Source organism: Gossypium hirsutum, chromosome A03, assembly GCF_007990345.1.
Source record: "Gossypium hirsutum isolate 1008001.06 chromosome A03, Gossypium_hirsutum_v2.1, whole genome shotgun sequence".
NCBI lineage: Eukaryota > Viridiplantae > Streptophyta > Magnoliopsida > Malvales > Malvaceae > Gossypium > Gossypium hirsutum.
Window position 1 is genome coordinate 106,527,337 of NC_053426.1, and position 70,343 is coordinate 106,597,679.

The window sequence follows — 70,343 nt, forward strand, 5'->3', positions numbered from 1 at the left end:
ATAATGTCAACTGGTTTGCTACTATAATTTTCATCTTAAAATTAAAAAATTTGACAATTTTTGGCAATGAGATAGACATGTAGAATTTGACAATTTTTATGTAATATTTAATTTCTACTGTTTTTGCACTTTAATCATGATTTTTTTTACTTCAATCAATACTTAAAAGATATATTTTTTGGGTGATCAAAATAAAAGTGCAAACACAATTAACTATAGCTAGAGATTTAACGCTTGAATAACTAAAACGAAATTAAGTGTCCTAAAAATTAGGTGATCCCAAAAGAATCCTAAAAATTAATTGACTAAGTAAATAAATTCCCTTAACATTATAAAGATTTGACCTCTATTAGATAGCTCAGTTTCAGTTACTGAAATCAATAATTGCCCGACGATTTGGCAAAACCATTCAACATCTTGGTGCTTATATTTAACTGCCTTTACAGGAGCCAAAGTTGAGCCAGCTTTTACTTGTACAAAATGTTTGAGATTTGCTTGATCCAAGATGGCTCCCCCAATCTTTCAAGTTGTATACAGGATGGTTATTATTATTATTAAAGGTCATAATGTATTTATGTGAATTGTGTTATCTTGAGATTAATTTTTGTTGATGTTATCAAGCTTTAATAATATCAGCCAAATATAATATAAAATGAAAATCATTACTTGACACACTAATAATAAAGGAGACAGTAATTTCTGGGGTTTCTCTTGTTCTTTTTCATTTTTTTATTAGTTTATATTGATATAAGGAAGAGAGTATTTGGAAACAGAAATTTCAATTTCTCAAATTCACTTTCGTTATTCAATAACTCAATAACATCTTAACTAATTTTATTTTCCTCCAACAACCTCTCTCAATAGGGTATATCAGTTTACATTCATAATTTTTAGTTCTAGGTAACAATTTGTTGAATGAATGAAATACAGATAATGGGTTACCAAAGGACATGGCTCCAATTTAAACATCAATAATAAATCATTGATAATAACTATGGATTTGGATACATCCTTTGCTCAATGAAACAATTGAGTTATTGGTAAGCAATTATTGAATTATTATAAATTTGTAAGTTATATTATATATTCAAGTGGAGGGTATTTAATTATTTTTGCAATATAGACATTATGTGGGGTGGACTCTTGCCTATATAATGAAAACTAGATAAAAACTTGCTTTTCTTGTTGGAAATACCAAAATGGAGAATCTGTGGGCTACCCTGGGCCTAATCTCTTTGTGTAAAAAGAGTAGTGTGATGAGAATGGGGTTGCTCAGGTGAAAATGGGGTTGAATAAAAAGTGCAATAGGTTAAGGAGTTGTGCAACTAATAATCAAAGTCGCGTACATCCTCACAATATTTATTGGAAGGGTCAGATGTAAAGACTGCACCATCAACATTTTATTATTCAGCTCTGTTAGCAGAAATTATGTAATTACTCGAACTTTATGGTTATAGGAAAAAGTGTATTTTCAGATCTTCATTTCTGAAAAATAGATTCGTAAATATTTATTAAAAATATTTACAAAGTTAAGTGAGTGGTTAATTAAAGTTTAATGAAGTGAATTTAGCTTAATTAAGGATAAATCGATAAAAGGATTAAATTGAATGAAGTGTGAAAGTTTAGTTATAGAATAAAGAAAATTGAGGGGACTAAATAAGTAAATAAGCTAAAGTGAGTGCCAAGTGTGTGATAAAAATAAAATACATGTGTGATAAATAATATACATACATTTGTAATACATGTATGTATTTACTTATTATTTAAATAAGTATTAATGTATTTATTATAATTAAATTGATATTATATGATAAATAAATAAAAGTAAGACAAATGTATGGTAATAATTAGATACAAATGTATTAATAAAAATACATATACTTGTAATACTTGTATTTAAGTATTAATAGATATTTATTAATTAAATAATTATGTTATACGATATTTATATAATAAATAAATTAAATAAAGACAAGTGTATAGAAATAAATTGATACAAGTGTATTAATATATATGTATACAAATGTAAAAGAAATAATTGATTATTAAATAGATATTTATTAATGTTATTATATATATATATAAACAAAACAAGTGAAATAAAGGAAATAAAGAGAAAGAAACAGAATGTGGAATAAAAAGCAGGGGAAGGAAAGAAAGAAAGAAGAAAAGAAAGGAAAAAGAGAAATGGGGATTTTAAAGCTCGGAAGTTTAATAGGTAAGTTAATTTAGCCCTTTTTACTTAATTTTAATGTTTTAGAAGCTTTGGAACAAGATTTTGATGAAATTAAGTTGATATTTTGAAAGTTATTAGATTTCTAGATAATATTCATGTTGAGTAAAATGATGAAATACGGGTTAAATTGATAGAAATTCAAGTTAGAAATGAAATAAGGATTGAATTGTAAAGTAATTCATAAGTTTTATGTTGAAGGGCTAATTTGAGGAAATTTCGAAACTAGTGAAATAAGCTGAAAATTTAGTAGTTAAATTTGAGTTTGGATGGAACTTGAATAGAAATAGAATATGAATTAAGTTAGTAAAGTGAATGAATTAGTTAGGACCTAATTGAAAATAAGGTGTAAATTGAATAGAAATTCAATTATTTGTTATAATGAGTGCTGAAAATTAATGGTATAATTATTTTAATTCCCGTAGCTAATGTTGTCTCGAAAAATCTCGGCTAAGCAAGGAAAAAGACAAAGACAACGAGAGTTAGCTCGGAAATTAAGGTTTGTATTTTTATAATCCAAACTTATTACTTAAATTGTTGAATTTATTATTTAATATATATATATAGTAGGTTGTTTGAGATGATTATTTGAATTGGATTGAATATTGATTATATTGAATTGATTTATGAATATATGTGAATGTTTGAATTGAAATGAATATTGATGTGGAAATTGAATAATAAATATTTGTTATATTAGAAAATATATGTAGTTGGAAGTGTGATGAAATTAATAGAAAAATGTGATTATTGTGAAATTGAATATTTATTAGTGAAAAGTGAATGAAATTATATTGAATTGAAAAGATATAGTTAATTAATTAAAATATGAATTAATTGAAAACTAAAAAGTGAATTAAATACCCTATTAACTAGTCGGGCTAGTCGGATATAGTTGGCATGCCATAGGATATGGAAGAGAACGGGTTTTGCCGGCTTACTGATCAGGCACTTATGTGCCGACTACTGTTATTGTTACCGTTACTGTTACCGATTCGACACTTTGTGTGTCGGATATTGTTACTGTTAACGTTACTGTTACTGTTTCGGATTTGTTCCGATGAGGTTCTCTGTGTACCGTACTGTTACTGTTACCGTTCCGGATTTGTTCTGATGAGGTACTCTATGTACCGTACTGCTACTGTTACTGTTACTGTTCCGACTTCGGCCGATGAGGCACTATGTGTCGTACTGGTGTGTTGGTTGGATCCGTGTATCCGTCTAGGTCCGAGTCATGTTAATAGGGGTAAATAAAGGAACTGGAAAGATCGACTGTTACTGAATAATTTAATTGTTACTGTATATCTGATTTTTACTGAATAATTGACTGTTACTGGATAACCGATCAATTGATTGATACTGAATAACTGATTATTATTGAATAATTGATTGTTACCGAATAACTGTCTGTTACTGAATAAATAATTGTTCTGATTGATTAATTGCTATTGAAAAATAACAAATGATTTTAAAGTTAAAGCAGAGCAAAACATTGGTTGGAAAATGAATGTTTGAATACTCATTGAGTTTGAATAGTTCAATATATATAAATTAATATGTTTTATAATTGTTTAAGTGTTCAGATTATAGAAATACCATTGAGTATATACTTAGCGTACAGTTTGTTTCCGTGCGTAGGTTAAGTTAAGGCTAGACCATTGAATCAGCATCTCAGGTCGATCTCGAATTCGATGAGGTAAAGTATGTTGAGTATTGGTAATGGCATGTACCTAGGATGTCTTATGAGAGTCATCTAGGTTGTGAAAGTATTGATAAAATAAGTAAATTATGGTTGGCAATGGTATATAGTATGAAGTTGAAATAATTGATAAAGTAAGTGATATACTTAAAAAGATTCATTGGATAGGTTATAAAATGTTTTAGATTGGTAAGATTTGAGTATATTTAAGTGTATTTGGATTATTTGAATGTTGGCTAATTGTTTTGGTTGAAGTTTTAATTTGCAGGGTTAGAAACATTTATTTTAATAAATGACTATAATTGAACTGTACTGACCGGTAATGCCCTGTAATCCTGTTCCGGGGACGGATAAGGGTGAGAGGGTGTTACATTAAGTTTAAATATTTATTAAGTATCATTTCAGATGAAGAATCAGTAATAGCCTGTCTCCACATCCAACCTTTCTTGGGCAGCAAGCATCTCAACCCGGGACTACACCCTGTCTCCTTCAACCCGGTTTGGTTCCAGAAGCATGCAAGCTATCTTAATTGAGTTTTCACCATGGACCAGACCTAGTGATTGGACCGTAGGGAGACAACCGCCTCTAGCGCTCACCATCCTTGCGATTCGACGAGCTACGGAAACATCTGTTGATATCATGGTTACATTGTATAGTCTAACCCATGGGCGTGCCCCGATCATGGTGATCCCTCTAGCTCGAGATACACAGGTTGGCCCTTCGTCAGGCTTTACAGAGAGGATTTCAGGCATTGTCCAGCCTGCCCATTGATTGTCCATGAAATTGGGCCTGTAATAACCAAGCTCCCGCCTAATGCTGTCCAGGGCCTTGCCTGTTGGGTGTGCTGCACCGTACAAAAACACTGGCACTGCAACAATAGAGAAAATGTAACCATAAGAACCCACGATGTGCAGAAATACATTTATAAACAGTGTTCTAAATAATTATAGAATACTAATTAGACCCACCTTGGAATCGGTTGCCAATGTCTGTTGTGACAGCCTTGGTAAGCCAAGCTGCTTCATCTAAGGATGCCCGAGCCAAGGGATGCAAAACAATGTCATCAACCACACCAAGCCGAGGGTGTGTACCAGAATGCTGCTCCAGGTTTATGGTCTCATAAGCAACCTCGAACATGGCTAGGAAAGTTTGTTGCAAGGGGCTATAAATTGCAAAACCAGTACTGTCATGAATAACGTATGAAACTAGAGTGAAGCGTGTCTGTTGTATGCTCGATCCTAAAATTTGTTGACGATCACAGTTTCTGGGTCTAGCCTTGCAGCTCTCTCTATGGTGTCAAGGGGTGCACGGCTATGGGCTTCAGAGAAAAATATCTTGCAGCATAGTGGCACCGACTGATTTGTAGCCTTTTTCTTCTGGTTAAAAAACAAGGGGAAAATTTGAGAGATTGTGTATGTTGTAAAAGGGTAAATTTAAACCTTAAGATTGTAAAAAAAGTAGTGCATATGTTTATAAATAATAAGACTCATGGTCATGGAAGTATAGTTTTGGTCTGTTTTAAGAAAAGAAATGCAGCCTTGGGAAATTGTTTTAAGTAGCAAGCAAATTTAACACTGACACACAACCACATTTGTAAATCACCTTGTTCCTTAATGAACAACAAAAAATACATGGCTGCTAATTAAACTCACCCCAGAATTTCTCAAAGAAAGAAAGAAAAAAAGGAGTAACTTTTTTGGTCTTAAAGAGGTTATTTAGTACTGATACGTGGTTAAAAACAGCATGGCCTTACCTTGCTACTTGAGCTAATTTCAATTGCTTCTTTCTTCTCGTGATTTCTCATCTTCTTTCTGACTTCAACCTAAAATTTTCCCAATACTGACTGCTGGGGGCAAGCTTCTTCTGTTGCCTTTTTATGTTACAAAAGTTGAGGGCCCCAGGAGAAAGCAAATCCCCCATATGCTTCATAATAGACATGTAAAAACAACTGTTACATTGATCTTTATGAGTCAGCGTTTGGACATTTAAAGAAAAGGGCCCCGCAAGTCTATCACCATATCCTCAACCTTAGAAGGACAAGACCAGTTTAGCCTGGAACCATGTTCTACACATGGTGGGTAAAGATACTTTTTGCCGTCTATGGTGTTGGGGAACAAACCTCAAAGCAGAAATGTCAAGAAGTTTCCCTGTCCACTCAGCCTTTTCAGTTAGAAAATGGTACATCCCAAAGGGGTCAGAACCGTGGTTACTGAAAAGAATCGGCAGCCCATCCTTTTGGGCCCTTCCCAGATAAAAAAAAGAAACGCTCACAAATTCACAAAGATGTGGATAGAATTAGGTGAGCTTTTAAAGTAAACCCACGTGACTCGCCAATTAGTATACTAGTATTGCAAATTCCACCTCACAAATCGAAGATATTTTACGTATTGATCTTGTGAGTTTGAAAACGAACGAATATAACGTGTTTTTGTCGAAGGTAATCTGATTACTTGAGTTAGGTGGCATAGACATTTTAATTATAATTATGAACCAAAGAAAGAAAGAACTGAGAGTAGGTACGTGTTCAAATTGTTCATATTGTTGGTAGCCTTATTCTTCCACCTGAAAAAAAATTCCAACCATACTTGTCCTTTTTTTTCTTTTTTTTTTTAAATTTTCATTACATTTATTCTTATTTCCACTATATTCGAGAAAATTCAAATTAAATGGATAAGAAATCAGTGCTGTGGCTGCAGGACAATGCAACTAATTAATTAACAATATTTTAATAAATTGATCTAAATTCTAACATTTGTTTTGAGTAAACACAACTCATTGATTTTAAAACCAAAATAGATAATTATCAAACGGGAATAGCAAGAAGACAAGAACGGTTAGAATTATTTTATTAACAGACATTAAAAAATTAAAATTTAAAGATATGCTAATTGGCTTTTATGCTAATTGGCTTTTTTACTCCAATTATACAAAATAAAAATTAAATTCATAACTGCAATGTTATTCCAATAAAATTAATTATTAAAATGGTATGTTTTGAATAGTAACTATGGATGGTGTCTGACAAGGCGACAACACCACCAATTTTTTCCCACCATCATCAGATCATTATTAGGCCATAATATGATTTCAGAAAAAGATAATTTTTTATTGGTAGTGCCATCTTATACGGCCACACCAATATGAAGTAGAATCGGATTTAATAAATGGATGTGGCGGCGATGTGGCGGATGCAATAAATGGATCTCTATTAAACACCGGAACACCTAATCGCGACAATTAGTCTTTTCAATCTATCGAATATTATGCAAATGTTGTCTCCACTAACAATATACGTCCGCAAGTTAGCTAGGAAGAATTTTCACAATTTCATGTTGGCAAACGCTATCGATAGCAAGTTTCGGTTCCCATCTTGTGCAACCGTAATAAGGAGGATCTGTGTATATTTTCCATATAACCATATGTCATTAACCTGCACAAGCGACTTGCAGTGGGGAAAGGATTGCACTCATGGATCAAATGTCTAGAACATCTGGTGGAAAATTTTCTTCCCAGTTGTAGTTGGTCGTCCGAGTTTTAATAAGGTCATGTCTGCAACTCAACAACAATTCCTGGCACGTACTCTTGCATAGAGGCTACCAATCCATAGAGTTCATTGTACGATGCATTCCAATCTCCGTACAACTGCTCCATGACTATCTGTTTAACTATCCATGCTTTCTGATATGACACTCGGTACTGGAATCTTTCTTACATTTCGATAATCAATACCAATACAGGAATGGTCGGCATGTCCTTCTCCATTAGCATGATGCAATTGCCACACACGCTCGTGTGCTAGGTTGTGTAACTCTCTAAGTTTTCACACACGTCCGTGTGCTAGGCCGTGTAACTCACTAACTTGAAATGCTAAGAAACTCTCAAATGACACACGGTCGTGTCGCCAAGCTGTGTAAACCCAAATTTACCTAAAAATCAAGTCATTTCAAGTCTAATTTATATCTAAACATTCAAACAATTGGGCACACATTCAAGGGGTTCCAACACCATCCAAACACACATAAATGTACCATTTCAAACATCCTAAATCACCTAACCAATATGCCATTCAAAAACACCACAATTGTATCAAAACTTCAATTACCTAAACATGCCAATATTGCCATATTGCAAGTATAAAAGTTTAATTCCTTAGCTACCACATAACATTACATTTGATTATTTACATAACACTTCAAACACACCAACAAAGACTTTAAATGCAAGGACTTGAAAGTGAGCAAAATGACATAATTTGGTAAGGCACCAAGTGCACCAAACCAACACAATTTCAAAAGCTTAAATATACCAAAAAATACATTACAAAGATCCTATACATGTTATTATTAACCTTGGCCAAAATACACAAAATCTACCGAAATAGTTGATGGATAATGTGATAGTTCTCCCATAAGCTTCCAACCGATCGAGCTTCTGATAATCTATAAAAAAAAAGAAAATACATAAGCAACGAGTGCTTAGTAAGCTCATATAAACTTAAACTTAACTTACCATTTCATTTATAAATTTCATAAATTAGGCATAAATCATTACCAATACCATAAGCTTAACTTAAGCCTATACAACATCATCAAATTCACAAGTTAGCACACTTATTCATGATACTATTGAATTCTACTATAAGATAAGTAGTTTACCATATGTAAACACATCATTAATGTTGTCATAAGATCATGATTCATTACATTTGCATACTTACCATTTTATTTCATTTTCTTACCCGTTGAACCATCAAGAATTATGTCGAATACTTGGGAAAGCTCACACATAGTGTGCCTTTACATATAACCGTAACCTTTCCTTTACATCAATACTGTAACACCCCCTACCCGTATTCCGAGCCTAGAATAGGGTACGAGGCATTACCAAACTTAATATGATCAATCATGTAAAAAAATCAGCCATAAAATTTTTTCTAAATTAAAAACTTTCATACATATGTTTAACGTCTCTTATATGGGCCTACGGGGCCCAAAACATACATTCAGGGTGGTTCGGGACCAAACCGTAAACATATAAAAATTTTGCAACACTTAGAAAATTTTCACACTTTGGAGAGTCACACGCTCGTGTTTTCAACCCGTGTAACTCTTTGTTTATAACTTCATCACCCTTGTCAGTCATACACTTCATATAAATAACAAGAAACGTGTATGGGCTTAATTCTCATTCAATTTCTCACATATATACACAATTTCACGTTATGTAATCATACAACATATATCAGCCATATCTCTGTAATCTAAATATATTTTCATAACAACTTATCTTGATTTCAGACTATTTCATATTTAAGCTTAAATAACCAAAGTATTTGAAATATCATCTTTATGCAAATAGTACACATGAGGTATATAATTCTATAATTATAAATAAACACATTTATCAAACATTTTCCATATTCATATATCAATGTCTCATGTCTCCATATATCAATAACCATCATTTTCATGAATTCCGAGTTCAATTTCATAATTATTTGTCTCGTGTTCAATTTATTCCATATCGAAATTTTATTCATTAAAACATTTGAATTATCAATACATATAGACAGTACATTCAAGATGAACAATTATATAATCACAAATGAATTCATTTATCAACCAAGTTCTAGACTCGTATCTTATCAACTTGTACTTCCTTGTATCACATAATTCCATGTAACACTTACCAAACTTTGTCAAATTAGTGAACGTCTTACGAAATTGAGTACTTCGTTTTCTCGATGCCATAGTTCAACTATGGTCTTACACATCTTCCCATAATGATGCCATAGCCCAACTATGGTCTTACACATATTCATATATCGATGCCATAGTCCAGCTATGGTCTTACACAAATCACATATCTCACTGATGCCATATCCCAAATAAGTTCTTATACAGTAGCATATATCACACCGATGCCATATCCCAGATATGGTCTTATACAGAAATCACTTGTCACTTGTCACTTGTAGCCGAAGCTACCACTATTCACTGATCAGGTAGCCGAAACTACCACTTTTCACTGATTAGGTAGCAGAAGCTACCACTTTTCACTGATCAGGTAGCAGAAGCTACCACTTTTCACTGATTAGGTAGCTGAAGCTACCACTTTTCACTTGTCATTTGTCATTGATTAGATAAGTGTAGCCGAAGCTATCACTTATCACTTGTTGCCAGGGTCCAACCATGGTCTTTTCCTTCAATTCATCTTATCACTGAACTAAAATGTTCAATTTGATCATTTATTCAATTTTCATGCTTTTACATTATTCACGATTTTATCATCAATACATATGAAATAACACATCATGAAATTCATAAAATTAACAAATAATCATTAAAATTTAGCCATATAAACTCACAAGTTCAATTTTTGTATTATAACGATAATCATAATTTCATAATAAATATACCAAATAAAATATTATATCATTTCTAATCCAACACTTATCGATTATAATCGGGCATGTGATCAATTTATACACGAGTCATTCATATATTTTTGTATATTTTCCTCCTCCTCCTCTCCATCCACATCCTTAGTATAAACAACACACTTGTAGGTAACATTATCCATAATTTTCACTATCTACTTATGTGAATATTCAAGCTGTCCATCTGTGTCATAGTCACTAAATTATTTTTATCTTGAGCTACAGAACTCCAAATTAAGATCCATAAATTTTCCCAAAAACTAGACTTATATGTCTTCTTACCATAACAATTTCATAATTTTTGGTTGGGCCAATTAATACAGTTTATTCATTGAAGTCTCCCCTCTTCTGCTGTCTGACAGTTCCGACCCTTCTTCACTAAAAATTAATTATCTTCTCGTACAAGGTTCGAATGATGTCCTTGTTTGTTTTTCTTGAAAATAGACTCATTCAGGATACTAAAAATATAAATTTAAGCCTCTAATTATTTTTATCCAATTTTTTATGATTTTCCAAATTCAGAATAGGGGAATACGAAATCATTCTGACCTTTTCTCACAAAAGTTATTGTATCTCATGATTTACAATTCCATTGCTTACATAATTTCTTTTATAAGAAACTAGACTCAATAAGATTTAATTTCATATTTTATTCATCCTCTAATTCGATCTCTAAAATTTTTGGTGATTTTTCAAAGTTAAACTACTGCTGCTGCCCAAAACAGTTTTAGTGAAAAATGTTGATTTCCATTTTACCCCAAATTTCACAATTCATACAATTCAATCCTTGCTCTATTAACCCCTCAATTAAGATAATTTTATCAATTAATACTTTTTCTAGGCATGATAAGTTATTTCATAACTATTGAAATTCAGAATTTCCACATAAAACTCTAACTTCAAACTCTTTTACAATTAGGTCCCAAACATTCACTTTCTATTCAATTCTTTCAATAAAATCAGAATATAAACAATTTAAAGCTCCAATTCCATGCCAAATCATCATATACTTCTAGCACTCATCCATAACAACTTCAAAATTAGACATGGAATCAAAAACTAATGAAATAGTAAGTTGGACCCAATTGTAAAAGTCCAAAAACATAAAAATGTCAAGGAGAAAGCAAGAATTAAACTTACATGAAGCTAGAGTATGAAAACCAGCTTGAACCCTCCTCCATGGCTGTTTTTCAGCTGATGAATATGAAGAGAAATAAAGAGAATTCTAGATATTCCAATTTAGTCTCATTTTTATTTAGCCAATTTTGTCAATTTTCCAATTTTGCCCTTATTTCATCCATTTCCTGATTTTTCTCAACTATTGCGGCCCAAAATATCTCCTTTGGGCTTATTTGTACTTTAGGTCCTTCCTCATTTTACAATTGAGCTATTTAATCCTTTTAGCAACTTTTACACCCTTTTCAATTTAGTCCTTTTTATTTAATTAACCACCCAAACGTCAAAATTTTCTGACTAAATTTTAGTAGTACCTCACCAACACTCCATAAATATCTCTAAAAATATTTATGGCTCGATTTATGAAGTTGAGGTCTCGATACCTCATTCTCGACTCAATTTACCTAATTAATTCTTTTAAATCACCAAATTCACTAATTCAAAAATGCTTTTATATTCACATTTGACTCATAGGTATTAATTTATTAAATTTTCAACTCACCCGTCGGATTTAGTGATCTCAAATCTCTATTCCCGATACCACTGAAAATTAGGCTGTTACAAATACTCACACGAGTTGTGGGTCGGATTGTAAGCTACACGATGCTGCTCACATAAGCTATGGAGAATCCGCAACAAATGTAGGACCTCAGTTATCGCTAAGACATTTAAGACCAGCACCTGAAACATGAAATCCCTAATGACATGTCATTTGTATCTTAAGAATTCTTAAGGTTCAACCGGGACTCGATATCTATCAATTCATCATAGCAAATCAATTATATTAAAATAACATAGTAAATAGTTAATTTAGCTAGCATTAAAATGATTGTAGTTCATACGAACTTACCGTGATACTAAAGTTGTGATAGTAAAGTCGAGTTAATATGAAGCTTTAGCTTTTCCTCGATTTAAGTCTGATGGTGGTTTATCTTGATCTAAATAAATAATTTCATTCAATTACGTACTTCTAAAATTCAATTTAATCCAAATTTCCTATTTATGCAAAATTAAAAAATTGCCCATAATACTTTGACTTTTCACAATTTAATCCTTAAGCTCATAACTTAAAATCTAACCATTTTAACTTAAATCCAACTTAACCAAAGTTACAAGGGACCTTGAAACAACTCATTATTAACAAAATTTCACCATAAAACCCATGAATTTATACTTTTTAACAATTTAATTCCTAAATGTAATTTCACCAAAAATCACTTAACAAAACATGTTTATTTTACAACAAGGGTTCATAATCTATCATCTAACATAAAAAATCATTAAAAAACATCCATGGTAAGTCCCTCAACCTTTAAAAAAAATTTCAAATTAACCATCAGGCTGGCTAGATGAAGCTAAAACGATCGTAAAAATATAAAAATCATTAAAAAGGGGTTGAAAAACACATACTATGCATCAAAGATAGCTTGGTCGAATGTTCTCAACCTAACAATGGTGATTTTCAGCAATAGCAAGTGAAAATGGAAGAAGATGATAACTTTTACTTAGTTTATTTTAGGTTTATTTACTAAATTACCATTTTACCCTTACTAATAATTAAAAAATTCATTAATACCTTGTCCATGCACATCCACTAACTCATTAAATGGTATATTTACCATTTATAGCCATTGAAACCCTTTAACTAATAGAATTCAACTTTTATACTTTTTTTTATTTAGTTCTTTTCACCTAATTAACCATTTAAACATCAAAATTTCTTAACAAAGTTTTAATACGACCTTAATATAATACTATAAACATTAAATAAATATTAAAATAATAATTTACTCGTCAAAATTGTGGTCCGAAAATCACTGTTTCCAACATTACTGAAAACGAGCTGTTACAATCCTACATTTGCGACCTCTGGATAAATGCAGTTCATACCCACCAATTGCACCTTTTTGTTGACCTCCAACACTACCTAATATATAATTTCGGTTTAGACACTGTTACTTCGCATTCAACTGACACATTCATGATATACCACTTAATAGCAAATACACAGTCTTCCTTGGTCCCGAATTTTTAACCCACAAACAATTGGGATCTATGTTTGACATGTAGGCCCCAAGATAATTGTGTATGATAATTCCTCGACTCGCTGAAGACGCATTATTATTTCCATCATCATTCGTGCCTTCATTGTGATCGGGATCACTATAATCTTCAACCTCATGATCAGAACGACCATTATTATCATATCTATCTTCACTATTCGCATCAGTCTCAATCAACATCGGATGTATTTGTAAACGGGGACCCTGGTTAAGGTTTTTAGACGTAGGTGAAGTATTAAGATCGATGTCACCTCGTACAGATAATCGCCTATTAACAGACACTCTTGGAATCTCTGTACAAGGATCTTGAACTCTATATTATTCACTTAATGAAATGAAATATTCAATTAACTCCACATCGGCTAACTCAGTAAAAAACTGAATCGGTTCATTGTTGACACTCCCAATTCGGCAATAAAGTGTGACCATTATCTCTACGTCTTCATCGTCTACAAGCTTCGTCTCGATAAATTTGATAGGATTTGACGAAACTAGGAATTTGTAGAATAGTTTTGACATCCTCCTTCCACAACGTCTAACAATTTTTGCATTGTTCTTTTTTTACATATCATCAACAGACACATTTCTATTAAATCTCATTGTTATTTGTTGGTGAAATTAAAAAATACAGCCAACTGTTGTTATTTAAATTACTCCATTAAAATAAACACATACAAAGAATTGATGATCCATCTTCAATACTAAATTTGTAAAAATAATTAAATTTCTCAATAAATATTTGAAAAACAAGATTTTAACTTAAAAATATAATAAAATAAAATTAATATTGTACTAACCTTACGAATTCTTCTTTGTTTTCTCGTCTTCTACAGAACAAATTTTTTTCCTTTCTTCTTATCAATTAACTGCTAAACTGTTCAAGAAAACATAAGATTTTGATGTTTAAATAGGGGTTCGGTGTCACCTGACAGCATTCCTATAAATGGTGCCGCCTGACAACATCCCTCCACCTGGGTGCTGCTTGACAGAGCCCCTCTACCTAGGTGCCATTTGACAAATCTCTTCTATCCCCCTCCAACCCAATTCATACTCGTATCTGAACAAGTATGAGTGTTAATATCGATGCCACCAGATAGGGTGACACCACAAAAAAAAGATTTTTTTAAACCCCATTATGGCCTAATGATGGCATGATGATGTTGGGAAAAAAATTGGTGGTGCCACCACCTTACAAGACACCACCCATTGTTACTATTCAAAACACACCATTTTGATAATTAATTTAATTGGGTTCAATTATTAATTTAAAATTTTGTATTATTGGGGTAAAAAATCCTATTGATTTATCGATATTCCAAATCATGAGAATCATTACGGGGCTTAGGTTGTGGTTTAATTCTTATTTTCTAGGATTACCTTGTGGACCAACCCAATACATTTAACAGGCATTCATGTAGGTGTGGCAAAATTTTATCCATTTTGAATTTATTTGGTTTAAGTGGGGAAGTTTTTTTTTGTTAAATGGTGAAAGTAGAATTGGGGGGAGGCGTTTCTTTTCTTTTTTGCAAGTGGCTAAAGAGTTATTTTACAATTTACTTACCTCGCCTCAATGTTTTAAATTTATTTTATTGCACGTATATAGAAAATTACGTATAGTGAAAATTGAATAACAATTTTTTGAGATGTCAAATATAAATTTTATCATGTATTAATATATGTATTAATTTATGATTTGATCATTTCTAAAAGGCTAGAATTATAATTTTCCAATTTTTGGGGAGCCAAAGCCCCTGCTTGCCCGTTTGTATCCACTCTTGCCCTATGGGGCGTTTGTTTTACAAAAAATGTCTTAGAGAAAATATTTTTTTATATTTTCTTGTTTTGTTTCATAAATAATAATTTAACTTAAATCTTTTTACAAGTCAATTGAAAATAAATCTTTTTCTTTTCTATAAATTAACTTACATTTTTGGAAAACATAAATTATTTTCCATAAAAGAAGGGTTTTTTTTATAAAAGTAACCCTAAAAAATAAATTAATTATCAAAATAACCCACCTTTTTAATTATGTAAAAAAATAACTCATTTTCTACAGTAAAAAGTGTTAGAGCCATATGATATGGCGCCACCACTTTGCCACGTCAGCCAGGGGTATTCAAAAATTATTTTTTGGTGGAGCCATGTTGAATGGCGCCACCAATATAAAATACTACGGAAATACTAGAAAATCTGAAAAAACGGAGGACTTAAAAAAAATTCCATTTTTGGGTGGAGCCATTCTAAATGGCGCCACCAGTTTTCTGATTTGTCAGGTTCTTTTATTTTTTTTACTTTTTTTACTTTTTTAACTTTTTTACTTTTTTTCTTATATTTTGTCTCTTTCTTAGATTTTTTTCTTTTTTAAGTTTTATATTATTTTCTTAATTTATTTTACTTATTTAATTTATATTATTAATTTTAAAAAATTTGTAATATATATTTAAAATGTTTTATAATATTTTTTAAATTTTAAATTATTATTTTTAAAAATATTTTTTAACTTTATATATATATTTGTGAAATTAATTATTTATAAATTTTAAAAATGTATTTTTCAAATTAATTTTTTAAAATTTTTAAAAAATAATTATTTTTTCTTTTTCTTTTAGTTTTTGGAAGTCAAATTTTTTTTCTTATTTTATTTTGTTTATCTATTTTATTTATTTTTATTATACATTTCAAATTAAATTTTAGATTAGTTTTTCATAGATTTTGTCTTTTTCTTTAACTTTTTTCTTTTTTTAAGTTTTATATTATTTTCTTATTGTATTTTGTTTATTAGTTTTATAATATTTGAAATGTATGTTTAATATATTATTAATTTTACATAGAATTTTTAAATTAAGATTTTATAATTTTTTTATTTTAGTTTATTTAATTTATTTATTTCTTATTATCAATTTTTAAAAGTTTGTAATGTATATTTGAAATGTTCTATAATATATATTTGTTAAAATTTTAAATATCAGTTTTAGATTTTTTTTTAAATTTTAAATGTATATTTCTCAAATTAATTTTTAAAAATTATAAATATTATTTTTTAAATATTAACCATATTTTTAATAATATAAAATATTAAAATAATTTAAAGATATGATCTTTCAAATTTATTATTTGTTTTTTATTTTTAATAATATAAAACATTTAAACATTTAAATTTTTAAATAAAATTTGTATAAAAAATTTAAAAAATGTTAAATATTTTTAAAAATAAATAAAAATTATAAATTTCAAAATTCTATGTAAAATTTAAAAAATATTTAAAATCATTTAAAATATTAAAAAATATTTTAAATCATTTTACATGTTTTAAATGTTTTATAATATTAAAAACATATTTAAAATTTAAAAAATAATTTAAAAATATATTTTTAATATTTATAAAAAATTATATTATAAAACATTTTAAAAAAATCCATTTCAAGTTTTTTGAAATAAATAAAATAAATAAGGACTTAAAAAAGAAAAAAGAAAGTCAAAACTTTAAAAAAAAAAGCTGAAACAAATAAGTTGGCTGTCAGACTTGAAAACTGGTTGCGCCAAATTATTTAGCTCCACCAGGAAATGGAAAAATTGCTACGGGGCCCCCTATACTCTAAAAAATCGCAGTATTTTGGTGGAGCCATTCTTTATGGCTCCACCTCTTGGTTCTCTTCTATATATAGAGTGGTGTAGTTGTTGTGTTAAGTGGAAAAGTTCAAAAAATTTGTTAAAAATGAATAATGAGGTGTTTTTGGTGTATGTTGTTTTTGATGGTGAAATTGTAGAAGGTGATATTGGCTGTGTATTTCAAGGCCGGCAAAGAGTAGGTTTGCGATTCAAAAAAATGTAAAACTAGCAGAAATGAAAAGGAAGATCAGTGCGAAAATAGTTATTCGTTGTGGAAGGGCGATGTCCAAATTATTTTACAAGTTTCCAATCTCTACAGATCCGTTCAAATTTTGTGCGATGCAACTGTTAGATGATGATGACTTGGGCATTATGATGGAAATATGGTGGTCCACTGGGAGTGTGAACCCCCAACCAGTTGAATTATTTGCTGAGTTAGCAGACTTAGAGCCTATTGAGAATGTTAGCCCAAAAAGTCAACATCGCGAATTTGATTTTGATCTTAATGTTGGATGGACAGGCCAATTAGAATGCGGTGGAACGTCGCAGATACCCAAAATTCCTAATTATGGTGGGAGTTCGTACAACAACTCAACCCTCGGTCCTTGTTTACAAATACATTCGAAGGTGATAATAAGCACTAAGACAAATGTTAGAGAAATGACCAATAATGGTGAAGATTCTGATCAAGACGTTGAAGGTTTTAGTGACCCCGATGTTGATGAGGTTTTGGACGATATCGATGATGAAGGCCCATAGGAGGTTGAAGATGTTCACGACCCTTCATTTTGTAACCCGAGTCATGGTATTATTTTATGAAATGAACCTGAGGGCAACATGTTGAACATAGATCCAGATGCAGCGCATACATCCGAGTTCCCTGAGTACGCTGATATAGTAACTGCTCATAGATTGGCGTCAAATTCACAGTTTGACGAGTTGTTCGTTGGGCAATAGTTCGAGAACAAGGCGGATTGTGTGTTTGCCATCAAACAATACAACATGAAGTTGTCGATTGATTACAAGGTTGCCAAATCTACACCGACATTATACGTTGGGGAATGTTAGAGAGCCGACGATGGGTGTGGTTGGCGAGTTGGTGCTGTATTTATACAGAGGACTCAACAGTGGCAAATACGAAAATTAGAAGGGAGTCATACATGTACTGTCGCACGCATGTCTCAGGACCACTGAAAATTGGATGCCAAAAGTATTTGCAACTGCATCATGCCACTGGTGAAAGATAGCCCAATCATTCCTGTGTCGACATTGATTGCAGACATGCAAGCTCGATTTCAGTATAGAGTGTCATACAGGAAAGCGTGGTGGGCGAAAGAAATGGCCATTCAATAATTGTACGGCGACTGGGATGAGTCATACAATGAACTTCAGAGTTGGATTTCAACAATGGTAGAGTATGTCCCAGGAACTGTCGTGGACTTGCAAACGTTGCCTTATAGAGGCTCTAATGGAGAATTAGAACTGGAAAAAGAGTGATTCGTCTACTGTTCTAGACTTTCGATCCATGTGTTAGGGCCTTCTCCCACTCAAACCGGTAGTGCAAGTTGATGGAACATGGCTTTATGGAAAATACATGCAGATACTTTTGATTGCGGTTGCACAATACGGTAATGGAAATATACTACCAATCGCTTTTGCCATCGTAGAGTCAGAGAACTCTGAATCATGGGCATATTTCATTCGAAAATTACGTAGACATGTTGTCAGGCAAGACAACATTTGCATTATATCTAACAGATCGAAGGGTCTTGTTGCTACAATTCGGCAATCGGAGGTTCCGTGGAGGTCTGTCTATTGTATTCGTCACATCGCTGTGAATTTCCACAATGAGTATAAGAACAAAGACTGGCGTAAACGAATTATCAACATAGGTAAAAATATCGTATTTAAATTCGTATTTGTAATTATTTTTAGTCCATTTCCTAATTTTAACGCATTTTATCGAAATATATACATAAGGTACGAGCTGGAACCACACCGATTTAGACATAAGTTGGCGAGGTTAGAGACTGATATGGCGGGCTGCAAACCTTCTCTTACACAGTGGTTGAGTAGCATGGAGCCGTGGCAATGGGCTCAATGTTTTGACGAGGGGTACCGTTATGGCCATATGACAACTAACCTTGTTGAGGCCGTTAACTCCGTCTTAAGGCGTACGCGTCACTTGCCAATTTTAGCTATTTTTTTAGCTACATTTTACAGCTTAGCAACCTTAATGCCAAAAATGGGGTTGAAACAAGCAAAACAGTTAGAGGCAGGACACGTGTACGTCGAAAAAATCAAAGATGCCGTGGAAGATAACACTCAAAGGGCTAGGTTGATGAATGTAGAACTATATTCTCAAATTTGGAAACTTTTCAAGTGACAGAGTATATCAGACGTCGGTCAGGGATCCCGCCACGGTCCTATGGAGTTGATTTCCGAAACAGGCGGTATGAGTGCAGGATGTTCCAAGCACTACGGTACCTGTGTGCACATGTGGTTGCAGCTTGTGCTACCTATAGTTTGAATGTCGAACAATATATCGATGATATATACACACTTGAACGTACGTTGCGTATTTGGGGTAACGAGTTCCCTGTATTAAGGGATATATCGACATGGGAAGTGCAATCGCCTGCATTCGAGACGTTGCCTGATCGGTCACTATGTAAGAGAGTTAAAGGTAGACCGACAATAACGAGGATTCGAAATGACATGGATGTAAGAGAACAAGTTGAACCAAAGTGTTGCACCATATGTAGAACAGTTGACCACAATCGGAACAAATGTCTCCATGAAAACGTCTACACTAGTCAATCTTCACGGTCTGAAAGAAATTAAATGTTGTAACTGAGGTCTGTCTATATTATGATCTTTTAGAAATAAAGTTTGTATTATTTAGTGTTAAAATTATATTTAAAATTAATAGTTGCAACTTTTAATACTTTAAAAGATTTTACAATAAATCAAATAAAAAAACACTAATATATAAGTTGTGAAACCTTAAACCAAGACAACAAACATCACATAATACTTAAAATTTACATAACTTAAAATTGGAAAGAACCGGGAGTGGTATCATCGTTCGAGGTATAACGGTTTACGAGCCTTTGTTGACGGGGTGGACGTTGAGGTGTATTGTACACATCTGAAGGATTGGCAACTAGGTCGATCGTGGCCTGAGGCGGGGTGGAGTACATGTTATTACCAAACATATCAACTGATGTCGGTGGTTGCTCTAGGTCAAATGGACTCAAACCGCCTATATCCGGGTGATATGAACTCGAACCACCCATGTCTGAGTGATATGAACTCGAACCACCTATGTCCAGGTTATATGAACTGCTCTGGGACTCATCACAAAAAGTGTCAACCCATTGCTCTGATGTGTTTAAAACTTGGTCCTCCGAGTCGGGCTCTGCCATATGTTGATCCTCTACCTCCACCGTAGGTTGATTTCCACGTCTGTAGCCGTGACCTGGTACTATCATAAGTTGTCCACCATATAAATAAACTCGCCATCTATTCATGTACCACTGCATATATTCAGTCGAGGGACTGAAGTCAAACATGCAGGAGTGCATCTCAGGCCGCCTGTCGTACCAAGTATACCATAGTGCTACATAACATTGATGTTCCACGCATCAATCTAATGTATGTCTCCCCTGCATGGTCTTACCGTGGACATCAGCAAACTGTTGTGGCTCGACCGGCACAAATTGTTTACACCCAAATTGTCGCATAACTCGATCACCGTTGTACTACTCAACGGTTGAGAAGTTGAGCACCGGCGTGTTAATACACCACATACGAGCTTCAGCGTGAATCCTCTGAGGAATAAGGGTTGCAATGTTTACTGCAGAATACGGCATCCACAAAAACTGCACAATATAATATAATGAGTCAATTCACATCACATACTGTAAGTGGATAAGTTAAATAAACGTTACTTAAACTATATTAATATATATTACTTTCTCTCCCGCGTACGCCTCTATCATTTGATGGTAAATGATTAATGTCTGGCTCGCACCAATTCCCAGATACGTCGCCCATCTGAAATCGAAACAAACACGTTGGCAGTTAAACTTTGAAAAATATTATCCACACTTATGAGTCGTTAAATGTTAAGTATAATTTTGTTTTTACCTATTTATAAGTGGTCACGAATATGGTTGGCGTCTAATAGCCGCTAGAAACGACATCCTGTATAGAGCCCAATACTGCAGTAGACCCAGACAACCAGCCATATTACTAACTCCATGTTTTGTTGCACGACAGAGCTCATAGTATAATACAGCCAACACTACAGATCCCCAGCTGTAACTACCGGCACGAGAAAAATCCTCCAATAGAGGCAAGTACTTTAAGTGGACTCTATTAGACGTGTTGTTCAGCAGAAGTACCCCCCCAATCAGCTGCATAATATAGGCTCGAGCAGCATACATCACCTCCTGCTCAGTGGCAGTGCTTGATAATTGCTTAAAATTTACTCTCAACCATGCTAATGTCAAGCATGTGAAATTCTGTTCCCTATCACGAGGAGACCGTCCAAGCAGTCTGTGGCATACTACAGAAGGTTCCAACACTTTGCTTCGACCCGTGACCACAACACCATCAACTCGTAACCCAAGTTGCATAGCGACGTCTTCTAATGTGATAGTGCACTCCCCGCACGGCATAATGAAGGTGTGGGTCTCCGTACACCACCGCTCAACCAAGGCGGATAGTAAGTTTAGCCTCAAGTATGGCATGATCCGCTCGTCCGGTTCGTACTTGGGAAAATGACACCGCAACCTCAAAACCCGATAACCATCCTGTATGGTAAATTTTTTATAAAAATATGATAAATCAATTTTCTATATAATTTAAACATAAAAAAATATATTCAAGAGTAAAATTGAAAGGTTGAGAAAACAAAAAACATCACACTTATATTATACCAACGTAACCGTAGAAATCAAATGTGATTATTATATCCTAACCATAGTTAAGCATTAAATTAATTAAAATAAATATATTAATAATAAAAGAATGGGAGAAATTACAGGAATATGAGCTGGGGACTAGTAAAATTACAAGAAAAGAGAAATTCATTGAGCAGCAACTCAAACTCCACCAGTGTAAAAAATAAGTCCAAACCAGAAAGCAACCCAAGAGAAGATGATTGGTTCAAGCAAGTTCAATTTGACACCAATAGCTACAATACGTATATATTTTTAATTTTAAAATTTTATGATATCTTATTCAAATTTTAAAGTGAGTAATAGCGAAAAATTGTTTTTCAAGGAATACTAATATTCTTTTATAAGATAAAATTTAAAAACATAAAGTATTTTTTAAACAAATACTTATGTTTTCTAGTTATTTATAAATTAACTAGTAAATAATCAAATATATTCACTTTTATTATTATTGTTTTAATAATATATATTAAAATTAAAAGAATTTTTTTTTTCATAAATCGAGCTTGTCAAGTAATAGTTTTGCATATTAATCCCTACACACCGTCTAATAAATTAAGTATGAAATTAATCAAAATAGAGTAAAGTTTTAAGTAAGTCGATTTTAAGGGGTAGTTGTTTAAAAAAAATAAAAATATCCTAATTTATTTTTATAATATATCTATTCTATTATAATTTGTGTGATTAAATTAGATGTTTGGAGGTGAGTGCTACTAACTTTTTTTTAAAGTATACAAATACAATTACAAATAATGTATATCTAAATCAATTATAACAAAAATAAAGTATTACAAAGTATAATCAAATTAATAATCTAAAATGTTCAGCAGAAGCTAAATAACAACTAATTAGAGATAAGTATTTTAAAGCAGTCAAAACATGTTCAACAGAGTAGTGATTAGTAAAAAAAATTGGGAAACTAAACCTAATTTTTTTTAATTTATAATAAATTTTACTGTTTCGTCGATCATCGATGAAGTGTGATCCGTATTTGCTCCAGAAGACATATTCAAATCTGTATAATATAAAAAAAAACATACAATACAATTATTTATTATATTACATTAACTATAAAATATAAAAACAAAAAAATAAAATTTTAACAAACGTACCTTCTTATTTTTTTTCCCTCACTCAATTTCTTCATCTATACAAGGAGGGACTAAGCCCCACCCATATATATAATTTTTTTTTTTAAAAACAAAACAATAAAAAGAGTCAAAATAATAAAATATATATTTAATATATATTTTTTAAAATTTATATTTATATTTAAATTTATTAAAAATCACATCACTGACATGATGTGACCAGTTATAATAAATATATATATAATTTAATTTAAACTTTAAAATTTAAATACATATATCTAATGTTAAAAAAAGAATTTAACAATAATATTTAAAATTGTAAAAAATATATTATAAAATATTTTAAATATACATTACAAAATTTTTAAAATTAATAATAAAATAAATAAACAAAATAAAATAAGAAAAAAACATAAAATTTCAAAAAAGTAAGAAAAAAGGAAAAAGACAAAATTTTTAAAATTTTTTTTAAAAATTATGATTTCTTATATTATTAAAAAATTTATAATTTTTTAAATGTTTTTAAAAGTTGTATTTAAAATTTAAAAAAATAATCTCAAAATACATATCTAAAATTTACAAATATATATTAATAAAATATTTCAAATTTTTAAAGTCAATAATAATAATTAAACATAAAAGAAAAAACAAAACAATAAAAAGAGTCAAAAAAAGGAAAAATATATATTTAATATTTATAAAATAATATTTAATATATATTTTTTTTAAAATTTATATTTATATTTAAATTTATTAATAGTCACATCACTGACATAATGTGACTAGTTATAATAAATATATATATTAATTTAAACTTTAAAATTTAAATATATATACCTAATGATAAAAAAAGAATTTAAAAATAATATTTAAAATTGTATGTAAAATTAATAAAATATTAAACATACATTTCAAATATTATAAAACTAATAATTTTAAAACTAATTTTAAAAATACATTTTTAAAATTTATAAAAAATTAATTTCACAAATATATATATAAAGTTAAAAAATATTTTTAAAAATAATAATTAAAATTTTAAAAAAATATTATAAAACATTTTAAATATATATTACAATTTTTTTAAAATTAATAATATAAATTAAATAAGTAAAATAAATTAAGAAAATAATATAAAACTTAAAAAAGAAAAAAATCTAAGAAAGAGAAAAAATATAAGAAAAAAAGTAAAAAATTAAAAAAAACAAATAAAAAAAATATAAGAACTTGACAAATCAGAAAAGTGGTGGCGCCATTTAGAATGGCTCCACCCAAAAATGGAATTTTTTTTAAGTTTCCCGTTTTTCTAAATTTTTTAGTATTTCTCTAATATTTTATACTGGTGGCGCCATTCAACATGGCTCCACCAAAAAATAATTTTTTTTATACCCCTGACTGACGTGGCAAAGTGGTGGCGCCATATCATATGGCTCCACCACTTTTTACTGTAGAAAATGGGTTATTTTTGTACATAATTAAAAGGATGGGTTATTTTGATAATTAATTTATTTTTTAGGGTTACTTTTATAAAAAAGCCTAAAAGAAAGCTCCATCATTTTATTTCTACATAAAAATTAATTTGAATCAAACCTAATATTATTTTATTAATAATAATTTTTTATTTCAACTTTTAAAAATATTAAAATATTTATATCAAATGTTCAATATTATTAGACATACAAATTTAATTATTTATATTTAATAACATAATAAAATTTTAATATAATTATTTTAAATAAATTATGTAGTATTAAGAAAAATTTAACCATAAATTTTGACAATAATAATATTAATATTTTAAAACTAAATATATAATAATATAAAATATGATTATTTTAGTTATTTCAATATAAATAATTATTTAAATCATTCTTCAGTTATCTCTTCTAACTTTAATATCTTTAATATGTCACTATTCACTCATATATGTAATTTAAATTTTCTATTATTAAGTTCATATATATTTATCATTATAAAATAAAATACTACTATAATATTTTAAAATAAATATATATTGTGCTTGCTTCACCAACAACTTTTAAAAAGAATAGTCCAAATATAGACTTCTTCTGCAAATTGTTTTCAGTTAAACAAAACTGAGGGTTAATATTTTCATATAAATCATTCATTTTATAATTATAACAATATCAAATATTTGACAAATAATTATTTAACCAGTTTTGATCTTCAACTAATTTCTTCTATTATCATTTGAACCAATTAAATCACCGATGCATCTCTTCTATCCACAATCATTTCCATACCATATTGCAAAACCCAACAATCCTCACTTCACATAGGAACAATTGAAGTTCCTCTCCTCAGCATATCTTTAACTTTTTATAGCACTATCAAAATTGAACACAGATTTTCAATTAACTTAGAATGTCGGTCACTTGTCATCTAAAATAGCTTTTGCATTCTACTGTTTTCTCTTTTAATAGATAGCAATTTCATAACTTGAACAGATCAAGAAAAACAGACTGTCAAACCAAGATTTATGCTGAAACAAGTTCAAACAACAAGCAGTCGTCCGATATCAATGATGAATGTTAATTCTTCATAAGCTCGAAATGTATTTGTGAGGCAATAGGTTTGCAGTAAAAAGTGAGATACATGAATAGATCAAAAATACCTCCAAGACCACATTTCATCCATCGTTTAATGAGAACTCAACTTCATGTATCTTTCAATAATCTCGTCCGGTAAAAGATCGGTGAAATATCCCTTCCCAACACGCAAACCCTCTTCCTTTGCAAGCCTCTCAACTTCAACCTGAATTCTGTCTCCTCCCACTTCATTTGGTTTCAACAAATTACAAGCCACCTCAGTGATGCCATCACCATGTGCAAGCCCCATCGCTTGCACTGAAGGAAGTCCACCTCCTCTCTCACTTACATGTTTTGCAATCCTACGAACAGCTGCAATATCAGTCGAGAATACAGGGACATTGTAGTTACCAACCCAATGGGTGGTTCCAATTATAATAACACCTTTTGTTGGAGACACTTGAGTTGGACCTGCATCAGGCCTCAGGGGTAAGGACTCTGATTTAGACCCTCCGGACCATAGAATACTGCCTGAATTAGGCTTGAAATAACCAAGTTCTCTTCTGACAGAATCAAGCAACCTTCCCCTCTCTTCAGCAGCCCCATATAGAAACGTAGGTACTGCAGTTACCATTCAAGGTCATCAGCAATAGAAAAGGTAACTCTTTTAGGAGCAAAAAAGTGACTAATACTCACAGACAAAAACAAGTAACAAAAAAACCCATGTAATTTGAAAAGATAATGCACACATAGGAAGTCTCGGTAAAATGAAATTCTTCTTAAACACAACTTTGATTCTTACTTACAATCTTTCAACTAACAATCAAGATGGGTGACAAAGATGCTACATTGATACTAATCAGTGAACAAAATCTAGAACAATTTTATACAAATGAGTCACATAGCATATTTATAGCACCAATGTAAAAGGTGCAAATGTCCACAGTAAGCACCCTGTAGACCAAGCTTCTGGCCTATTCCAGAGAGGAGATTATGAGTAAATGTTCATTGCAGCCACTTAGAAAACCCAAATAACTACAATGAAAGAGCACGAAAGTACCAACTTTATATGTCTATAGTGCCTGACTATAACAGATTAGTTGATTACGAAAAAAAAAAAAAAAAGCAAAATCTTCCAGGCTACAGGATATTAAAAGAATTCACTATTCCATAAACATAGCTGACCAACTGGTTTTTTGGTTGAACTTCCAAAGTTGCACTCACTAATCTAACTAAAACCGGCAATATCTACATAACATTTGGTTCAAAAGGAAGAGACCTTTAAGTTTGGAGCCTATATCTGCTGCCAAAGACTTTGCAACCACAGCTGTTTGGTCCAAGGAAGCATGTGCCAAGGGGTGAAAACATATATGATCGACAACTCCAAGTCGAGGATGAGTTCCAGAATGCAACTCAAAGTCTATGGTCTCCAAAGCAACCTTAACAATGGCAAAGACTGCATCTTTCAAAGGACATGAATCTTGAGATGGTTTTGGAGTCAATCTGGAGACAACTGTATATCCAACTCTATTGTAAGTATCATCTATAAACTTATTCACAATAGCAGCCTCAGGGAATAGCTTGGCAGCTCTTTCTATCGATTCCAAAGCTGCTCTATTTCGGCTTTCAGAAATGTACACCTTGCCACAAGCCAGCATCTTGCTCAACATCTTTTCTTCTCCTCCTCCTCTTTCTACTTGCTTAAGATCTGCCCAAAAATTAAGGGAGTAGATAGCGATAATGAAATGAGATAAAAGGCCATTGTTCAGCCACGGTTTAAGTGAGGAGTGGGGACCAGCCGTCGAGCAATCAACTACTATAAAATTGCCTAAAATTTACAAACAAATTCAAAAAAGAAAAAATGCAAACTCAATCGAGAAACAGATCAAGCTTGAAACTTTAAAACTACACCAAAATATAACACTACCAAATTTAAAAAAAAAATACAAAGAGCATCGCATCTGATACCCAGCGTAAGCAGTAAAATACCTAAAATAAAGTAGCTGAAATCAAAATTCGATGTCTTTAGGTTTTGGGTATCCAAGATATTCCAATTTAACACCCAAGGCTGCACGGATAACCCTAAACTTAAGCCTCAAAGCTTCCATAATTTCTTGGACGCTTTCGTCTTCGGGATCCATAGCAGGGTACTTCAGGATTAGTTCCTGCATTTGCTTAATCCCCTTTTGAACCCGATTGGAGAAGCGGGTTGGATCGATTTGGATGGCAGAGTTCCACACATCGACACAGCCCTTGTAGAAACCGAGCTCTTCTCCTGTTTCGAAGCCAGTTTTAAGACCCACTTCCTGTCCCTCTTCCTTGCCGGTCGTTACGCCGTGGTTGTAGCCTTCTTTGTAACCTTCTTGGTAATGGGTTTCTTCTAGATTTAGCGATGAATCGAAAATATCTTCAGCAGAGTCCATTGAAGAAGAACCGAAAAATTCTTCTTTGTAACCTTCCCTTTAGGGCTTTTATTTTAGTTTAGTTTTGCTTATTCATAAGGGGGTGGTTCAAAGGAAGTACAAAAGGCTGGAAGCGGTTGCTTTAGCCCAATGGGCGGAAAATACTTTTTTGGACTGGGCCGTTGAGGTGTATTAACAAATTTGAGTTACGATACGAGTCACATCTCTATTTTTATCCATAATTTCTTAATTTTTAAATTAAAGGAAAAACAAGGTTAAAACATGATTAAACTCACCTGCTGTAATAACATTTGTAGCTGAGATCTATAGTATTTTTTTAAATTTTTTTGAAGATTGATTTTATCAATTAAAATGAAATGTTGGTGCTGATCAAACCATAGTCTAATGGAAAAAAAATTGTGTGGATTTAAGTTAATTTACATTAAATTTAGGGTTAACTTATCTTTCTTTCACATTTAGTTTTGATGGTTATAATATAATTGCTTATACTAAAAAATATGATCTAGACAAAGTGCTTGCCTAGAGTTTTGGCATTTAAATTTTCACTTGAATTTTTTTTTAGTACATTAAGACTCAAATTTTAGATTTTAAAGTGTCAAAACACAACTTAAATCAGTGAATATTGTAATTAAAAAATAATATATTGATAAATAATTCCATTAGAGAAGGGGTATATTGGCAATGCACAATTTTCTACTATTTTTGCTATTTGTTTAAAACTACATTATGTGGCATGATGTGGTAGGAGAGTGACCAATACCCTAGCCAAAACCTGGCAATTTGGTAGCAGTTTCAAGTTTCAACAGCAATTGGTAAAATAGAAATATACAAGTATAGTGGCACATTGAAACTTGAAAAGAATGCTTTCCTCTCCAGAATCAGCGCCTTGAAACGGGTCTCTTTCTTCTACACCCACCCCCGCTCCAGTGAGTACACTAGTACTCCTACTTGCATTTCTTTTTATTTTTTCTTCTTTTACTCAACCCATCAGCTCTTGTTTCACAAAGAGAGATCCTTTCTTTCATTTACTGTTTCTTTTTCCTTGGCCGAATAGCAATGGGAGGTGGACTACTATCTCACAAAGGAAATGGCAGTGGGAATGGGCACAAGGGAAGACCCTATGTGTTGATGTTACTTTTGGCATTTGGGGCTGCACTGCTTGGTGTTATGGTGCTGCACAAGTTCAGGGAGATACGCATCTTCAACCTCCTTATCGAAGATAAGAACCGTCAGCTCCTTTCCCTTCAGCTACTGTTGCAGGTTCCTTCTCTTTTCTCTCTCCTTCATGCATGCGCTGTCGCTTTTTACGTGTCACTCTCTCTAACTGACAAATCACAAACACCATGCATTCCATTCCATTCCAGTCCATCCTCTTTTCCGTTCTTTTTGTTTACTTTTTTAACTTTTTTGTTTATAATTATTTTGACGATCCAAGCGGAAAAAAAAAGGTAAACTCTGGGTAGTTCATGGAGGAAATCTCTTGATTTACAATGCTGTAGTGATCAAACACAAAATCTTGTGCATTGTGAAATCATAAGGACAAGTTGTGGTAAATGAGTAGGTACATGCCTTGCTGAATTTGAATAATTATAATTCTTGGGAGTTGAGACGCTTGAGACAGGGAATGAGGAATCGCAGGGTCGATGTTGCGTGTTTGTAGAGCAAAACTCCTCTTTCTAGATGATGGTTTGACATTTTTCTCACATTTCAGTGAGATGCAAGTCTAGCCATGTGATTGCAATTAGTGACATTTTTGCTCAGCTTGCGTTGTTTTGGTGTCATCTCTTAATAATGTTTCTAATCGAAGAAACAAACTTACAGCAAAGTTTGCTACGGTCTGGAGTCTAGGAAAGAGAACAAATGCAGATTATGTAATCTTTTCGGAGTGAAAAGATCATAGATCTTACTTTCTTGTATAATTTTCTCACCTTCATTTGGTTGAAAAAATGTCAAACTTGGGAGTTTCTATATAAAATTATGTTCACCTTCATGTATCCACTTCCAAATCTGGGTAACATAGGACTTAAAACATTGCAAAGGTTCAAAACGTTGACATTGTTGTTTTCTTTAATTTCAATCACAGAAGGAAAAAGAATACACCAAAGACATGAGAAGGAAAGCTGAAGAGACAAAAGCAAAGATATACTACCTTAGAAACCAAAAAATGGAGCTTGATCGTAGGCTGTTGGACATGCTATCTACACTTGATTCCCTTAAAGATGAGCAGAAGGCCATGGAGTCTGCTCTGGAAGAGAAAAAGAGAGAGATCAAACTGCTACGGGATAAAGACTTGAATACAGGAAATGAGAACCCTCAGATCATAGCTTTAACAGCAACTTTGAAGCAAAAGGAAGCTGAAATTGAGGAATTGAAGCACCATCTTACAGGTCAAGTAAGGGTTTGGTCAGTGAGTACTGATGACCCATCGAATCCTAAAGTAAATATGACAAAGGGGAAGACAGAGTTCAGCCGTGAGGAGAGTAGGCGAGTACATGAATCTTCATACAAGGGCGGACACAATTCACCGGAAGGTCAGGATGCAACTGAGACTAAATTCAGTTTTTCGCAAGAGGAAGACAAAGGAGAAGGGTTTGAAGATGGAAGTGAGAAAAGAGGTGGACAGCAGCAGAAACTTGAAAGTTTGGGAGAAAATGCCAACAATCATGGAGCCATAAGAGAAATGAAAATTGGGGATACTGATGATACAGGCAATTATGTAGTAGATGGGAAGAAGAATCATGCGAATGCCATTGATACGGTTAATGATGTGGATAACGAACAAGAGAAGAGAATTAGCTTCAGTGGGCAGCTTGAAAAACGTAGAGTTCCTCACCTGGAAAGTGAACGAATTCGTGAAGGTGGGAAGAAGATGGACATAGATGAGAATTCTAGGATTTCAAGTTTACCAGAGAGAATCGGCCACTTAAGCAGATCAAAAGGAAAAAGATGGAGAAGTCTTGCTAGGAAAAGGCTCCTAAAGAGGAATGTAAATTCCGGAATTGATGCAGTGGAAAACATGACAGGTAGAAGGTTGTCCAAAGAAAATAAAGCCCTTGTAAGAAGCAAGGAAGATGGAGCAGGTTCTGGGGAGCCACAAAAAGATGAAAGAGACAAAACAGAAAAAACTGGCCCGAGGAAGGAAATGGGTGCTAGAAAAGCTAATTTGTTCAAGCATCGGAACTCTGAAGATACTGAAGATATGAGCGACAGAAAAGTGAGTGCCAAGACAAGCCATCAGGTGGAGGGAGAAAATGCAATGCAAAGAAACCATGACGACTCTTTGGCAATGGCAATACAAGACACAGGTGTGATTAGAGAAGCCAGTAAGTATACACAAGGCACCAACCATGTTAAAGTTGAAGAAGCTGCCAAGATCAAACAGATTGAAGGACATGAAACGGAAGAAGATATAGAGGTTGCCTATGAACAAGAGCCAAAAACAGAAGCAGAAAAGGGTGACCTTTCCAGCAACTATATGTCTGAATCTGATGGTAAAGAAGGGAATAAGGATGACACAAACGAGCCCCATTTTTAATTTTCGTATGCTTTTGGAGTGTTTTGTTAAAGTTGTAATTGTCATAACTCTTAAACAGTAAAAATATGTTTAGAATTAATGGAAATATCACTAAATAGTTAATGCCTGTGATTTCCTCGAGTGACCGGGAGAAAATTGTTATCGACAGTGCAAAGAATATAGAAGTCAAAACTTAGCAGACAGTAACACTAGAGAATTTAAGGAACTTAACTCAAATCTCATTAAATCAGGACAATATGCAAAAAAGCATTGTTCATTTCTTTTCAAATTCATCAACAGATTTTAAGTCTTCAAAACTGTTACTTCCCATTATCAACAGGACTAGCCAACAAATCAGGCAGTGTGTTCACTGAAACTAACCTCCAATTTTGCTCATTCACCATTCTCTTAGTAAAAAAGAAATGATGAACAAGAAAACAGATTTCCTCCCCAACAAAAGAAAAAAACAATATCCTAAGAGCATAGAAGTTCCAGCCACACATTATTACTGGGAATCTTGTAAAAATTAAAAGCTCCAACCTCATTTCTTTGCCGTTTCCACTGTGTTCTGCAACAAAAAGAAAATATATTTATTGGGGGAGATGCCATAATAGGTATACTATAATAATGTGAGATCTGAGGAATTGTTAGGCACCCGTATTATCTATTAATGGTTAGATGCTCAATGAAATAAGATCACCAAGTAGAGGCCACCAGCAAGCTGGTTGGCGGAAATGTAAACATGAGCTCGTATGGTATAAAAACTACTAATGCTTTCCAACCATAACCTGGCTTTTATAGCAGGTAAATAATATTCATACCATGGTGATTTTGTGAACTAAGAATTAGTGCGATTGAACGACCTTAAATGGTTTATAGTGATAAAATTTAGCACTGTCCAACAGAATAATCTCCAGCAAAATGGGATATATGCCTAACTAAAAGCCACAATAAAACTGCCCAACAATACATATATTCAGGTATGAGTTTGGAAGTATGATTCTCTAATGAACAAGCTTAGAAAAATTGAGTATACGCATCTTGGACTTGTACAGCTTCGAGTCCAGGTAAGATAGCTCTAGACTGTCATTCCTATCAAAACAGACTCCATTCTACTAACAAGCAAAGTCCAAATATAAAAGTACCTCTTCTTTCTTGCCTTTGCCTTTAGTTAAGAACTTGTATCCGCCATAGAAAACCAGACCCCAACCAGTTAAAGAGACGATAACAAACTGTGCAATCATTCAAATAGGTTAATACACTGATGGAGAAACAAAGCCTACGAACTTAATACATAATAAAATAGGATATAAAAATCGTTAGACTGTATGCTATAAAATCTAACAGCAGCCACAACTCAACAAGATTTTAACTTCAAATAACTGAAAGACAGCATTAAAAGTGGAGAGGGCGTAGATTAGAAATATTAAATGAAAAAAAAATTCGCAATTTCCTAATCTGAAAATCTACAAACTGGAAATAGGTTAAGAAATTAGGGGAAATTTGAAATATAAAACATGAAAAGAAACAAACTGACATGCTCTTCCTTCCAATTAGCTGGGTTCATTGGTTCTTGCCAACAATTAACTTTTGGGGGTCCATGGTGATCTGCAAAAAAAAAAGTTCAATAAATATACAGTAAAAACATGTTCTTTAACTTCTAAGATCCCCTAGCTCCAACTATGATCAAAGTCAAATGAGATTAAATTGAGGTTAATCGGGAGACAAATTTTACATATTGAATACAATGTAAATTTAAAGCGTAAAAATAAATAAATAAATAAATATGGGTATACAAAGAATACCTGCAGCGCCGGCAAGACCCCGGCGGGTAATGAGAGAAGCGGCTTGACAGGGAGGTGGTGTTCGAGGTACAGTCGCTATCCTACGAGCTGCAACCGCCGCCAAAGTAGCCATCAAGGTGGTTCCTTCTTCTTCTTTTTTTTCCTCTGTGTAGGGGCTAATCACAAGAGAATCGGGGATGGTTACCGTGTAACCTATACTGCGTCTGCTATAAATATTTATCTGGTGTCACTTAATTTAGTATTTAAGAAAATATGTAAAAATTAAATTAAATTTATTTTTTTAGGCTTGTTCCTAAATTATACTTATTTTCCAAAATTGAGAGTTAAACTTTTTTTATCAAAATTTGTATTTAAACTATTCAACCGTTAGTCTCATTAAACAAAAAATTTTAACCAATCACATCTATCATGTAGACGTCTATTTATTTTTTTAAATATTATTAAAATTCATAAATATAATTAAAAATAGTTAAAAAATTAAAATATCTTAAACCGTTTTTTACTCCTTGAAAATATCCCTAATCATATTTTACTAATAATCCCTATTTTATTCTAAAAAAATCCAAGAACCCTTTTATCAAAAAAAATTCACTAACCCTTTGAATATTCTTAGAAACTTCCATCCCTTATGGAATTGATAGGAGGGTAAGTTTAAAGAACCAAAATTTTTACTGAAACTTTTGTTTAACTGAAGAATTTTTTTTTAGAGTAAAGCAAAAAATTTCTTTTTTATTTTGTTGGATATAGTAGATGTCGACTACAAGTTCAAAAACTTATAAGTTGAGGGTTATTCATTGTTACTGTAGATTAAGAGCATTGATTTGTAATTTAAATACTACTTGGAGCAAAAGGAAAAATTATATGGTTGTTCAAAGTAAAAAGAGGTGCTTTATTTTATTTTATTTTGTTTCACACCATATTTGGCGTAAATAAATGTTGAATAGTTGTATATATCTATGAGTTTTCACGTTGAAGGTTTAATTTGATAAAAAATTTGGTTAAGGAATGTTTACGATCAATATTATAGGATTGATGTTTTAATTTGAGTTTTGTTTGATATGAAGTTTAATTTGATAATGTTTTTAGTTAAAATGAAGGATTTGATTTTTGAATTAAATTGATTTGTATATTTGAATGGTGTGAGGTGATTGTAATTTCTTTAAATAGGTTAAAAAGTAAGATGAATCATCCTTACTCTCTAACCAACTCCACCATCTCAACTTCACTGACTCTCGACCCACTAGATGAATCATCATTATCAACTTCCACACATTTTCTCCCAACAACATTTTCAGTAAACAATCTCTTGTATGTATTGCTGTTAAATATTTGCCATTTGTATTGTTGACAACCATAAAGAGGCGTTCCATTACATGGGGACAAATTCGACTCTGGAACTCCCTCTACACTACAGACTAGAGTCCCCTTTTATCTAGTTCTCTCGTCAACTTAATTCTAAGCCATACTTACTCCATCATCTCTCCACTTCCCTTATTCTCGAAAGACTGTTGTTATTATACAATCCATTTGGGGTTGTAAAGTCCTTCCCATTTGAATAGTTAATTTGCATCAGTTGATTTTCCTTCTGAGTTTTATTAAAAGAAAAACGAATAAATCTCATACATTCTAAACATTGAAGTATTGAAATATGAGTTCCAACTCTACAAACTACATGCGACTACTGTCTTTAACGAAACAGTTAACCTCTTACGTGAACCAAGGTCGTCACTTGGACGCCCTCTCTCTCTTCCACACCATGCAAACCTCTCCATCTCTCACTCTCGACCCTTTCGTCTTCCCTCTCGTTCTCAAATCCTGCGCTGCCATCCACCGCCCCCGACTGGCCTCCTGCATTCACGCTCACGCCACCAAGTCATCTCTCCTCTCCAACCAATTTGTCGCTTGCGCTCTCATCGACATGTATGGCAAATGCTTCTCCATCTCTCTGGCCCGCAAGTTGTTCGACGAAATCCCTCAACGAAACGCCGTTTCTTGGAGTTCCATGATTTCTCTCTACACGCGCTACGGCCGTATGGATGCGGCGTTGGCGCTGTTCCAATCTATGGATGTTGAGCCAAACGAGTCCACGTTTAATGCCATCATAGCAGGTTTGACTGAAGTGGGAGATGGCCCTTCTAAGGCTATTGGATTTTATAGAAGAATGCAGGAACTGGGTTTGAGGCCGAATTTGATTACTCTTCTTGCTTTATTACCCGCTTGCGTCGTCTTAGCTGCATTGAGTTCGATTAAAGAAATTCATGGCTACGCGTTTCGAAGCAACATAGAATCTCACCCGCAGTTGAGAACTGGTTTAGTGGAAGCTTACGGGCGATGTGCAAGTCTTGTTAACGCTCGAAATGTATTCCAATATATGAAAGAAAGAGATGTAGTTGCTTGGAGTAGTTTAATATCAGCTTACGCTTTACATGGTGAGGCAAGGGGTGCACTGGAAGTTTTTAAACAAATGGAGTTGGCGAAAGTGCGGCCTGATGACATTACTTTTCTCGGAGTATTAAAAGCGTGTAGCCATGCTGGATTAGCTGATGAAGCATTGGGTTATTTTGATAGAATGAGAATAGATTACAAAGTTGAAGCAAGTGCTGACCATTATTCATGTTTAGTTGATGCATTGAGCACAGCAGGCAGGTTGTACGAGGCTTATAATGTTATAAAAGAAATGACTATGAAGCCAACTGCGAAGACTTGGGGAGCACTACTTGGTGCTTGTAGAACTTATGGAGAAGTAGAGTTGGCTGAGATTGCTGGGAGAGCTTTGTTTGAGATAGAGCCATCTAATGCAGCCAATTATGTGCTGTTGGCTAAGATTTATGCTAGTGTAGGAAGATATGAGGAAGCTGAGAGAATGAGAATGGAAATGAAGGAAAGGGGAGTGAAGGTAGCTCCTGGTAGCAGTTGGATTTGAATCAAGACCTAGGAACTTTGGTGGATTTTTCTGTTGCAGCTTTAAAGATTATCATTGCCTTGTTAGGATCTTGGTGATGACTTCTTGTTTAGCTCTACCTATGCTAATTCACCATTCAAAGAAGCTTTTTTGAGGTGAACGAACAATGGAAGGCATAGCTAGCCGGAGTTGGCTCCCAATGCCATATTAGGTGCAATTTTGGACATTGGAATCCATATTGCTGCTAAGCTGACTGGTTTCTGGCATTTGATATGGATGATAATATGAAGGCAGATAAACGTTTGGCTGTTTCCAAATGACCAATGTGCACACGCTTTTACTTTGTTATTGTTCCAATAAACCTTTAATATTATGGTTTCGGTATCAAGTTACCTATCCTCCCTCGATTATCCAATGTACAAAAAGGGATATATATATAAACTCTACTATTTCTGAACCGTTTAAATAGTAGCAGTATACGATATCTCTTCTTTTTAATGAAACAGAGAGAATATTAGAAGCCATCACCTGCACAGCCTCCTATTAACAAAATTTCTTTGGAGGTTCATACCTCATGGCGTGCAGTAAATCTCTGAAGTCTCCATGTTCTAGCACATGATGAGGGGCTTGACAGAGTAAAGGTCATTTCATGTTGGCAATGGCGCCCCAACATCATCATCATCATCATCATCATCATCATCATCAGACAATATCACAAGACAAGGGCACACATGTTCCTTAATTTCATATTAGAGATTCTTGTAATATTTTCAGACTGGAGCATAGCAGCAGCAAATTGAAACTGATTTTATTTCGGTCTCTCCATCATATGTTCTTTGCAGCAGCTTTCCGGACCCTTTTCAAACATTGGACCTTCACAAATATAAGAACAGTGTTTCTATTGAAACTATAGATTGTGGGAAACTGATTGTGATTTTATGTAGCTAATTGATTGATTAAGATCAGAAACTTTCAGGAACTATAATCAATTTTCAAAATGAATGTTTCTAACTATCTATGGAGGAAAGTTAAATAGAATGTTTCACCCAAAAAGCAAGAGAAAAGCTTATCTTATTATTGCATTTGTAGAGAAACATTTTGCTTAATCAGCAACATATGTATGGATTAAAAGCCAATATAACCATTCTTAGCCCATAACAATAGTTATGGTATACATCCTGAAACCTCAAACTCTACAGCTTACCAAAAAATAAAAAGAAAAAGAAAAAGTGAATCACTGTTCCTCACCATCCTCTTCTGCAAAACTCAGAGCCTGACAAACAGAGTCCTCCTCTGCTTCTTCCTCCATAGAAAAGTATGATTTCCGTCCCGTCAATTCGGCAACTCTTTTGGCTGGACCTGAATCCCGAGGACTTTCAGCCCAAACCCTGACAGTTCTAATCTTTGGTAGCACATCGTTGATCTTATCAATTGACTGCGGAGATTCATCCTGTGTTGCATCCTTTAGAATGATCACTTCACTAGGAATTTCCCACTTCTTTTTCACTCTGCTCTCACTCTTTTGATTCTTGCAGGATTCCACTACCCGTTCATTTGAAACACGCTTCTTATCGTGCCTGTTGCTCTCCTGCTTATCGTTTTCTGTTAAAGATCGCTTTCGAGCATCCTTCACCGTGAAATTCCCATTGCTTTGATTGCCAATCTGATTGTACCGGCTGCTCACAACTCTCCCAGGTTTCAATGGCTTCTTTGCTGTCAACGATTTTTCTCCATCTTTGAACAGCCTTTTTGGCTGAATTGTAGAAAGAACCCCCTCGTCTTTCTTCACAGACCTTTTAGATCCTACCGTTGTCGCTGCCGGCTTAGGAGCAAGAACCTTGGAAACAGTTTTACGTGACTTGGGGCTAAGACTCAAGCTCTTACCTCTATCTCTTGTGCACTTGCCTTCATCAATATCTTGAAGCTTAAAGAAACAGGACTTGCGGCGACTCTGTATTGATTGTATGGGAGTTGTTGTTTCCTGTTTCAAGAATTGCCTTGATTTCGTTGCAGAAAATATCTCCGTTGGACCTAAACTAACCCCCCTTCGATTCACTTTTGTTTTAACGCTTGAAAACAGAGGATCTTCCATCTTTTTCGTCGTCTCCAAAATCTTGATGCTCTGTTTTTGCTCCATGAATTTCGCAGGCACTATTCTTCCTCTCATCGAAATGCTTCTTGCATTATATTCGGCTTTTTCAAGTCGAAGTGACTCGAGTTTCGCTGACAAACGAGCGACCTCCTTCTCTATCTCTTCAATCTCCATATCAATCTTTTTCGCATCACGCTTTTTCTCTTCTTCCTTGCAAACCCCACTCTTCATTTTCGCTGAAAATGGCTCTCTGGTGTTACCAGTAACATTCTTGGAACTAAGAGGCTTAACAACAGACGCAGTAGATTTGAAGGAAACTGGGGATTTTATCCAAAGGGGGCTCTGATTTTCTTTACTTCCATCAGATTCCAGTGACTGATTCACCGATCCTGAATTGAAATTACACCAAGAATCCTTGATGGCGTTTGTATCTTCAGAGTCTCCATTGTCAAACGCCGCATTGTTCCAAACCTGAAGCTCTGGCACATTAAACGAGTCTGGGTATTGAAGGATACTCATTTCTGTACACTTTAAATCGAGAGAAGATAAAAAAAATCAACAACCAAATTTGAGCGTTTAAAGGAATACGCAGAATTGAATGTCTTTGAAGGATATTGGTAAAAGGAAATGAAATATAAAAAGCAATGGAAGGGAATTTATTTTCTTGGAAGATATATGACCGTTGGGCAAAAGTAGACGTTAGAGAGTGTGTTGGTTAAATCTAAGCCGTTAGATCATATACGCTCCCATAGACGCTCCCGTTGGATTTAAAGGTTAAAAAATAAATAAGAATTTAAGATTCCACTGTATAACCGTAATCAATTTCTCTTTTTTTACGGTTCATCCTCCTTTTTTCATTACGCTTTTATGTGCATTGGGATCAAATTTAAGCCTTACTGTTTTCTTTAAAATTAGTCACATTAATTTGTTTAAATAATTTTTTTAATAATATAATATACTTCGTGTTAATATAACACTACACATAATTTAAAAATTATAAAATATTTATAAAATTCAAGAAAAAAATAGTACTGAAGATTACCACTAGAGTTGTCACATTTAAAAATTTAATGCCTTAATTAATATTTCCGTTAAAAATATATATATAATTTTCTAAGTCAGCTTGCGGAATTAAAAAGATACACTATCAATTTACCAAATACAAATCTATGTATAAAAAGAGTTTTAGGGCTCTTTATATTTTTTATTTTTTTACTATGCTCACGTTTCAGATTTAATCTTTATATTTTAATTTGACATAATTTGATTCTTTACATTTATAATGGCATTAGTTAATTCAAATAATTAATATTCTTAACTATTAATCTAACAAAATAGTGACCATAACATTATAAATGGATAATGTTAGTAATCATTTTGAAACTTTTCATACTTTGGTAATCAAAACAAAAACTAAGTAACAATAGGTGATTAACGATGTATTTGAAGAATAGCGATTTAACAATTCATGTTAATATCCGTTAACAAATTAATGAAGAGATGACTTAAATAATGAAATTTTGAATAGTTGATTATTTAAATTGTAACTTTTTTTTATCTAATCATTCATTAATAATAAATTCTTTTACACCTAATCTTCTATTTTGGTAATAGAAGTAATTAATTTTGTAAGCTTTTTTTGTCTTGGAGATGGTTTCTTTCCCGGGAAAACGTAGTCGTTTTCTTGGCTGGAGAAAGAGAAGGAAAGCAATTATAACCATGAATGAAAAAGGAATTAATTTAGTAATTCACGTGGGAACTGAATCAAAACAAAGTCCAGATGGGATTTATAGGATAAAGCATGTAAATGGATAACAACTAAAACGAATGTGACCACATCTCTGTATTTTGTGGAACACTGTCGGGCATGTGTTTAATATCTACCATGATTATAGTTTAAAAAGCTCTTCCTTGAATTGCAATTTTTTTTTGACTTAATTCATTTTTAAAATAAATTTTCGAATACAACTATGAGGTTATTATAATATGTATAATTTCAAAACTGACTTACTCCATTGGATTGTTTGAGATGTAATGGTGAGAGGCAAATTGGTGCTGTCATGTTCACACATATGATTCTTTTTCTACACCTACTTTGTTCAGTAGTAGCATCTTTTTCTTTTGGATTGGTAGTAATTTGGGTTTATCTTAAAATATTTTCTTTTTGGGTTTCATTTTATAGTTTCTGATAAATAATCAATCAAGATGTGTTAAAAGCCTGGGACTAGTCTATAGGCCTGGCAAGGAGAGAAGACCCTACAAGATATTGGTATCATGAATCTGCATATATACAAAGAAAGCAAAGCAACTATTGTGTTGTTAATAGACTTTTGGTAAAGCACCCATCACCAAAATACCCACATTCCTAGGACCCCCTATATATTGTTGTAGAGAAGAGATGCACAAATGTCTAGTAAGCCTGGCTGGTGGGTTGCTTCCAATCACCCCATCTATAACTCTCCTAACCCAACTTTGCCTACGATGCCATGGTGTCTCTTGGAAATAAGGATTATTTTGTAGTATTATTCCCACTTTTGCTTTGTCCTCACAATAAAGCATTAGAATGAATTGAAAACGACAATTATACCACTGATTAAACACCACTATTTGGTTTAATCACCTTGAAATTTTCTATGACTTTAATCCAAAACCTAGAAGACAACCCATGTTTATGATACAACTGAGAGGAGGATAATTATTGGAGAATGCAGATAAATTTAAAACCTCCATAAAACATTAAAAGAGTAAAACAACATAATTAAAAAGATTAAAAACAACAAACAACATAATTAAAAAGATTAAAAACAACAATGTTCCTGGTAATCAGGATTCAGGTCCCTTCCGTGTTTAAATTTAAACAGAAAAAAAAAACAATGAACGCGTGTGCAACACTTAAGACAAAAGGTTCACAAATCTCTTCATGTCTGCCTTCCTCTGCTGCTCCGGTTTGTAAACTATCTCCGCAGTAACAATTTGAATTGCAGGCCTTCAAAAAACAAGAATGAAAACATAAAATAAGAGCCCGAACTGTGATTGATATAGTCCACACAAAATTAGGGGCCCAAGGCAGTGGGTGGAGGAATCATACCAAAAATTTCCGAGTGAGGTTCAGTAAAATCGAGGAATGGGCACCCAAAAGACGTAAAAATATGTTTGATAATATGGATCGTAATAATAAGGAGGAAACCCAAATCCGGTTGGCACCATCTCTTTCCTAGGAGTAACCTTCTTCACTTCAACTCTCTTGTTGTTTAATAGATGGAAATTAGTTCGCAAAACAAGGTTGGCTGACTCCTCTGCTTCATATGTCACAAACCCAAACCCTCTGCTTCTCTTAGTTTCTTTGTCATGTATTACCACTGCATCAACTATGCTTCCAAATTTCTCGAAATATCCTTTGAATTCTTCATCTGTTATGGATCGAGGCAATCCTCCCACAAATATCTTCCTCTTCCCTATTTCTACTTTTGGTTTTGCTGGTCTTACCTTCACCTGATTATTCAGTTACTCAATAAATTCATATATCAAACATTAAGATGTAGAAAAGAGAAACAAGAAGTTACTTACTTTTCGACCGAGAATAATATGTTGTTGTTGAAGGGAAATTTGAGCCTTTGAAGGATCAACAAAAGTAACGAAAGCTATGGATTTTTTAGCGTAGACAACAACATGTTTAACTTCACCATACGCACTGAAGTGTCGTCTCAATATCATTTCATTCATCTCAGTAGAAATTCCATTTATGACTAACTTAGGATTTGTAAACTCCATCTCCCTAAATAATTATACAGAGAATTTCAAACGATTACACAGAAATTTAAACAATTATACAAAGAATTTCATACGATTAGACAGAAATTTAAGAAGGTTGAAAACTACACATAGTACTTATAAGATAAAAATTGTGTTTACAGAGATCACCTTGGATTATAATTCCTTCTTTGCATGGTTTACTTGTTGTATATTGGTCATTCATTAATTAAATTGTTTCCTTTTTGCTGTCTAATTTAACCTTTTTAAATTTTTAAGTATTTATTTATTAATTTCAAAACAGCAAGTTATTAATGTTTTGAACAAGTTAATTAGGCGATTTTACATTAATTTTAAATACATTAGAATTAAAGTTTTTAGATATCTAAACCATTAATATTTTTTAGTTAACTTGATAATATAAATAGATTTTTTTTCATAAATTATATTAGATATACACCCAATTATTATGTGTTGTACTGCAAATTTTGGTCATACAAATTTTATATTTTAATTTTCAAATTTCTTTTAGAAATCAAAATATGTAAATTTTAAGATTTTGAAATTCATTGTTTGGATAATTTATTATTTTTAAATTCTTTTTAGAAATTAAAATATTTGAAATTTAAGATTTTGAATTAATCCAAATTCATTGTTTGGATAGTTCCAATTTAGATTTGGATTCTTAAAAATATTTTCTAAAATTTAATTATTTATGAAGATTTGGAATATTGTTGTTTGAATTAGACCAGACCAGCCTATCTAGTTGGGAACCAGCTAGGGTATTGATCTGAAAAAAGTCATTCAACTTGTTGACTCAGAAATTAATATGGACTAGTTGAATTGAAAAAAAGATCAGTTAATTGGGTGTTTGAACCAGTTAAACCAATTTATTTATTTTTATGAATTTTTTAATTAATTATTTAATTAAACAGGACAAAATGGTCAAACCAATCGCACCGATCAAATCAGTTAGACTGAAAAATCGATGGCTAGATCAATTCAACCACTAATTCTATTCTAAAAACCTTGCTTTTGAATGAAAAAAAATTTCTGATAAATTGATTGCTTCTATATATTATTTTAAAGACTTTTTCTTTGGAATTATTCTTGAACCAACAAAAATGTAACTTTTTATATTTATATATTTTAAAATTTTTTGGGTTAAAATATTTTTAAAAAAAACTTAACTTCAATGTATTATTAATACAAGTCATTTATACTTTGTTTACACCTAAATAAATTTATATAATTTAGTTTGTAATTGAATAAATGGATTTACATAGGTATAAATTAAAAGACAAGGTTTAAAAATTAAAATTAAGAGAATAATGATATAAATGAAAATTTTGAATATTTATATTGTATTACGTTAAATGCATGAAGCTTTGTCACTGTTTTCAAAACTAGACTGGACTAGTCGGTTATACCGATTGAATTGGAACTGGTCGAAGTACCAGTTTGAAAAAAGGATCAAACAAGTTGACTTGTGAACTGACTGAACTGGTCAAACCTATCAACCAAACCTAATGAACCGATTTTTTTATTTTTAAAAATTTATTCAATTGAACCGAGAATCAATGATCTAATTAGTTTGCCCATTGGTCTAGTTTTGAAAACATTATAAATAAAATTATTTATTTATTGGGTTTTCAAGGTATCATAAAAACAAAAAGAACAAAAAAATTTTCATCTCTTCTAATTAATCTTGGATGTTGAAATTTTCAATTTTTAGAATGGATTTTAAAATCCAAACCTTAACTCTTATAAAATTAGACTTGGATTTGTCTAAATTCAAATCCAATTCTTTATTTATTATCTAAATAAAGAATTTGAATGTTCATATCCAAATCGCTTTTTTTCTCAAATCATGATCCAAAGAGGCCACTAAGGGCTAGTTTGGTAATGCTTTTGAAAAGTGCTTTTGAAAAGTGCTATGAAAAAGTGTTTTTTAGAAGTGCTTTTGAAAAATTTGATTTAAAATTTGAGTGTTTAACATTGCTGTCAAAAAATACTTTTGAGAAATAAAATGTCCATTTTAGACATGTTATTATCAAGTAACAAATATACATTTAAATAATATTTAAATTAGTTAATATTATTATATTTTAGTAAGAATATAAAAAATTTATTATAACTTCTTGTTAATATTTTAATATATAAAATATAAATTTAAAATATTTTTAAGCAATAAATATTAATTATTTATAAAATTTAATTAGAATATATAAAATATATTTTAAATATTTAAATATAACTATTAAATATTTGTAATTAGTATTTTAAAAAATATTTTTTTTATTTTTAATTAATGATTTTAACACATTTGTAATTAAGTACCAAGAAAAAAAAGGGAAAGTACTATGTTATTGGAGGAGTGAAAAAGTAATTAAGCACTCAAAGTGCTTTTAGGAGAGGAAAAGCTAAAAATTTTAGCTTCTCATTTTTAGAAGTGCTTTTGAAAAGCACTTCTGAAAAGTTAAAAATTTCAGCTAAAAGCAGCTTGTTTTACATAGCTTTTCTTCTAGAAGTGCTTTTAGAGTTAAAAGTACTTTTTAAAAGCAATGCAAAACTGGCCCTAAATAACTTTTCGACCAAGAATAATATGTTGTTGTTGGAGGGAATTTTGCGCTTTGGAAGGATCAACAAAAGTAACAAAAGCTATAGCTTTGCTAAAGTAGACAACAACATGTTTAATTTTACTATACGCACTGAAGTATCGTCTTAATATCCTTTCATTTATCTCAGTAAAAATTTCATTTATGACCAACTTAGGATTTGTAAACTCTATCTTCCTAAACGATTACATAGAGAAATTCAAACAATTACACAAAAATTTAGAAAGTTTGAAAGCTACTTTTTTTACCCAAATCCAAAATATGACTTTTGAGTTTTGAAAGACAATTTATTAAAATACTCTTATTTGTATTGACCATTTAAAATGTATTTAAAAATATGGATTAATTTATTCTTTTTGTATCATTATATTAAATTATTTATCTATTATTTATTATTATATTTGAAATTTTAAAATATTTCATGGATCATTAAATTTATAAATAATTTATTAATTATTAAAATGCATTTAAAATGCATATTTTGTGTATGATAATATTAAATTATTTAAATATTAGCTAAAATAATTTATTTTTAATTTTCAACGTTATGTATAAAATAAACATTTTAACTTTCCGCTGCAAATTTTGACAGCAATGTCAAACACTTAAAATTAACAAGCCACACTTTTTCACGACACTTTACCATAACACTTCTCAAAAAAACTTATTCAAAAACATTTCTCAATAAATAACAATGCCAACATTAATCTTTAGTAGAGGTGATCATGGGTCGGGTCGAGTCCAAGTAAAAATTTAGGCCCATTTGCTAGGTATAGGTCGGACCTGACCAAGATAAAAATGCCAAAATCTGGGCTCGACTTGGCTCGCCCATATTAAATTTTTTATATTATATTATTTTTACATAATTTTTAAATATATATAATACATTAAAAATACTAAAAATATTAAAATAAATATTTCCAAATAAATTTTAAAAAATATGTATACTTAAATAATATTAAGATAGATGCAACTTAACAAGAAAATGCCTCTAAAATAATAATAAAATTAACAATAAAACAAGTGTTATACAATATTCTAATAATAACAACAAAATAGTAGCAACATAATAGCGAAATGGTAGAAAAATAGGGAGAAAATAAAAAGAAAATATCATTAAATTAATAAAAATAACAGTTTTTTTGTCATTTAATGAATTCGGGCCGGGCTCGGGCCAAAAATGTATTACTTGAGACCCAGTCTGTTTTTAAAAAAGGTCTTATTTTTTTCTCAATGACATTTTTCGAGCCTATATTTTTACCCAAATCCTCTTACTTTTTGGGTAGGACTTCGAGTCAAGCCAGATGACTCAACCTATGAGCAAGTCTAACCCTTAGTAACCCATATCATTTATTTTTATTCATTTTTTATTATATGTTCAAAGGAGACAGGAAATAAACCAAATTACTGTGAAATGGTAAAAAACCGAAAACCAAGAAAAAAAAAGGTTGAATCGATTATAAATTATAAATTTTTATTTGATGATTGTTAAATTGATACTTGATGGATTGAGTCAGTAACATGATTCTTAAAGGTATCTTATATAAACTCAACATGTAACAATTTTTAATGTATTTATTTTTCTTTTGTATTATGAAATAATTTTATGTCTATTTTAATTATTTTAGTTGGATTAAAATTATAATTCAAATTAAAATTTTACATTTGCAAGGTATTTAAAAATTAATTTATATAGCTTTTGCAATATAATATTATATCTAATATTTTCATATTAAGTTGTTTATTTTTGTATAATCCAAATTTAAATATGAAAAAGAAATCATCTTGGTCAAAATTTAATATAACTTGTAAGGTCCTTGAAATATTGATCTAAATATTTAAAAAAAAGAATATTTTTATATTAAAATATATTTTCTAAAATTAAATAAAATAAACTTTATAAGTTTTTTTCGTAACAATTTATTTACTTTTAAATTTTTATATATACCCCTTATTTATACTTTTGATTTCGTCCATGTGTATGTATGAATAGGGAAATGATGTATGTACACTATTATATTTTTAAATAAGTTTTATTCTTAAGTACTTTTGGTATAATTAACATTTTAACAATAAATAAGTTGAATTTATCAATATAAATTTAATATCATGTCTATAAATTTTCAAATCAATCTAATATATTCATTATATCAATCTATAATAAGTAGATAAAAATTAGCAATGATGATGATGATTGAATTAAGGATTTTAAATTAAAGGAGTAGGAGGATTAAATTTTAAACTTTTAAAATAAAAGGATTAAATCTCAAATTCTATACAAGTGGATGTATTTTAACTTTATCATTATGTTGGAACTTTGCAACATATATCAAACACTTGATCTAAAGGTGCATAATCGCCGGTTCCTTCATCTTTATGAGCATATAACGGTTGTTTTACCTTTGAACACAAACATCCCTCCCTGATAGTACCAAAGAGGAAAACTTAGGCTTACCTGTTGCAGTACACTACTTGTTTCGTCAGGGGTGGCCTCAATTGTATAGGTTTTTACAGCTTTTTGCAGGGACTTAAATCTTGAAAACACTTTAGTCTGCACGACATAGACAGTGTATGATTGACAAGCATGTGTTTGCGTTACTTTTACACTCCATCAATGTAATAGATGTTTGTGTCCAAAATGACTCAATCTGAGAAATCGAGAACAAAATAATGCAGAGAATGGAAAAGAGATGTACACTTGCTACGTTAAATTATAACACATAAAAAAAACTATACTAAATATATAATATTTAAACATTAAAATAATATTGAGATAAATATATAAAAAAATTTATAAATAAAAAATATATAAAATTATTAAATATTGAATTAAAATAATATAAATATTTAAAAAATCAAAAATAATATTAGCGGACTTGAATAAAATTTTAGTTTTATATTTTGAATTGGATTAAACTTAGACAAGTATAAAATATATTAATATTATACTTAGATCTAGCTTAAACATGGCATGAACACTTTTTACCATGCTTCATAAATAAATGTTAAAATTTGAAAATTATTCACCTATATATATATATATACACACATATATATCAATAACAGCTTCATTCATCTTGTTTCATTTCATTTGATATTTGTTATGCATTGCACATAAAATTTAGGTAAAATAATAAATTTAAAATATCATAATGGAGTATGCCTCCATTGTTTATGAAAAACAACTCTCTACTTGAAATCTGGTTTTAAAGTCTACCCAACAATTCAAACTTTTCCATTTCTAATTTAGAGGAAAAGGAGATCAAAAGTAAAGGCTGTTATAGTTTAGCTTCTGGTTTTGTTCTCTTTACCCCACAATATATGGAACAAGACTCTTCTTATTTATGTCTCTATTGAGCACATTATACATCTGAATCTCATCCCTGACTTTATAAATAAAAGTCTGTTTCATTGCTTCCAAAAAATACTATGATTTTCTAGAAAACATTATGAATTTTCATAAAATATTTTTTGTTATTTAACATATATTTTTTGATACATTTTTGTAAGTTGTTTTAAGTTAAATAAACATAAAAATAAATATTTTCGTAATTGAAAAAATAATTCTTTTCATTAATTAATTTAAACATATATATATTTAATCAAACTTAAATAATCCGTTAGACTTAATTATTCGCAAGTTGTATATGTTTTTAATAAGGGCCTTATTACATATATATATATATAAGCATATACTTTTTATACAAATTTGAATATATAGTCAATACAAGACCTCTTTCCAAAACAACTTTGTTTTTGCTACAGTATGGAATGAAAACAAATAAACCTATGACCATTCTAGGAATAGCAAAACCAATGCTATCCTCTTGTAAAATTTGCAGTAAAGCCTCTGGAGGAGAGTAAAATTAGCAAAGCCCCAAGCTCATGGAACCAGCTTCTTTTGCCATTGCATCTGGAGCTCAATTCTCTTCACGATAAGTGTGAGTAATTTGGAGATCCCAATCTAGCTACATCCTATGATGAATTGAACGCAGCAGGCCATTAGATGAAGGTTCATTTAGAGTGGATGTCAGAATCTTGATTGTGGATATACTATCAAGTTTCGAGAAGCACCTTCCTTACTCCTAAGGTTCTAGCCACATTAAGACCATCATAAGCACCCCACAGCTTGACATTATCTACTTCAAAACAGCATTTTTGGCTCCTTTGCTAAGCTTTTAACATGGGCACAATACTTCCAAAATTCCCAAAACCAAGTTATTTATGTAACAAAAGTCAGATGCTTCAAACTTCTTGGCATGATGTAAACCACCAGCTCTTGATGCCCACATATCATGGTAATACGTTGAGCACTTACAACAAATAATACAAATCTATAAGCATATGTAACATAAATATCAATACTGGACCGATGATTTGAGAAATACGTGCGAGATTTTCCAAAATTATTTAATACAAAATAAATCTTCGACTGGAGGTTAATCGGTTAATTCAATAAGAAATGGGGGTTAGCGCTCAATTTCGTTGGTCCCATCCAATTCAAGTGCATGCAGTTTCCTTATTCAACGAAGGAATTTTTAAGTTCAACCAATCTATTTTCAAAATAGGAAGTGGATAAATAAAAATTTTGAGTCTTTCATTTGTCCATCATTATAGGCATCACCATCCATATTATTTAAGGAATTCGAACCCGAATTCTATTTATGATTCCTTATTTCTATTTCTTTAGCCTTGTTTCAATTTCATTTCGTATTTTATTTTAGCATGTCGTTTTTTTTTACTTTACCTCCAACCTCTCCCCCTTTTTCCATCTATAATACTTTTTTTTTCATTTCAGGGTCAAATTACATATACAACATATATTACTGTCAAGGGTGAATTTCTTATTTCTTATTATTGTGCAAGAACCATGAATGTATCATAACACAATTATGCAAATAACACAAATTTGCTAGTGAGGTAACATACCAACAGTCATCACGCCTAAACACCTAAAGTAAATGAAAAGAAAAGGCCCATGGATAACTCCAAAATCTACACCTAATTCCCAAACTCAAAAATTAAACAACAGAAATCTAATATAGCACTATAAATCAAAACACCAAAGAGCACGTGAACAAAGCAGTAAACCATCCGGGTAAAAGCCACAAAAGAACATCAGGCACCTAATCCCTATGTCCAATACGTATGAAAGCCGAAACCCATTCTTGACAATGTAGCAATGAACACCTAATTTGCGTTCTTAGACTCCCAAAAAATAGAATCTAGCAGCAATAAAACAAAGATAGTGACGATAAAAACAACGAAACAACGTGAGATTGAAAACATAACAGAGATAATGACAACAAAATCTCATGGTAAATTAGACAAGCACCTAAAGTGCAAACTGTTACTAAAAAAATCAAGCCAAAGTGATTGAAGTCAGAAATTAAAGTAAGATACTGTAATTAAAAGGCAAAAAACAACGAATAAAAAAAATTATAATGACAGTAAAAAGATAAAACCAACATAAAAAATTCAGATTACAGTTTCTAACAATTTATACAAAATCAGCTTGACACAGCATGGGATTTGGCTCACAGTGATCAAGCAGTAAACGAAGCATGACGATACCACTGAATTGACAAATCAACAGTTTGTAAATACAACCCTTTCAGAAACTGCTGAGCAGTTCGATACCACTGAATTTATAAAAGAATGGGTTTTTTTTTTCTTTTTTAAATAAAATACTTTTCAAACAATCTTCTTTTCAGCAAAACTTTTGGGTACTTAGATTTAGATTTATGTAAACTCATTTTACTGGAAAAAAAGATCTTCAGATCTTGGAGAAGCAAAAAATCTCACCTGTAGTGGAGTTGATGACAGCGCTGGTGAGAGCCAAAGAACGCCATGAGAGAGAGGCGGGCCGGCGAGAGGAGAGGAGGTGAGAAGTGAAGATTTTGGGAGGATATGGCTCTTTCAATTTAGATGCGTAAAACATCTTACCGAGTCAAGAAGCGGGAAATTAGGAAAATAAAACTCATGATTTAGCGGGAATAGTCAGCGGAATTTGGGCCTTCATGTTAAGCCCGTAATGACCTTGAAGTTGGGTTTTGTTAGAGCGGACGCATTCTTTGTAACAGATTATTGTTGTTTCCACTAATAAAGCCCAGGACAGCCCACAGCAGTTTTTGTTTATTTTATTTGCATGAACCATCAGTCTGTCCACCGACAGCTCTGCAACGTGGATTTGACAGTAGGGAACACGTACTACTATCATCTTCAATTACAAGTTACAAGAAAAACAACTATGAGCACTTAGGAGCTCAGCACGTAGCAAAGAATTTGCCCATCTTGCCTCGAACGGCGAAATGCTACCCATTTCCAACTGCTATGAAACACGTGGTTTGAGTTTGGTACTAGCTTTGTGAAAATTAACAAAAAAAAAAAGAAACCGCGTTCCCACTGCCACTTTTTCGTCAACTCACGATTGTATATGAATCTTAATCACATCTATGCCCCTATCTAGTTTCTATTATCATGGATTTCATATGGACATTTAAGTCATAAAAATCCAAGTGCGTCCAACCTAGCCGCCCAGAAACACAAAACCATTAGCTATTTCCACCTCTCAAAACTACGAGCCACAGCAATAGCCTGTAGTTTACTTCCTAAACTTTTGTCCTCTTTTTCTGGTCCAGCTAACAAATAATCATCCCTACTCCTGTCCTGTTTCTCTCTCTATATATAAGAAGCCCCTTCACTTACCCATCAACGAATTCACAACATCACAGTGTATCTCTCTTTACATAACCTTCTTCAATTTCAACCATCAAGAATCACGATTCAAGTATTTGCAAAGATGAGTTCAACTAGCAGAGCGTGGATTGCTGCAGCTAGTATTGGAGCTGTGGAGGCACTGAAAGACCAAGGTATCTGCAGATGGAACTACACAGCAAGGTCAGTTGTGCAGCATGCCAAGAACCATGTGAGGTCAGCTTCACAGGCCAAGAACCTCTCTTCTCAATCCTCAGCTGCAATTTCTAAGGGACTGTTCCAGTCTAAACAATCAGAAGAGTCCTTGAGGACTGTCATGTACCTGAGCTGTTGGGGTCCCAACTAAGTCTTAACTTGGTCCAATAGATTACAAGTTAGACGAAACCAACATCCTTTGGGTGAATCATCGACTCATCATGAGTGCAAGCTTTGGCCATTCAAAACAAGGTTCTGAGCGAACAAGATGGAACATGCCTGAGCTTTCCATGGGTGGGTTCTGGTCTTTGTGATGTATATAGGAAATTTCAAAAAATATGTATGAGAGGAATATTGATCTATCATCATATAACTAACGTGTTGCGCGGAAGTGTGTGAAAGAGTAAAATTATTGTACTGAAAAATTACACTAAGTTCAATTCCCAGGAAAGAGAGGTGGATCACGAGGATCGCTTACATACCAGATCTTTCCTAGCCAGAATATCCATCTATCGTAATTTAATAGCACAATAAATCACTACAATGACACTTACAAAATATGCAGAACAAAAATAAAGAACACTAGAATTTTAACGAGGTTCAGCAAATTTTGCCTACGTCCTCGGGCACTACCAAATATATTTCACTCCAAAAATACAAGTGAAAGTTTACAAATAGGGAGAGAGAACAATTGCCTTAAGTAGAGAATGTCAAGTGTGGGATGAAGAAAGTAAGAAATGGTTAGGCCTATTTATAGTTGAGGTTCAAGGATCAACTTGCAATGTCCCTATACAATTAGGGACTAAAATTGCAATTATCCCATGCCAACTTTTAACCCAACTTGCCAACCAATTTTACTTTCTACTTTCGGTGCCCACCCTTTTTGACTTTTCAAACAATGGGTGGGTTCCAATAATCTCCACCTTGAAGATTTGATTAGGATAATCTTATCTTCACACAATTCTTTCTGCCTTTGATAACAATACTTGATAGTGCCTTCTTCAACTGTTAAACTTGCAGGATATTAATCAAGTTCAAACAATGTTCGAACTTGGTTGCTGTTACCACCTTGGTCATCATATCTGCGAGATTATTTGCAGTCTTGATCTTCTGAAGATAAATTTTCCCCTCTTCAATAATTTCCCGCACAAAATGGAATCGTACGTCGATATGTTTTGTACGTGCATGATAGACTTGATTCTTTGCTAAATGAATAGCACTTTGACTATCACAATACACGTTAATATGCTCCTGAACCAACCCCAAGGTTTTAGCTATACCTTGTAACCAAATAGCCTCCTTTACAGCCTCTGTTACAGCCATGTACTCGGCTTCTGTGGTTGACAATGCAACTGTAGACTGTAGTGTAGACTTCCAACTTATTGGTCCTCCAGCAAGTGTAAACACATAACCGGTGGTTGATCTTCGCTTGTCCAAATCACCGGCATAGTCAGAATCAACGTACCCAATAACACCTTTACCAAGTGTATTATCCTGCTTGAACAGTAATCCAACATCCACGGTTTTCTGAATATACCGTAGAATCCATTTCACAGCTTGCCAATGTCCTTTTCCAGGATTATGCATATACCTGCTCACTATACTAACTGCCTGTGAAATGTCGGGTCTTGTACACACCATTGCATACATCAAGCTACCCACTGCATTAGAATACGGAACTTGCAACATGTATTCTCGTTCCGTATTCGTCGAAGGAGATAGTTGTGCAGAAAGCTTGAAATGAGAAGCCAACGGGGTACTTACAGGTTTGGTCTGCTCGTTCATGCCAAACTGCTGTAGTACTTTCTTCAAATACTGCTTCTGAGACAAGCTAACTCTGCCATGAGCTCTATCTCTACATATTTCCATGCCAAGAATCTTCTTAGCTTCACCTAGATCTTTCATCTCAAACTCGAGATTGAGTTGAGTCTTCAATCTCTCAATCTCAACTTTGCTCTTAGATGCTATCAGCATATCATCAACATATAAGAGCAAGTATATGAAAGTTCCTTCTCGTAGCTTCTGAAAATATACGCAATGATCAAATTTACTTCTTGTGTACCTTTGCCCTTTCATGAACTGATCAAATCGCTTGTACCACTGCCTCGGAGATTGTTTCAATCCATAAAGCGACTTTGTCAGTTTGCAAACCCAATTTTCTTTATCAGCAACATTGAATCCATCAGGCTGAGTCATATAGATTTCCTCTTCCAAATCACCGTGTAAAAATGCTGTCTTCACATCAAGCTGAACTAGTTCAAGATCGTATTGCGCAACCAAGGCTAGCAAAATTCGAATAGACGAATGCTTCACAACTGGAGAAAACACTTCATTGTAGTCTATTCCTTCTTTCTGAGCGTAACCCTTTGCTACCAATCTAGCCTTGTATCGAATTTCATTTTTACCAGGAAATCCTTCCTTCTTTGCATATACCCATTTGCATCCAATTGCCTTCTTTCCCTTGGGCAGTCTCACCAACTCCCAAGTCCTATTTTTATGAAGAGACTGCATTTCTTCATTCATAGCTTGCTTCCACTTTACACCATCAGAGTTACTTATTGCTTCTGTGTAAGTGGAAGGAACATCATCATCTGCAATTGGAAGTGCATAGGCCACCATATCATCAAAGCGAGCAGGCTTACGAATCTCTCTTCTTGGCCTCCTATATGCAATTGAATCTTGTTGCTGTAGAAGTTCTTGGGTCGAAACTTCTTCATTATTTGTTCTTTCAATATTAGCTGGATCATCATTAACCTTTTCAAACTCCACCTGCTGCAAAGTACTACTGGTTTTGTCATCCTTTTGTGAATCCTCGTTCTTCATCATGGTTGATTCATCAAAAGTTACATCTCTACTGAAAACAATCTTCCTTGTATCAGGACACCAGAGACGGTATCCTTTTACACCACCAGTTATACCCATGAATAATGCTTTCTTTGCTCTTGGGTCTAACTTAGATTCTTTTACATGATAATATGCAGTGGAACCAAAAACATGTAAAGAATCATAATCAGTAGCAGGTTTACCAGTCCACATCTCCATAGGAGTTTTTCCATTTATTGCAGCTGATGGCAATCGGTTAATTAGATGGCACGCATATGTAACTGCCTCAGCCCAAAATTCCTTGCCCAATCCAGCATTGGACAACATACATCGAACTTTCTCCAGTATAGTCCGATTCATGCGTTCTGCCACCCCATTCTGCTGTGGTGTATCTCGAACAGTGAAGTGTCGCACAATGCCCTCATCTTGACATACTTGTAGAAATGGATCATTTTTGTACTCAGTACCATTATCTGATCGAAGTCGTTTGACCTTTCGACCTGTCTGAGTCTCCACCATCTTCTTCCACTTCAGAAATGCATCCAAAACTTCATTTTTTCTTTTCATTAGATACACCCATACTTTCTTGAATAATCATCAAGAAAAGTGACAAAATAGTGCATACCTCCCAAAGAAGCCACTTTGGTAGGTCCCCACACATCACTGTGAACATAGTCCAGAATTCCTTTCGTATTGTGAATTGCTGAACCAAATTTTACCCTCGTCTGCTTGCCCAGAACACAATGTTCACAGAATTCCAATTTGCAAGAATTTGCACCTTTCAACAAGCCTTGCTTCGCCAAAGTCTGCAAAGCTTTTTCACCAGCATGTCCCAATCGCCTATGCCATAACCTGGTAGCCTCTGAATCTGTATCTTTCGTAGAAGCTGTTGATGTTGATCCAATAACTGTACTTCCATTTAAATAGTACAAGTTATTTCTTCTAGTGCCTTTCATCACCGTCAATACCCCAGCTACTACCTTTAGTAATCCATCTTTCAAAGTGATTGTGAGCCATTTAGATTCTAGGGCCCCTAATGAGATGAGATTTTTCTTCAAGCTGGGTACATAGCGAACATCTGTCAGAACTTGGATTGAGCCGTCATGGTTCTTTAATTTGATTGTACCTACACCCATTGTCTTACAGGCACTATCATTGCCCATAAAAACAACTCCACCTTCTAGTTCTTCAAGACTAGAAAACCAGTCCTTATTAGGACACATATGGTAAGTACATCCCGAATCCAATATCCACTCATCCGTTTGACATGCCATTGCCATGCCAACCAAGCTAAAGTCTGACTCCTCATCATGCTCCTCTACACATGCATTAGAAATAGACTTGCCCTTTTGTAACTTAGGACAATTCTTTTTCCAATGCCCTTTCTCACGACAAAAGGCACATTCATCTTTGGCGGGTCTCCCTTTGGACTTACCCCTTCTACCAGGTTTGCTGCTGTGTGAACGACCTCTTACTGTTAAGACTTCTGCAGTTGTATCTCTGTGATCTCTTTTATCTTTCTTTCGAGTCTCAGATCTATACAACGCACTACAGACTGCATCAAATGTGATTGAATCTTTCCCATGAAGCAATGTGGTGGTAAGATGATCATATTCATCAGGAAGGGAATTCAACAACAATAATGCCTTGTCTTCATCTTCAAATTTCTCATCCAAATTTAGCAAGTATGCTAAAATTTTATTGAATGAGTTCACATGGTCATTCATCGACATACCGGGTGCATACGTGAACCGAAAAAGTTTCTTTTTCATATAAAGCCTATTTTCAAGACTTTTCGTTAGAAACTTTTCTTCCAATGTATCCCACAGCTTCTTCGCTGATGTCTCCCTCATGACGGAGTACTTCTGCTCTTTGGCCAAACATAGGCGGATTGTACCACACGCCTGTCTATTGATCTTGGCCCACTCCTTGTCATCCATCTTGTCAGGTTTTTCTTCAAGGGCTATATCCAGCTCTTGCTGACATAAGACATCCAGGATCTCACACTGCCACATACCAAAATTATTGGTACCGTCAAATTTCTCTACTTCAAATTTTGTATTTGTCACAGTAGTCCTTGCTGATGACGATGCTGCTGCCATTTTTCTCCTCAATCCCAACTACTGTATACGTGAACAGTACTATATACGTGAATAGTGCCGTATACGTGAATAGTACCGTAAACGGTCGTATTCCCCAAGTACGAACCTGGCTGTGGTACCAATTGTTGCGCGAAAGTGTGTGAAAGAGTAAAATTATTGTACTGAAAAATCACACTAAGTTCAATTCCCAGGAAAGAGAGGTGGATCACGAGGATCGCTTACATACCAGATCTTTCCTAGCCAGAATATCCCTCTATCGTAATTTAATAGCACAATAAATCACTACAATGACACTTGCAAAATATGCAGAACAAAAATAAAGAACACTAGAATTTTAACGAGGTTCAGCAAATTTTGCCTACGTCCTCGGGCACTACCAAATATATTTCACTCCAAAAATACAAGTGAAAGTTTACAAATAGGGAGAGAGAACAATTGCCTTAAGTAGAGAATGGCAAGTGTGGGATGAAGAAAGTAAGAAATGGTTAGGCCTATTTATAGTTGAGGTTCAAGGATCAACTTGCAATGTCCCTATACAATTAGGGACCAAAATTGCAATTATCCCATGCCAACTTTTAACCCAACTTGCCAACCAATTTTACTTTCTACTCTCGGTGCCCACCCTTTTTGACTTTTCAAACAATGGGTGGGTTCCAATATAACGAAATGGATTTCGAGAATTGCTTACTTCTCATTCTTTGTGCTACTTTCTCCTTAATTACGTCTCTGCTTCAATTTTATCTCCATTGTGACCATTTTCTATGGTTTTAGACTTTTAGTCCAGAGAGGTATAGGGAACAGACCAAACTTTACAGATCACAACCTACTAAAATCTGAGAGTAAATGCAAATGAGGCATAGCCAAAAGGAAGCTTTCATTCGGTTTGTGGATAATTTGTTGGTAAACTGGAAATCTCGACCTTTTCCAGCAAAGAAGGAAGTAATTTTGATGTGTTTTTATGTCAATTTGTTGATACTTGAATGTTGCAGTTAAAACGCCAAGCTTCATACGCTAACTGCAATAGGAACCCGGCATTATGTTCCAAAGAAAGTGTTGTGTTTTTTCCCCTTTATGGAAACAAAGATTTCACCGAAATTAAGATAAGCTTAAAATCTGTATTACAAATAGTAACTCGAAGGGAGTCCAGCGATAGCCGCGCCCCTAATTGTTTTGAAGCACACTATCCTGCCTATCTAAACGACGAGTATAGATGCATGACCATTACTCTCTTTGCAAAAACCACAGATTCAAGAATAAAAATGTTGGATTTGATGGTTGATTGGTTGCTTTTTGAGACTGTAATTTGAGTTGGATTTGCATTTACATTTCATTTACAGGATAAAATCAAAATTTTTTTCTTGGGGTTTCACAGTATCTGAATCCGGACATAAAGTTGGAGGTCTCCCAAGATTTCTTTTTCCACTACATCAATATTTTATTGTCGTGGATGAATAATTAATAATAGATTTGCGTTTTCATATTGATGGAAAAATTTTAGGAAAAGCAGAAGACCCGATACACCACTGTCAAATAATCAGAATTCATCCCTTGTAAGCATCACTATTCCCAACTAAACCAATATGATTTTGTGAAATAAACTTCGATTCTTGGATAAATTTAGATGTGTTGTCATTTGAAAAGTTGGTTCAATTCTGTAAAAGAAAAGGGAGATGCAAAACGTCGATCCAGGACGAAGTAGCACAAAAAATGCAAAGCAAGAACTCTCAAAATTCTTTTCATTAGTTTTATGATGATACAGAATTTTTCTCCTCCATCCTTGTGTAAATTATATACATTATACAAGCAAGAACCCACACATGCCCCAGTGTGTTTTGTTTGTACACTCGGTCCTCGAACCTTGTTTTAAATGACCAAAATTAAGGATGTTTCTTCTAAATTGTAATCGATAGAAGGCTCAGTTGGGACCCCAACAACTCAAGTACATGACAGTCCTCAAAGCCTCTTCTGATTGTTTAGACTGCCTCAGTCCTTTGCAAATTGCGGCTGAGGATTGAGATGAGAGGTTCTTGGCCTGTGAAGCTGATCTCATGTGGTTCTTGGCATGCTGGACAGCTGACCTTACAGTGTAGTTCCATCTGCAGATACCTTGGTCTTTCAGAGCCTCCACAGCTCCAATACTAGCTGCAACAATCCATGCTCTGCTTGTTGAACTCATCTTTGCAAATACTTCTCTTAGATTATTGAATCTTGAATGCTGAAATTGAAGAAAGCTTATTAAGATGGATAGACTGTGATTTTGTTGATTGATGCTTAAGCGAGAAGGGGGCTGCTTATATTTATAGGATAGGGATAGGGATGGATCAAAAAGCCATAAACTGGGGGAAAGGAACGACAGGCTATCTGCTCTAGCTCATGGTTTTTGGAGACGATGGTTTTGTTTGTTTTGGGCAGGTGGGTTGGACCTACTTGTAGTTATCGTTATGATTTTGGTGAGGGCAATGAATGGGATTTAGGATAATAATTCAATCCTGAGATGATTAAAGATGGTCCAGGGGCACACCATTTATTCTAAATAATTAAATAGCCAATAAGGAGTATGGGAGTACAAAAGTCCAAACCACCTGTTTTCTACCTCGGAATTTGGAGGAAAACAAGAGGCAAATTTTAGCACATGACCAAACTCAGTGCCACCTACTGAGTTCGTCATTGAATATTTACCGTCTCTTAGGTTATGTGCTACCCAATTCTCTAATCCACGTTGCAGCGGGATTGGCTGACACACTAGTAATTCATGCAAATTAACTTATTTTATTAAAGTTCTATAGTATCGAACATATATTCGAATTTTGAACCATAAATTTTCCATCAAAGTAGACCTTTCCTGGAAAAAAGAATAAACTGAAGTGCTGGTATTAACTAAATAATTATTTCGGGAAAAGCATTAACAAAAATAATTAGAACAAAAGAATTGAAGAAACCCAGCCACTTACTTCATGGTTGAGACTCAAAACATGTCCTGTCTACGGTTTAATTCCAATTTTAAAGATCCTCCAGGGAAGATTTTTTTTTTCTTCAAAGAAAAAAGAGATTGTCATTAATTTGATGTATTTTTTCCCACACTTTTTTAATCTATTTTAATTATAATAAATGTATACAATTTTTTAATATATATTTTAATGCATTCATGAATAAATAAATTTTATTTATATTATTATCTTAATTTTCATATTAGAGATAAATATCGTCATGTCTTTATTTATTTAGTTTTCCATTACAATTTCATTTAGAAAATATGTATTTATGTTATATTTTATTCAAAAAGAAGGAAAAAAAAAATTATCCTGTTGTCAGAGAAAATAGGAAGGCTTTCATAGCCATTCAATATAGATTCCAAATGATATATCTACAATTTTTATATTCCCTCGCCATTCTTAAGGACTGTCATCTAACATACTACAACTTTATACATATACATGTATGTTTGGAACAATTGCAGGAGGAGGAAATATGTTGGCCTGAGAATATGATCTGAGCTTGTTGTTGACATGTTGGACCTTATTACATGATTCTGCCTGCAAAAGCCTCAATGTGTTTGATTGCTCAGTCGTCGTTAAACCTTCTTCTGAATGACCAAAGCTTGCACTCACGAGTCAATGATTCACCCAAATAAAGGATGTTTCTTCTAAATTGTAAGCGATTTTGACAGATTTAAGGCTCAGTTGGGACCCCAACAACTCAAGTACATGACTGTCCTCAAAGACTCTTCTGATTGTTTAGAATTGTTCAGTCCCTTTGAAATTGCAGCTGAGGATTGAGAAGAGAGGTTCTTGGCCTGTGAAGCTAACCTCACATGGTTCTTGGCATGCTGCACAACTGACCTTACCGTGTAGTTCCATCTGCAGATACCTTGGTCTTTCAGTGCCTCCACAGCTCCAATACTAGCTGCAACAATCCATGCTCTGCTACTTGAACTCATCCTTGCAAATACTGTAATCTTGATTCTTGAAATAGAAATAGAAGCTTGTATGAGAGAAATACAGTGTGATTTTGTTGGTAGGTAAGTGAAGGGGGCTGCTTATATTTATAAGATGGGGGAATAATGATGAATTACAAAGCCAAAAATTAGAAGGAAACTACAGGCAATTTGCCGGTGGTTTTCGACAGTGGTTTTTAGTGTTCTTTGGCAAGGTAGGTCCGACGCATTTGGTATAGTATGACTTAAATACCCATCTAAAATCACTTGATGACAGGAAATAAATGAGGGCAATATATAAATTTAGGACAGCATTCAATCGTGACATTATTAAAAATGAGCCGTGAGCACTTGTTTTTTAATAAATTTCAACTTGGACCTGAAAGATGTGACTACAAAAAGTCTAAACCACCTGTTTTCTCCCCTGGGATTGGGAATTGGAAAACAGACTGCAATTTTTTTTTTCATTTTTTGAAAAAAAAAAATCAAAGTCCTCCTAGGGAAGAAGGTGCAAATCCTATAATCTAGGGAAGTTTGTGTAAGAGCATTTAGAGTATCGAACCGACTCAGTGGTCTGTACCAGATACGAATTAGAGGTTGACACATTTGAATATGTTATGTTTGCCCATGCAGAAGGTGTTTGGAAAGTTTTAACGTTCAGTTACTGTCCAAGAAAAGAGGGTTTAGAGGATTCACGCATTGGTGGTTGGAGATTTTGAATTGGCTCGGGAAAAATGGGTTGTGGTCTGAAGTTGGTTTGATTGCTAATACTTGTTGGTCCTTTTGGAAGGCACGGAATGAGTTGATGTTTGACCAATCCGTGCGTGCGATTCGATTGCGACTTGGAACAGAGCTTTGCTCGACAACCCTTGCGTTTCTGAAGGAAGCGATCAAATGAAACCGGTTCATAACGTGAGTGAAAATCAAAGATGGAGAAAACCAACATTTGGAACTGTTAAAATTAACTGTGATGCGTCGATGGATTCGGGTTCTCCAATGACTGGTATTGCAGCAATTGCACGAGATTATAATGGAAAAATTATTGACGGAACCAACGCAGTTGTTCGGACTACATCTGTACGAGTGGCTGAGGCCTTGGCTTTAGGGCTTGGCTCGGTTCTTGAAAAAAGATGGCAATGGCAGTCTATTATCTTTGAATCTAACAACAAAGAGTTGATTTACTCTGTGAAAAGTAAAGTCGGTTAAATTCTGATATCTCAGGAAAGCATCAAAAAAATAGAGTTGAAAATTTGAAGAAAAAACAACAGAACTGAAACAGGGACATTGATTTCAGGAGAAAATAGCACAAAGAATGAAAAACAAACAATTCTCAAAATTCTTTTTATTAGTTATATGAAGACAGAGAACTCATTTCGTACATCCATTTGTAAGTTATATACATTATGCAAGCAAAGACCCCAGCCATGCCCCCAGTCCTCAAACCTTGTTTCGAATGACCAAAGCTTGCACTCGGGAGTCAATGATTCACCCAAATTAAGAATGTTCCTTGTAATTGTAATCGATTTTGACAGATTTATGGCTCAGTTGGGACCCCAACAGCTCAAGTACATGACAGTCCTCAAAGACTCTTCTGATTGTTTAGACTTGTTCAGTCCCTTTGAAATTGCAGCTGAGGATTGAGAGGAGAGGTTCTTGGCCTGTGAAGCTGACCTCACATGGTTCTTGGCATGCTGCGCAACTGACCTTACTGTGTAGTTCCATCTGCAAATACCTTGATCTTTCAGAGCCTCTACAGCTCCAATACTAGCTGCAACAATCCATGCTCTGCTTGTAGAACTCATCTTTGCAAACACTTGATTCTTGAATGTTGAAATTGAAGAAAGCTTGTATAAAGACAGATACACTGTGGTTTTGTTGATTGATGCTTAAGTGAAAGGGGGTTGCTTATATTTATAGGATAGCAAAAAAGGGGTGGTCCAGAAAGCCAAATATTAGGAGAAAGAAACAACAGGCTACATGCTCGTGGTTTTCCTTTTCCTGGGCGAGTGGGGTCGGATGCACTTGGAACCATATGACTTCAATGCCCATCTGAAATCACTTGACGACAACAAATAGATATAGGACAATATTCAATGAATGCACGGTGGGCACATGGTTTGTTCTTAATAAACTAATAGCCGGCTGACTATTGGAGTACAACAGTCCAAACCACGCAATTGGGAATTGAAAAACAAGAGGCATATTTTGGAATATGATAAGAGCAAACTTTTTGCCACTTATTGAGTTCGTAATCAAATATATGTACAATTTCTTTGTTTATAGTCACTCCTTGCTTATAAGCTAGTATTGGTATGTGCTTCCCGATCATCTAATCTACCTTGCAGCAGGATCGCCTGACCGACTAATCATTCATGCAAATAATTTAACTTTTTTAATATTTACTTCATTTCGTAAAGAAAAATGATTATAAGTGAAGAAGAACAGACGTCTCATGTAAATAAAAGACCAACGGTTAGGTTTAATGTAGTTCATGGTAATAAAATTGATGTTTTATTATTAAAAAAAGTTTCATATTTTTATAGAAAGAGCAAAGGTTGGAATAAAACGCACTAAGTTATGAAACTAGAAATTGACATCATCTACTAGAAAACTAAGGTAAGTTGCATCTATCTGATTGTTGGATTTTATGCAGAGCAAAAGGCAAGTACTGATTCATGTCTCTTCCAAAGATTTCCAACTTTTTAGAAATGTGAAATAATTGTAGTGCTATATCCTATTAATTTTTGCTGCATATATGTATACAGAAAATCAGATTCTAGCTTTTATTTAGTTTAACAAAATAAAATAGAAAACATAAAAATTAAGTGCATGATTATATATAAATTAAGAACACAAGTTGACAAAATTGCTCCTTTTCTTCTGATTAAAAGTAGCTTTCACAGCTATTCAATACTACAATTTTCATATCCCCACTCCATTTTCAAGGACTAAAATCTAACACACTACAACTTCATCTATGCATATATATATATATAATAGAACGACCATCAGTGTCAGCAAGGCCCCCAACAGCTCAAGAATATTACTTTCCTCAAAGTTTCTTAGCCTGCTTAGTTTTTTCATAGTCTGCTTCGAACAGTTGCAGAAGAAGAAAGCTTCTTGGCTTGAGAATATGATCTGAGATTGCTGTTGACATGTTGGTTAAGCGACCTTTATTGCTTGATCTTTCAAAGCCTCAGCGGCTCCAACACTTGCTGCCCAGCCATGCCCCACTATATTTGATCGCTCCGTCCTCAAACCTTCTTTTTAATGTCCAAAGCTTGAACTGACGAATCAATGATTCACCCAAAGGATGTTCATACTAGCTTCTAATGAGAGGCTCAGTTGGGACCCCAGAAACTCAAGTACATTACAGTCCTCAAAGACTCTGATTGTTTAGACTGCCTCAGTCCTTTGGAAATTGCAGCTGACGATTGAGAGGAGAGGTTCTTGGCCTGTGAAGCTGACCTCACATAGTTCTTGGCATGCTGCACAACTGCCCTCGCAGTATAGTTCCATCTGCAGATACCTTGGTCCTTCAGTGCTTCCACAGCTCCAATACTAGCTGCGACAATCCATGCTCTGCTACTTGAACTCATCTTTGCAAATACTCGAATCTTGAATATTGAGCGTTGAAATTGAAGAAGAATGTATGTAAGAGAGACACACTGTGATTTTGTGGATTTGTTGTTGATGCTGAAGTGAAGGGGCTGCTTATATTTATAGGATAGGAAATAGGGATGGATCAGAAAGCCAAATGTTTAGGAAGAAAAACTAGAGGCTATTTGCTCGTGGTTTTCCGTAGACTAGGGGGTGGATTGGACGCACTTGGAATAATATGACTTGAATGCTCATCTAAAATCACTAGATGACAACCAACAGATGAGGGCTACTATTCAATGAATGGACAGTGGGCACCTGGTTTTCTTTTATTAATAGCCTGGCCGGAGCATGGGAGTAGAACACTCCAAACCAATTGTTTTTATCACTGACAATTGGGAATTGGAAAACACCCTTTGCCTAATGCCACGTGCTGAGTTGGTAATTAAATATATTGACAGTCTCTCTACCTTGTAAGCTACCACTGATACGTGTTTCCCTAATGTCTATTCCACGTTGAAGCGGGATCGGTTCACACACTTATGATTCATGCCAAATTTTAACTCTGTCAAAACATATATTTCAATCTAATTAGTATGGTGTTTGATTATTTGTTTATATAAAATTATAGAGTAAATTTTAAAAATTAATGTATATTTTAAATAATATTTTTAAATTAAATTAATTGTTGAATTGATTAAGTTATTAGTTTGTTTAGTTTGCTTTGATTGAATAAATATTTGTAGGTCAACTGGTCTAATGTCTCTCTTTAGATTGATACTCTCTATTGTTTCAAACAATCATAACTTTAAGCCTCTATATTTTGTACACTTGAAATTTAGCCTTCTTATTTTTATTTTTAAAAGTTTAATTCCTTTATTTTTTAGATTTATAAATATAATTTCAAATTATATATAATTACGTAATATTTTAATTAAAAAATTTATTATGTTAACTATTTAAACTAATTAATAACATCATACAAATATTAAACTAATTAATAACACTATAAAAATATAAAAAATTAGAAATTAGAAATTAGAAATTAAAATATAAATTTAAATTTAAAGAAAAAAGTGTATCGGCATGAGAAAGATCCTTTCGACATGGTAATACTCGTTCAGAATTCCAATAACATAAATTTTCAATAAAACGAGGCATTTCCTACAGCAAAAGGCAACGTGAATAGTTTACATTAACTAAACAGTAATTAGGAAGAAGAAAGCCTGCAATTTCGTTTTATGGTTAATTTTATACAAATTTGTATAGGTTAATAATTTCTTTTACATTTTTTTTATTTTTACGATATATTTAAATTATTTTTTTTCAAATTAACATAATTACGGTTCAATTTATTTTAAATTTTACATAAATTTTCATAGGATTATAAAAGGTCAATTTTAACTCTGAGTCATTCAATTAAAAATTAAATTATTAAATTTGATCATATATTGATATAATTAATAAAAAAAAATTGAAACCGAATTGACATGCATATTAGAACCTCTGCTAAACATTGGGTTTTATATATGGGAAAACAAATTGACAAAATCCTCTCCTCCTTTTCCTTACTGATAAAAAGAAAAGGCTTTCTTAGCCTTTCAACATTGATTCCAATTACATATATACATTCCTTCGTCATTTGGAAGGACTAGAACCTAACATGCATGCTACAAACTCTCTCTATATGTACATATATGTGTCCAAAATAAACCGACCATCAGTGTCAATAAGGACCCAAACAGCCCAAGTACATAACTTTTCTCAAAGATTCCCCAGCCTGCTTTTACTTTTTCGTCTCTAGTTTTGCTTTGAACAATTGAAGAAGAAGAAAGCTTGTTGGCCTGAGAATATGATCTGACGTTATTCTTGGCACGTTGATTAAGTGCCCTTATTCCATGATTCCACCTCCAAAACCCTTGGTCTTTCAAAGCCTCAATAGCTCCAACACTTGCTGCAATCCTGCACCCCAACTCATTTGAGTTGCTTACACTCGATGCTCAGTTTACAGAGCTGCGACAATGCCGGGAGAGAGGTATATATAGAGAAGGTGGCTGAGCTCTTAGATGGCAATAGCCGTTAGTTTTATTGTTTAATCAGCAAAAGCAATTTGTCCTTAGTGATCAGTCCATTATTGCCGCTGGAAGTAGAAGCTAATACACGCAATCCGAGTCACAAAACCTCGTTGGCCTTTGGTTTTTGACGTTGAGGACCTTTTATCTACCTCCTCATCGAAAAGAAATAAAGTTGCGGGTGGATCCCAATGTAGCATCATTCCTACAGAAGGAAAAAGACAAACAAAAAGACGGCTGTACTTGGCTTTTTGGTATTGGAAATTTTAACCTTCTAACATTCATAAAAAGATGTCCGAAACAAATTTAGTAAATTGTCCATCCAAATCCGGATCCAAGCCTGTTAACAGTAGGAAGCAGCCCCTGGAATGCAGCCTGGCTAAGAACAAATCCAGTGGCTGGTGCATAAGGTATAGCCCTTTGTATCTCCAAATGCAACTAGTCGTAAGGAAAGATTATCGGACTTGGTTCAAGCCACCATCTATCTATAGATATAATCAGATTATAGTAAAATGATTACTCCATATCATATGGTTATTTGAAATCATGTCAAATACCTAAAATATTTTAAAATAAATATATATTATTATAACCATTGTTAACAAGTTATTCGAAACAAAATTCTCTACTATCCACATATAGATACGAATGAATAAATTAAGTGGATATAATTGATATGGGGTATTAGCAACTCTATTAACTCTTCCTAGACGAAGCCCATTTCAAATACAAGGTTGCATATATAAGTAAACGGCCCTCAGGAAACGTTGAGAACGAGCTTTAGATAATAGGTACTTGTGCTGGATATAAGTGTGTGTAATGTGTTAGAGCCATTTAGGGATGATGGAAGGAGCGAAGTGTCACTATGAGAAGGACAGGCCAAGATCGGAACCAGCTGGAAAGTCGTCTCAGGTGGGATGGGTCTCAGGCACCGGCAACAGGGAAACCATCGTCAAACAGGTTGGGTTAGGTGATAAGCAGAAGCTAAGGGAAGCTGAAAAAGCTGAGAACCTCATGCATCTCATCTGCTTTGGACCTTGTGTAAATTGATCTCTCCTCTGTGTGTGTATATGTGAGGCTGTTTCAGCTATTTCTTTTCTTTATCTTCTTCCTTGATGCCGAATTCATCGTGCGTTATGATCTAAAAGGCTGTTAAAACTCTCTCTATATGTAGTTGTTTAGATGAATATAATTTATTCCGCGTAGTCTCTGTATGATTGAAGTTTATTATCAGAGACCAAAAAAGAAATGTACTAGTGATATTTACAAAGGTTATGTAGGCAAAAAAGCAGAGGATCAGGGTAGTCATGGATTTGTGATCTCATGTATCCCATTAGTCCAATTACAATAAGCCTTTCTGTTATATGAATTCTTGTATAAAGTTCTCAAAGCATCTTTACATTACATATTTAGAATTTTTACATTTTTCCTTTTCTTTCTGGTGTAATTTGTGTCTTATATGAATTCTTAGAAGAACCATTTATGGCGCAGATAGCATAGGTTATTTGAGCGACTGCAGATCATGGAAGCAATCTTAATTTTGCTGCCACTGAAACCCCAAGTTCTATGATTGATAGATGAGCCTGAGGTACATGACATGAGCTAAAGGGATAAACAAAAGCCCTCTCAAACAAGACCTAAAATAAAGTCCGATACCTCATTTCAAATTAGATGGGCTTAAGTTGGATCAGAGTCAACCAACAGGAATGACCAAAACAGTCCATATTTAATTTATGTGAAATAAACTTCTGCTACCAACAATTATTGGGTATTGGATTACACTTTTAAAGGGTATCCCTTAAAAAAGATAATTACGAATCTTAAAATAATTTATTTTTATAAATGATAAAATGAACATGTAAAATACATTATTTTTACCGGAAGGGCGTTAGGATTGTCAAGTTTATTATGTTGAATAAGTAATTTGTAATTTACTTATATTATTATTTAAGTTTTTGATTGGGTTGATGTCACCCATTAAACAAGTCCCAACTTAGTTGTGAAATAAAATAAGGTCTTGTTTGATTGGCCATTCAAAAATAAGAGCCGCTTATCATTTAATTGAAAATTTTTAATTAATTAATTAATTTTATTTATTTTAATATTATATTATTCTATAAAAATTTTACCATTAGAATTTGATTTTTGTTTATAATTAGGTGAAATGTTTAAAAATCAAGGATAAAATATAGAATATATTTTTTTATTTAAAATATATATTTATTAAACAAACTAATTATATTCAGTAATTAGTTTTAAGTAATATATCAAATAATTTTATAACTTAAATTTAGTACTTAATTTCAATATTTAATTTTTCAACACTTTTTTTTCTTCAATTTATATCACTCAAGTTATTATATTACGGTAACATTTCTTTTATATATATATATATATATTTATATTAAATAAAAAAAACCCCACATATTATAAGGTTTGAATTTGAGCCTATAGGGTTTAAACTTTCAATTTTACGGTTTAAACTAAAGCATTAATTTGCTTCTCCTTTGAACTTCAATTAAGTATATTTTATACTAATTTTTAATCGGGATCATGAGTATGCCATGATTTAGTAAGCACTATTGGTTTTTATGATCTAAAACTAGAGTCAATTTTATAAAGCAATTTAGGTTATTGGTAATGTTTTCTAAATTAGAGTGGTCGTGGAACGGGTAAAGCCAACAATCCACTTAAAAAATATTAAAAATTTAAAAAAATCGATTTAATTGTCAGTTCAACCTTTTTTTATCTGGTTCATATTAGTTCTCAATCTAATCAATTGAAAAGAATTTTATAAACCTATACATTAACCGATTTTTAATCTAACCAGTAGTCTAATCAACTGATCTAATCTTAATTCAAATAACATTGATATTGAGTAATTCAAGTCTAAATACTGTGTGTATTGTAGATAAAAGATGTCATACTGATATTTGTTGAATGAATGGCGAAGTTGGGCTTATATTCATTTTCTTTAAACAAATGGTGCGTTGGGCTTTAAATTGTGAGGAGGATAAGGAATCTGTCCACTACATTCGTGCAAACAAGATTCGAGCCACATTTGTCATGGTCTGACTGAGACCATATCGATACTGAAAAACGAGATAATGCATGAGTCATGAAGAAAGGTGAATCAGAGCAGCTACGTGCATCAATATTTTCGTGGTAGTATGTGGTATTGTCGTCGACTTGTTTCATAAATGCCTAGCAGACCAATACATGAAGATGACGAATTTCGTATAACGGTCCTTGCCTAGAAATATATGTTTTGTACCAATGAAGCATTTTATGCTTAGAGAGGATGTATTAAAACCATTTGGAACAATAATAGTAAGACACATTACATTCTCATCGAGAGAAGTTAAATTTAAATTTTGGAAATAATATTTTTAAGAGTAGTCACAAACTTTGAAAAATTAATCTTCATGTTGTTGAGGATTGACCCATAAAATCAATGAAAAAAAAAGTAAAAAAGAATGAACACAAATATTTTACGTGGAAAACCTTTTGAAGAGAATAAAAAACATGGGCAAAAGAAATTTCGACTTTTCGCTAATGAGTAAACAAACGAGAATACAATATTGAGAAAATAAACTTAAAAGTACAATCCCAAAATCCCGAAAACAAAGTCCTAACTCGAGAACAAAATTCTCTCCATAACTATAATGAAACTCTTACCAAAACTTATATACGACTATATCTTGTCGCCCTCAAAGAAAAAGCCCTTATTGATTAGGATCACAAAAGAGGGATATAAGGTCCCTTTAAACAGGCTAAGATTAGAGTTCCAATTATACTAAAATATCCCTAAAATAATCAGAGTCTACTTGGGAGAAGAAGTTTTGCTTGAAGTCTAAAACACGGCAACCAAATAGGAGAACATGTCGTCACATCATTTTTGCCTCGTTGTGACATCCCGAGTCACGTCGTTGAAACATCATAATCCTCTTTGTCACGATGCCATCATCTG

General features: G+C 33.0%; 13 protein-coding genes across 15 annotated transcripts; 3 read left to right on the top strand and 10 right to left on the bottom strand.

Annotated features, from left to right (window-relative positions):
* Positions 1–4,157: 4,157 nt before the first annotated feature.
* LOC107887745 (glutamate formimidoyltransferase-like) lies at positions 4,158–5,667 on the bottom strand. The gene is made up of 2 exons (XM_041100988.1): positions 4,901–5,667; positions 4,158–4,800 (listed from the first exon to the last, which is right to left on the bottom strand). Exons 1-2 carry the CDS (start codon positions 5,067–5,069, stop codon positions 4,406–4,408), a joined length of 564 nt encoding a protein of 187 aa, XP_040956922.1. The 5' UTR covers positions 5,070–5,667; the 3' UTR covers positions 4,158–4,405.
* A 20,094-nt stretch (positions 5,668–25,761) lies between these two features.
* On the bottom strand, positions 25,762–28,295 carry LOC107886745 (formimidoyltransferase-cyclodeaminase). Of its 2 annotated transcripts, none has more exons than XM_016810798.2 (3): positions 27,816–28,295; positions 27,106–27,654; positions 25,762–26,447 (listed from the first exon to the last, which is right to left on the bottom strand). In XM_016810798.2, exons 2-3 carry the CDS (start codon positions 27,494–27,496, stop codon positions 25,939–25,941), a joined length of 900 nt encoding a protein of 299 aa, XP_016666287.1. In that variant the 5' UTR covers positions 27,497–27,654; positions 27,816–28,295; the 3' UTR covers positions 25,762–25,938. The 2 variants fall into 2 exon arrangements, with proteins under 2 accessions (XP_016666287.1, XP_016666286.1); XM_016810797.2 differs by having other exon boundaries at positions 27,106–27,534; positions 27,816–28,293.
* On the bottom strand, positions 27,700–28,249 carry LOC121220951 (protein LTO1 homolog). The gene has a single exon (XM_041100994.1). It carries the CDS (start codon positions 28,247–28,249, stop codon positions 27,836–27,838), a length of 414 nt encoding a protein of 137 aa, XP_040956928.1. The 3' UTR covers positions 27,700–27,835.
* Positions 28,296–28,993: 698 nt separating the features above from the next.
* Positions 28,994–31,890, top strand: LOC107886744 (uncharacterized). 2 transcript variants are annotated; one of them, XM_016810796.2, is made up of 3 exons: positions 28,994–29,175; positions 29,304–29,509; positions 30,333–31,890. In XM_016810796.2, exons 2-3 carry the CDS (start codon positions 29,306–29,308, stop codon positions 31,782–31,784), a joined length of 1,656 nt encoding a protein of 551 aa, XP_016666285.2. In that variant the 5' UTR covers positions 28,994–29,175; positions 29,304–29,305; the 3' UTR covers positions 31,785–31,890. The 2 variants fall into 2 exon arrangements, with proteins under 2 accessions (XP_016666285.2, XP_040956934.1); XM_041101000.1 differs by having other exon boundaries at positions 29,026–29,509.
* Positions 31,891–32,021: 131 nt separating this feature from the next.
* On the bottom strand, positions 32,022–33,791 carry LOC107887744 (uncharacterized). The gene is made up of 4 exons (XM_016811974.2): positions 33,569–33,791; positions 33,301–33,371; positions 32,909–32,995; positions 32,022–32,331 (listed from the first exon to the last, which is right to left on the bottom strand). The coding sequence occupies exons 1-4, from the start codon at positions 33,678–33,680 to the stop codon at positions 32,305–32,307; spliced, it is 297 nt and encodes a 98-aa protein (XP_016667463.2). The 5' UTR covers positions 33,681–33,791; the 3' UTR covers positions 32,022–32,304.
* Positions 33,792–34,784: 993 nt separating this feature from the next.
* On the top strand, positions 34,785–36,968 carry LOC107886743 (putative pentatricopeptide repeat-containing protein At1g03510). Its single transcript, XM_016810795.2, has one exon. It carries the CDS (start codon positions 35,217–35,219, stop codon positions 36,489–36,491), a length of 1,275 nt encoding a protein of 424 aa, XP_016666284.2. The 5' UTR covers positions 34,785–35,216; the 3' UTR covers positions 36,492–36,968.
* Positions 36,969–37,525: 557 nt separating this feature from the next.
* Positions 37,526–39,223, bottom strand: LOC107886742 (uncharacterized). The gene has a single exon (XM_016810794.2). It carries the CDS (start codon positions 39,079–39,081, stop codon positions 37,705–37,707), a length of 1,377 nt encoding a protein of 458 aa, XP_016666283.2. The 5' UTR covers positions 39,082–39,223; the 3' UTR covers positions 37,526–37,704.
* Positions 39,224–41,235: 2,012 nt separating this feature from the next.
* Positions 41,236–42,394, bottom strand: LOC107887743 (RNA-binding protein 1). Its single transcript, XM_041101011.1, has 3 exons — positions 42,130–42,394; positions 41,651–42,054; positions 41,236–41,548 (listed from the first exon to the last, which is right to left on the bottom strand). Exons 1-2 carry the CDS (start codon positions 42,331–42,333, stop codon positions 41,671–41,673), a joined length of 588 nt encoding a protein of 195 aa, XP_040956945.1. The 5' UTR covers positions 42,334–42,394; the 3' UTR covers positions 41,236–41,548; positions 41,651–41,670.
* A 9,219-nt stretch (positions 42,395–51,613) lies between these two features.
* Positions 51,614–52,233, top strand: LOC107886741 (uncharacterized). Its single transcript, XM_016810793.2, has one exon. It carries the CDS (start codon positions 51,733–51,735, stop codon positions 51,991–51,993), a length of 261 nt encoding a protein of 86 aa, XP_016666282.2. The 5' UTR covers positions 51,614–51,732; the 3' UTR covers positions 51,994–52,233.
* A 6,245-nt stretch (positions 52,234–58,478) lies between these two features.
* On the bottom strand, positions 58,479–59,130 carry LOC107886740 (uncharacterized). Its single transcript, XM_016810792.2, has one exon. It carries the CDS (start codon positions 58,941–58,943, stop codon positions 58,683–58,685), a length of 261 nt encoding a protein of 86 aa, XP_016666281.1. The 5' UTR covers positions 58,944–59,130; the 3' UTR covers positions 58,479–58,682.
* A 945-nt stretch (positions 59,131–60,075) lies between these two features.
* On the bottom strand, positions 60,076–60,842 carry LOC107886739 (uncharacterized). Its single transcript, XM_016810790.2, has one exon. The coding sequence runs from the start codon at positions 60,702–60,704 to the stop codon at positions 60,444–60,446; it is 261 nt and encodes an 86-aa protein (XP_016666279.2). The 5' UTR covers positions 60,705–60,842; the 3' UTR covers positions 60,076–60,443.
* Positions 60,843–62,016: 1,174 nt separating this feature from the next.
* Positions 62,017–62,600, bottom strand: LOC107886738 (uncharacterized). Its single transcript, XM_016810789.2, has one exon. It carries the CDS (start codon positions 62,501–62,503, stop codon positions 62,243–62,245), a length of 261 nt encoding a protein of 86 aa, XP_016666278.2. The 5' UTR covers positions 62,504–62,600; the 3' UTR covers positions 62,017–62,242.
* A 918-nt stretch (positions 62,601–63,518) lies between these two features.
* LOC107886737 (uncharacterized) lies at positions 63,519–64,460 on the bottom strand. Its single transcript, XM_016810788.2, has one exon. It carries the CDS (start codon positions 64,298–64,300, stop codon positions 64,043–64,045), a length of 258 nt encoding a protein of 85 aa, XP_016666277.1. The 5' UTR covers positions 64,301–64,460; the 3' UTR covers positions 63,519–64,042.
* Positions 64,461–70,343: the final 5,883 nt, after the last annotated feature.

Excerpts from the sequence above, each read along its gene's own strand:
- LOC107886738 (XM_016810789.2), bottom strand. The coding sequence starts at position 62,503 with ATGAGTTCTACAAGCAGAGCATGGATTGTTGCAGCTAGTATTGGAGCT.
- LOC107886745 (XM_016810798.2), bottom strand. The coding sequence starts at position 27,496 with ATGTTGAGCAAGATGCTGGCTTGTGGCAAGGTGTACATTTCTGAAAGC. Across the intron at positions 26,448-27,105 it reads TATAGGCTCCAAACTTAAAG|TACCTACGTTTCTATATGGG; the intron begins GTCTCTTCCTTT and ends TGGTAACTGCAG.
- LOC107886741 (XM_016810793.2), top strand. The coding sequence starts at position 51,733 with ATGAGTTCAACTAGCAGAGCGTGGATTGCTGCAGCTAGTATTGGAGCT.
- LOC107886737 (XM_016810788.2), bottom strand. The coding sequence starts at position 64,300 with ATGAGTTCAAGTAGCAGAGCATGGATTGTCGCAGCTAGTATTGGAGCT.
- LOC107887743 (XM_041101011.1), bottom strand. The coding sequence starts at position 42,333 with ATGGAGTTTACAAATCCTAAGTTAGTCATAAATGGAATTTCTACTGAG. Across the intron at positions 42,055-42,129 it reads ATATTATTCTCGGTCGAAAA|GTGAAGGTAAGACCAGCAAA; the intron begins GTAAGTAACTTC and ends CTGAATAATCAG.
- LOC107886743 (XM_016810795.2), top strand. The coding sequence starts at position 35,217 with ATGAGTTCCAACTCTACAAACTACATGCGACTACTGTCTTTAACGAAA.
- LOC107887744 (XM_016811974.2), bottom strand. The coding sequence starts at position 33,680 with ATGGCTACTTTGGCGGCGGTTGCAGCTCGTAGGATAGCGACTGTACCT. Across the intron at positions 33,372-33,568 it reads GGGTCTTGCCGGCGCTGCAG|ATCACCATGGACCCCCAAAA; the intron begins GTATTCTTTGTA and ends TTTTTTTTGCAG. Across the intron at positions 32,996-33,300 it reads CTAATTGGAAGGAAGAGCAT|TTTGTTATCGTCTCTTTAAC; the intron begins GTCAGTTTGTTT and ends ATGATTGCACAG.
- LOC107886739 (XM_016810790.2), bottom strand. The coding sequence starts at position 60,704 with ATGAGTTCAAGTAGCAGAGCATGGATTGTTGCAGCTAGTATTGGAGCT.
- LOC107886740 (XM_016810792.2), bottom strand. The coding sequence starts at position 58,943 with ATGAGTTCAACAAGCAGAGCATGGATTGTTGCAGCTAGTATTGGAGCT.
- LOC107886744 (XM_016810796.2), top strand. The coding sequence starts at position 29,306 with ATGGGAGGTGGACTACTATCTCACAAAGGAAATGGCAGTGGGAATGGG. Across the intron at positions 29,510-30,332 it reads CCCTTCAGCTACTGTTGCAG|AAGGAAAAAGAATACACCAA; the intron begins GTTCCTTCTCTT and ends TTTCAATCACAG.
- LOC107887745 (XM_041100988.1), bottom strand. The coding sequence starts at position 5,069 with ATGTTCGAGGTTGCTTATGAGACCATAAACCTGGAGCAGCATTCTGGT. Across the intron at positions 4,801-4,900 it reads CATTGGCAACCGATTCCAAG|TGCCAGTGTTTTTGTACGGT; the intron begins GTGGGTCTAATT and ends CTATTGTTGCAG.
- LOC121220951 (XM_041100994.1), bottom strand. The coding sequence starts at position 28,249 with ATGGACTCTGCTGAAGATATTTTCGATTCATCGCTAAATCTAGAAGAA.
- LOC107886742 (XM_016810794.2), bottom strand. The coding sequence starts at position 39,081 with ATGAGTATCCTTCAATACCCAGACTCGTTTAATGTGCCAGAGCTTCAG.